At 33.8% G+C, this 72,089-nt stretch overlaps 6 protein-coding genes and 5 long non-coding RNA genes across 18 annotated transcripts; 7 read left to right on the forward strand and 4 right to left on the reverse strand.

Annotated features, from left to right (window-relative positions):
* Positions 1 to 17,162: 17,162 nt before the first annotated feature.
* LOC124456773 lies at positions 17,163 to 17,786 on the forward strand (the record flags this gene model as incomplete). The annotated part of the gene is made up of 1 exon (XM_047007122.1): positions 17,163 to 17,786. A coding segment is annotated over one exon (522 nt), but the record flags the coding sequence as incomplete, so codon positions are not given.
* A 5,039-nt stretch (positions 17,787 to 22,825) lies between these two features.
* On the reverse strand, positions 22,826 to 23,667 carry LOC124456769. Of its 2 annotated transcripts, XM_047007118.1 has the most exons (3): positions 23,439 to 23,664; positions 23,277 to 23,363; positions 23,019 to 23,079 (listed from the first exon to the last, which is right to left on the reverse strand). In XM_047007118.1, the coding sequence occupies exons 1-3, from the start codon at positions 23,604 to 23,606 to the stop codon at positions 23,050 to 23,052; spliced, it is 285 nt and encodes a 94-aa protein (XP_046863074.1). In that variant the 5' UTR covers positions 23,607 to 23,664; the 3' UTR covers positions 23,019 to 23,049. The 2 variants fall into 2 exon arrangements, with proteins under 2 accessions (XP_046863073.1, XP_046863074.1); XM_047007117.1 differs by having other exon boundaries at positions 22,826 to 23,363; positions 23,439 to 23,667.
* Positions 23,668 to 24,572: 905 nt separating this feature from the next.
* LOC124456781 lies at positions 24,573 to 25,191 on the forward strand. Of its 2 annotated transcripts, none has more exons than XR_006952463.1 (2): positions 24,573 to 24,889; positions 24,957 to 25,191. It is a non-coding gene; the product is annotated as an uncharacterized LOC124456781 (long non-coding RNA). The 2 variants fall into 2 exon arrangements; XR_006952462.1 differs by having other exon boundaries at positions 24,981 to 25,191.
* A 1,556-nt stretch (positions 25,192 to 26,747) lies between these two features.
* On the forward strand, positions 26,748 to 27,587 carry LOC124458336. Its single transcript, XM_047008370.1, has 2 exons — positions 26,748 to 27,218; positions 27,292 to 27,587. The coding sequence occupies exons 1-2, from the start codon at positions 26,999 to 27,001 to the stop codon at positions 27,585 to 27,587; spliced, it is 516 nt and encodes a 171-aa protein (XP_046864326.1). The 5' UTR covers positions 26,748 to 26,998.
* Positions 27,588 to 31,871: 4,284 nt separating this feature from the next.
* Positions 31,872 to 32,299, forward strand: LOC124456783. Its single transcript, XR_006952465.1, has 2 exons — positions 31,872 to 31,967; positions 32,039 to 32,299. It is a non-coding gene; the product is annotated as an uncharacterized LOC124456783 (long non-coding RNA).
* A 225-nt stretch (positions 32,300 to 32,524) lies between these two features.
* LOC124458337 lies at positions 32,525 to 33,671 on the reverse strand. The gene is given in 4 exon segments (XM_047008371.1): positions 32,525 to 32,541; positions 32,738 to 33,174; positions 33,176 to 33,308; positions 33,311 to 33,671. Coding segments are annotated over 4 exon segments (915 nt in total). The 5' UTR covers positions 33,639 to 33,671.
* A 906-nt stretch (positions 33,672 to 34,577) lies between these two features.
* LOC124458338 lies at positions 34,578 to 35,065 on the reverse strand. The gene is made up of 2 exons (XM_047008372.1): positions 34,820 to 35,065; positions 34,578 to 34,755 (listed from the first exon to the last, which is right to left on the reverse strand). The coding sequence occupies exons 1-2, from the start codon at positions 35,056 to 35,058 to the stop codon at positions 34,578 to 34,580; spliced, it is 417 nt and encodes a 138-aa protein (XP_046864328.1). The 5' UTR covers positions 35,059 to 35,065.
* A 1,362-nt stretch (positions 35,066 to 36,427) lies between these two features.
* Positions 36,428 to 37,208, reverse strand: LOC124458339. Its single transcript, XM_047008374.1, has 2 exons — positions 36,842 to 37,208; positions 36,428 to 36,744 (listed from the first exon to the last, which is right to left on the reverse strand). Exons 1-2 carry the CDS (start codon positions 37,032 to 37,034, stop codon positions 36,428 to 36,430), a joined length of 510 nt encoding a protein of 169 aa, XP_046864330.1. The 5' UTR covers positions 37,035 to 37,208.
* A 15,286-nt stretch (positions 37,209 to 52,494) lies between these two features.
* On the forward strand, positions 52,495 to 56,087 carry LOC124456778. 4 transcript variants are annotated; one of them, XR_006952456.1, is made up of 7 exons: positions 52,499 to 52,553; positions 52,618 to 52,696; positions 53,495 to 53,603; positions 53,847 to 53,943; positions 54,017 to 54,121; positions 55,747 to 55,811; positions 55,909 to 56,087. It is a non-coding gene; the product is annotated as an uncharacterized LOC124456778 (long non-coding RNA). The 4 variants fall into 4 exon arrangements; XR_006952458.1 differs by lacking the exon at positions 55,909 to 56,087 and having other exon boundaries at positions 52,495 to 52,553; positions 52,634 to 52,696; positions 55,747 to 55,882; XR_006952455.1 differs by lacking the exon at positions 55,909 to 56,087 and having other exon boundaries at positions 52,500 to 52,553; positions 55,747 to 55,882.
* Positions 56,088 to 59,887: 3,800 nt separating this feature from the next.
* Positions 59,888 to 60,639, forward strand: LOC124456776. The gene is made up of 3 exons (XR_006952453.1): positions 59,888 to 60,009; positions 60,142 to 60,249; positions 60,387 to 60,639. It is a non-coding gene; the product is annotated as an uncharacterized LOC124456776 (long non-coding RNA).
* A 20-nt stretch (positions 60,640 to 60,659) lies between these two features.
* Positions 60,660 to 68,015, forward strand: LOC124456774. 3 transcript variants are annotated; one of them, XR_006952452.1, is made up of 4 exons: positions 60,660 to 60,791; positions 60,864 to 61,024; positions 63,980 to 64,062; positions 66,679 to 68,015. It is a non-coding gene; the product is annotated as an uncharacterized LOC124456774 (long non-coding RNA). The 3 variants fall into 3 exon arrangements; XR_006952451.1 differs by lacking the exon at positions 66,679 to 68,015 and adding an exon at positions 66,008 to 66,133; XR_006952450.1 differs by lacking the exons at positions 63,980 to 64,062; positions 66,679 to 68,015 and having other exon boundaries at positions 60,864 to 61,290.
* Positions 68,016 to 72,089: the final 4,074 nt, after the last annotated feature.

Raw genomic sequence — 72,089 nt, forward strand, 5'->3', positions numbered from 1 at the left:
AACTTATATCGATGTGTTGTTTGAAAGTATATGAAATCAAATGATACAAAACATGAAAATAAGATGAATATATACCCATAAAAATCGACAATTTTTATTTTTAAAATCAACAAATTTTTTTACAAAATTATCAACAAATGTTTTCATTAATCCCATTCCATTTTGTTATATTAATATATGGTCCCTTAAAAAATATAATTCTTTACCAATATTTTTCTATATATTTTTGTTCATTTATATAAATATTATTATAGCATCTGAGATATGATTTATATTTTAAAATAAAATTATAAATTTTTTTTGATCAGTAATTTTCAAACTCGTTATTCTTTGATAAAAAGTCAAATATATAATTTTTAGAAAAAATTTTTTTAAAAAATTTTTCGTCGAATTGAAACAAATAAATTGCGTTAAAATAACAATGAATTATATTATTTCCATTCATCACCACCACCAATACAGATAGTTCCTTCTTCTAACAAAACATTATTTTCATAAGTTCCTGTATCTCCAGAATTTTCTCTTGTATTTTATCTTTTTAAATCCCTCTTCAATAATATAACAGTGATAACAAATATACCATGATAAAATTATTGAAAAAATAATAATGTAAAAGAAATGTTATAATCAATTCATCTACGAGCACTTCCATCAAATAAAATCTTTAATTCCTTGATGTTTTCTTCCAACATGATATAATGAAGTAAAGTCAATATATTTAACTTTCATTTTCCTTCACTTCAGCCATTTCCTTTCCATTCTTATCTTATTGCTCTTTATATAAACATACAAACAAAAAATAAAATAATAAAAAGGGTAAACAAAAAAATTAAAAATAACATCAACAGCATCATCATCATCATGATTATTTTCCATTTCATTCAATAATTTTTTTCTTCTCTTACTAATCTCTAATATGTCACAAGAAATTTTATAATCATTCTCATCATAATACGCCCATCAAATAAAATATTTAATTCCTTGATATTTTCTTCCAATATCTTTATCCTGGTATTAAAAAAATTCCACTTTCATTGAATGTATTTTCGTTCAATTTAAGAAGAATACAACCAGATATAAGTAAAAGACAAATGTAGGAATCATCCATTCTCGTCTTATTGTTCTATTGCTTTATATATACACCCAAACATAAATTAAAATAATAAAAATAATACATAATAAAACAAAAAACAATTATAAATAGTATTGCTAACTATGATTATTTCCATTTCATTCACATTTTTTCTTTCTTCTATCAATTTCTTAACTCTATAATTTTATTTTCTTTCATGATAATATCTTGCTCTTTAATCTTGTAATCAGAGTTTCAATCTCTACATTCAATTTTCAACATCTAATTTTAAAGCAGTCACTTCTTTGAGATTTTGTATACAAAAATAAAATATAATCCATAAAATTGTTGTTTATTCACATCCATCATCAATTTCAAATAAAAAATTATAATAAAATTTTCTTCTTAATACAGTTATGAGTATATATATGTATTAATCAACTACTAGGACATCGTCTTTGTCTTCAAGTTTTTTTAGCAATGTTTTTATTTATATCAAGCAATTCATTTTTCACATAAAGATTTAATTACTATTTTCATTTCTTCAATAGTTAGAAATAATGTTTCTTCTCTTTCCACAAAATCTTTATTCTTCAGCAATTCGAAGTCTTTCTTCTAAATCCTTTATCTTTTGTTCTATTGATATTTTTCCAACACGTAATTTGTGATTTGAACTTGATTACTATAATTTTCGAGCGATATTTCAGCTATAATTTTTATCTTTCTCTTCTTTAACAGCTTCAAAATATTCGTCAAAAAAGTATTGATTAGTCTCACGAGATAAATCAAAAAATCTATTCATATACCGATACATTCTCACCAAAACTCTCATTATCCATATTTAAAAATATTTTATCTTCTCTAATAATTCCTTCACTATTTAAACCATGTCTTTTTGTTTACAAATCCAAGGTCTCTTTATATATACCAGTATCGTCTATAGATTGCATACATATTTTAAAATAATCATATTGTTCATCATTTTATGGTAAATTTATAAAAATATTCGTTGGTTAAAACACTATCTACAAGTAAAAAGTTCTCATCCATTTTGTTCATGTCTTCATTTGTTCGTTGATCTTTATACGTGGAATCAGAAAAACCAAAAGGTAGATAAATTTGATTTTTCATTTTTCTTGAGTGTATTCACATACATTTGAGAATAACTTCCAAATATAGAGAGAATTTTAAATCCTCTCCATGCCATTTTTTAAATCATTATATAAATCAGAAGAAACTAACAAAGCGTTTAACAAATCGATATAACCATGAATTAATGAAATATAAAGTAACTTCTTTTCTAACACCACTTTTAAAATTTTTTCTCTCTCTTCTTCCCCGTAAGCTTTATTTATTCTTTCCAAAGTTTCAGGAGGTATAGATGCCATTGATATCTTTATATACAATATACAAACCAAAACTTCATACAACGATACTATTGATATGATTGAATAGTAAATTTCACAACAAATGTTTATAACAACAACCAACCAAGTAAATAAATACTTGTTATCTACATTTTCTTTAAAACAAATCGTGTTCATTTTCTTCATATTTATTCAAGTCAAAACCACTTTCGTTTTTTTTCTTCATTATACCATGGTGTATTTCTTAAATCATTGTACAATTGTTCATTCTTCAAAATATATCTAATAATCGAATATAATCATGAATAGAAGAAACCATTTCTCATTACAAACAATCATATCTTTTAGAAAATCTTTCCTTTTTTCGGTATTTTTCCCATTCAGAAAGATATGTTTGTGCTCTCTTTTAAATTTTGTTCCATATTATATCAATAGAGTTAAGAAGAACACACTTAAAATAAAATGGGTAAAAGTGAAATAGGTAAAATTTATGAATTTTAACTGAATTTAACTGTAGAATAATATATATATATATATTTTTACCAAATAATTATAAATATATAAGTGAATTATCTTTTAATGAATTTATTATTACCATATAAATCATATTGAATACGAAAAAAAATAAATAAAAAATTCAAAAAGAATTTAAAAATGGAAAAAAAGAAAAAACACTTTATATTATCAAAAAATTTAAAAGTAAACTTACTATTTTATTCATTTACTAAATAGCTAGGATATAAAAAACTTAAGTAAAATGTCATATTATAAAGATAATATATAGAGACTATTTTATAATATTGCTTTTCTTGTAAGCGACAAAAAATATAAATTCATCATAATTTATACTCATTTCAAATCAATTACAACGATTCATTTCATGCTGACAATTGTTGCACAGAAAACAAAGAAGAAAAAGAATATTTTGCAAAAAGAAACTAGAAATAGTTGACGAAAATAAAAGAAACTAAATTCTAATAGAGAAATAAATAAAATCACTATACCATATGATCACATCTTTAAACTGTACATAAAATTACATTATAAATATTGTTTTAATTGTTCATTTTGTCAAACTCTATATATTAAATTATTGTGTTATGGACGTGCACCTTTATCAATTGAAGAACTATCAAGCATCATGAGTTTTGCATGTAAGGAACAAAAATTAGGAAAAATTGAAAAGAAATTGAATTTATTTAAAAAAAGAAAGAAGGAAAATAAAAAAAAAAACATGATAGTTTATTGTAATAGTTTGTGTACAGATTAAATTGCAAACTTTATTCATTTCATAATTGACATTTAATGGAAAATTGATTTATTTTGAAAAATGGATGAAAAACAAAAAATAGTATTGCAAATGAAAAGTAGAAAATTGTTTTATAAATATTTTGTTTTATTTAAAGAATGTCAAAGATATCAAATGGAGGCTTTATATAGTGCTTCATTACCAAAAAATCCAACACATTGTGTTTTTCATCATTTGTATGTTTGCTGTAAAGAAAAGAAGAAATAAAAAATTGAGGAAGAAATTAGTTTTATTGAAGAAGAAAGGAAAGAAAAAACTTAAATGTCATATAAAACATACCATACAAGCAAAATCAATACAGAATACAGAAAATTGTTTTATAAATATTGTTATTATTGCAAAATATGTTTTGATTACGAAATTTATTTGAGTTTGAAAATTTACCAACACCAACTGGAGCAGAAAGTATTGATTATCATGCAAACGTTTGCTGTAAAGACAAAAAGAATTAAAAGAAAAATTGAAGAAGAAATTCAATCGATAAAAGAAGAAGAAAAGAAAAAGAGGAAAATAAAAGATATATTAAGAAAGAACTTAAAGAAATAAAAGAAAAAAAACATTATTCTATTTTTCTTTTTGAAATTTGAATTTTGAATGGAAAATAAAAGTGATAATTTTCTTGAAAATGAAAGATATAAAAATTATTTTATAAATATTGTTTTATTGTAAAAATGTCAAAGATCTCAAAAGCTTTTAAATAACGCATCATTACCAGTATACCCATCAGATTGTATTTTTATCATACATATACTTGCTGTAAAGAAAAGAAAGAATTACAAAAAAATTGAAAAAGAGTTAATTTTATTCATAAAAAAGAAACTATACAAAGGTAAGTTATGTTATTAACAAAAACTGAAAGCAGAATGTATTCCTATTAATACCAACTTTTGTTGTTTTACAGAAAGAAAATACAAAAAAATGAATGAATCTAAGGATATAAAAACAAGACTACAAGAAATATCTTTATTTATAAAAACAACAAATATTTTAGTGCAAAAAGAAATTAAAGAAATAAAAGATATAATTACAAAATTTGAGGAAGAAAATGTTAAAATACATTTGAAATTACTTGATAAATTAATGTGTTAGAAAAAAATAACAATGTTGATGAAAATAATAAAACTGAAAAATCAACATTTGTTACACCTACTGGGTTATTTGGAAAATCTAATGCTCAAAAAACATTTAATCTACTTAGTAAAGAAGAAAAACCAGAAGCATTTGGTGATGGTAAAAAAACATTTAATTTACCTAGTAAAGAGAAAAATCTATTAACATTTGATGGATCTTGTCAATCAAAATTTGGTAGTTTGCCCTTCGGTTCATGGCCTCATGGTCGACCTAGTGGTTTATTTTAAATCTAGATGTTTATTTTAAAAAACTTTTCTTAAATATAACAATTTAAATTGTAAAAACATGTAATAAATTGTTTTTTCTTGATTAAAATTGTTTTGCAATTTTTTACATTTTTTTTCATTTTTTTACATTTTTAAATTTATTTTTTTTCAATTTTTTTCAACTTTTTTCAATTTTTTACAATAAATTTCATTTTTTTACAATTTTCTCTATATTTATACTTTTTTATATATCTACTTGTATCATAAATATTCAGTCGCTCAAAGAGAGAAGATGTCTTTCAAAAGTAGAATTAATTCAATTATTCAAGGTCTGAAATTTTTTTGGAAATATGATGGTCAATACTTGTTTATGACAGGTCTTCTTCATATTGGATTTTTTTTCTGTCTTCATAAAGCAACAACGTGTTTAGTTCAGACCACTAATATTGGTGATTGTGATTAAATTTATCTCCAATTTTTTTTGGTAAGCATATTTTAATATTTAATATTTATTAACATTATGACACTTACTTGTTTATCATCATTTTTTTTAGTCCTTTTATCGTTTGTTTAATGTGGATGAAGCATTGAAGCGTGACAATTTGTATCATCAATAAATTGGACTTTGGACTTTCCATATTAATCATTTTTAAAAAATTGGACTTTGGACTTTCATCAATGTAATTATTTTCTATTGTAATTGAAATATATATCTTTTTTTTATAAAATCTTCTTGTTTATGTATTTTATATTACTCTTATCCACTATTCTAATATATATATGTATATTATCACAGGCTCACCCTTCTCTATTTTTATGTTTACTACCGCTGACTGCCTCAAAAACGATCCCCCCGGTTTTTTTTATTATAAGATGTATTATGACTATTTTTAGACATAATACATTTTATAATAAAAAAACTTGAGCCTGCGATGATATATATATATATATTAGTTAACTACTCCTGTAAATAGTTACTGTAAATGTTTAAGAAACATGTTACGAGTTACCGTTAACGTAACTTGTATAGGTACGTAAAATGCTTTTGAAAATAGTTACTTTTGCAATAGTAACTTACAACATTTTACCATACAAACTCACTGAACAAGTGATGTTTATAGTAGTGGTTCATTTCGACGACAGTAAAGATACTTTAAGACAAACTTACCTCCCCCATTACATCGTCTGATATTTCTGTATTAAGGAAAGAAAACTGCTTTGATAAATCATTATTAAAATAATTACCTCTTCCTCTCTATCTTGTTTATTGACATTACTGCTTTCTCCTGAATTAAAAATGAAAGTAATAAGTTATACGCATTGAACAAAATCGTCAGTGATTATGTTTTAAGATTAGGCAGCAAACAGTAACTTGTTAAATCAGAACATCAGCCGGAAATGTTTTATCTCTACATCATCAATTTATTGCTAAAAATTATCTGTTATGTTAACATCTAGCAGGTTGAACTTCATTTTGTGTATCATGATATGAGAATAGAACAATTAAAAAATTTTACTGGTTGATTTGACTGCTTTATTTTAACATGATTACGTGCATGAACTATTTAATAGGCATTACATTGATTTTTTAAGTAGTATAATGTGCTTGAATATGAGATTTTTTTACTTTTACTTCCATTATGTTCTAAAATGCCGTGAGCATATAAAATGTCAAATATATATTCATCAAATTTTTATTGAAGATAATAGAATTGAACAAAAAAATAACTTGTAGCTATAAACTGCAAAGCTTCGAAACCAAAACACGAATCTTTTTTTGTTTCTATTTGGCAAAAACAAATTTTAAAATAATTTACTATTAAATTATTATTAGTGTGTTTACGTGAACGTACAAATTTACTTTCAGAAAAACACAATTTTCAGTGTCTACAAACCTACACAAAACTTTGTTTTACATGATAAGTAAAATAATACCCGTCACATGTTATATAAATTAATGAAGCAGCAAAGGAAATTCTTTCAAAGCGTTTAATTTTTTAAGTTTTCACCTAAAATTTTTTTTTAGCCTTTCATGATTTCCAGGTAAATTACCGTTGTTGAAATTACACATACGTTCAACCCTATTTCGAATATCCATTTTGTGCAAAATCTAATAGATTCTGTTAAAAAGTTTACGTACAAAGCCTAAAATGTTCCAAGGAGAAACTCATGTAAATTATTGAATAGATCCAACTGAATTTTTTTGAAATAAACTCGTACTTGCTGCAATGTTTCAGATGTAAACAAATGAATGATGTCGCTCTTTTTTACCGTATTCATGGTTAATATTTTCCATTTCAAAAAACGTATTCAATAGTAAGCTTCTTAACCTTTGAACTGGTAGCCTAGCTGTGAAGTATCTTGCCTTAGCAACGATGGGGCAAATTCTATTCTTGTACGAGCAATTTTCATTTGAACATAAATGCGGTATTTTACAGATATTCGGATAATTTTGTTGTCAAATTGATTTACATAACTTTTTTCATCAATGATGTATGCTTAAGATGACCAAAAACGGTCATTATATTACAAAAATGAGATTTTTTCTATTGAACTACATAATACATGGAAGGTTGCCTGTAATATAAAAGCCTAATAATTCATTGACTTGAAGCCAGTTATGACCAACAGAACAGCGTGTCTGGAGGGGACAGAACGTATATCACTCGCGCAAACATACACAGTACACGAGACTTACTAGTAAATACGTTTATGCCGAAGTCTTTTATGATTAAATTGATTTTGTTCAGAGAAAGAATTATAGTAGAAAAGTATTTTGGCATTAAAGGTAATGGGGCTTGATCTTTATTCAGTCTTTAAAAAATAACATTTTCCTTTTTAATTCCTGCTTGGCTCACAGGCTGATTCTGTTGAATAAACCTGCATATTGAGTTCTCCTTTCAAGATTTTTTGTAAGTTATTTGTACTTTTTGAAAGGTTTGCCAATGTTTCAAGAATTATAAATGTTTTAATTTTAAATTACATTAAGGATGGGATGATGAAATATTGCGACTCTTCAAAAATTGAATTCTCTTTTAATCTTAACCTGTACACGTATATCTGAATATTTGTTGTTGTATTACTAGTTCATGGCCTACTCAAATTACACGGCCTGATATCTTGCCATAGCAAGGCCAAAAATGCAAGGCCATTGAATTTTCAGGCGGTGCTCTTCGAAATTTTGATCTTCTTCCTTCAAAATTGTTCATTGGCCTTACCTTGTGGTATAATCTTGTAGCTAAAAGTCTAGCGATCATTTCAAGAGTTTATTGGCTGAAATTGGTTGATTTTTCGCCGAGAAATCAAAGTTTATAATATGGTGCGATCGGCGGTTGTTTTGTTTATCACGCGCTCGTCTTCGTTCGAAAATTTTAGCTCTTAAATCTATCGTGGATTATCTATATTTGGTATCTACGTGTTCCTGGTAACCTCCTCTACATTTCTAAAAGATTTTTGGAGTCGAATTGTATACATTTTTTCTTTTATTTACGAAAATCTTCAAACCCATAATTAAAGCGATTTTGCTTCCTATTTTCAACGGTTTCCTTCCTACTCCACCTACGCCTAAGAAAATTTCATCGAATCCAAAGGATTTCATTGGTAAATCATACTATCCCTTACTTTTTCAAGCTTGCTCATTAATTGGAAATCTTGGTATTGGTTCTTCTCCATCCTGGGACATCAATATAAACACTAAATCGATCAAACTTAAAATAGAATGGTATGTTGAAAAGAACAATAACAGTTCTCATGAATTCCCTAAATCTCTACTTAACATGCTATCAGCCTACAACCTTGTACAACCTACCTGGTCCTCCTCCTTTGCTGAAGAGAAACTGTCTTTCAAGTTTGAACAGAAACTACTCTCTGATGCTACTAACCAACGAGGAGGTTGAAATGGCGTAAAAAATCAGCGCCAATGATTGCCTGGCGGACTTCAGCAATGGTGAAGATCCATTGAAAATGGGGTCAGCGGGGTCCAAAGTTGAGGATGATTGACCTTTTGCCGTAGGTAGCAATTGTAGAGGAATTGGCTGCCTGGAGGTCATAAGCTTGGCGTTGTCGTCGATCTGCGGAAAGTGGTGGGATGACGCTAACTTCGGCACCTGTATCGATGAGAAATCGTCGTTTGGTGGTCTGATCGGTAATGAAGAACAAGCGGCTTTGTGTGGAAGTGCCAGACGATGTTGCCGCGTCTATTGTCTGGCGTTGTAGTTTGACCGTAACGATGTATGGAAATGTGTAAGGGTGAACACATTTGCGGGCAGTGGCGCCGAATTTGGCGTGATACCAGTAATAACCATTATTGGATGGTCTGTGAGTGGGATCATTCGGTTGCCGATTACGAGAGCGAGATGAACGGTTATTGACATCGGACGATGAAGGGAAACGAAGATTGAGAGCCTGTACTGACGCAGCAAGATCAGAAATGGTCTTGCGAAGTTGATGAAGCTCCCCAGATTTGGCAGATGTGGCAGAATAGCCTGAACATTGGTAGGGAGACGTTGTATAAATAATTGTTTCATGATGGATGGGGGCAATGTCTGGGTACCAAGTAGTTGTTACATCTTGCGAAGGAGTTGGGAAGGTTACCGATCTCATAGTTCTTCGCCTGTGAGCAGTTGGTGAAGTCGCTGTTGCTCAGATGTTGAGGTACGGTGGATTAACTCGCGTCGCAGGGTGTCATATGGATCACGAGCTGGGGGGTGAAGGATGATATCGCGAACCTCCTGAGCAATTTCGAGTTGAAGGGAACCAACAACGTAAGCTTATTTGGTATTTTGTGAGGTGATACTACGCGTCGTAAATTGAGCGTCAATTTGAGAAAACCACAGTTCTGGATCGTTAGGCCAGTATGGTGGAAGTTTGATGCTGATCATAGAAGCGGTTGGTGTGACAGATGAAGAATCTGTCCTTGAAGAAGTGTTAGGTTCATCAGTTGTAGCCATTTCGCCAGTCAAGAATATCTTTCGGGGTCACCAATTTAGCGTTATATATGTCTTTCGTATGAGCTCCGAACGTGAGTTCAATGTACTAGAACGCTGTTAAATTTTGTGATTATTTTATTCACTAGCGAAGAAGTTATTTACAACAATCGTGAGTGTTCTATCTGTTACAATTTATTTACAGGCTTTTTATATATTTGGCTAAACAAGGTGCAGTTATTACAAGGCGGATAATGTACTTGAAATTTGAGTAGTTTTACGTAATTATAAAGTAAAGTGCGTAAGTTTAAGTAGCGCGTTTGAGTAAGTGTAGGATTGGCTATTTTCTCTATTGCTAATACACAAATCTAGATAAATAATATACGCACGTTATGTACGTAATCCAATGACAACAGAAAAAAATTTTATGTCAAATTTCGAACAATAACTAGTTGCTGCATGTGTAAGACCAAAATCATCATAAAACAAAATATTAAGGAAAAGAGTGCTGGATCACGATCCAAGTCAAGCAATTAAATGTATTTTTGTTAACTTATATTTTTTGAAAACAGTACTTTATCTACAGTTTTACAATGCTGGACTTCAAACGTGGATTCGCTTCGGTATCAAAAGTCTAAAACATTTTTATTTTTTGAAGGGGTTAACCGTCCATTAAACTGATTACTTTACTTGACAAAAATATTAACCTGACCTACTTTATCAAAGTCGTACAAAACAAAGCAAATGCCGAAAGGTGTAAAATCACGCAGCTTATCGAATCCACGCTTGCACAAAAAAATTAAGACAAAATAAAGATTGAAAATTTACACTTTTCTATTATTGGAAACTTTCAATGCAAGTGTATGTAAGAGTTGATGACATTTACATTTACAATATCTTCAACACTATAGACAAACACATATTACTTATATAAAACATGAAATTTCAAAACAAAATGAAAACAATAAAACTTTCTTATATTAAAAAAACACACTTAAACTAAACAGTAATAACTCTGATTTCAAATAAGAAATAAGCGAAAGAAAGAAACAAAGGCATTTTGTTTTCGCCTGGGAGTGAGAAACCAAAGTTTAGATTAATTATGAAATACGAAAGCTTGAGTATGACTTAACCAAAGGCCGTGTCGAAGAGTTGAAAATCAAATTTTTCGAAAATGGGTGCGGTTATACGGCGTGATCTTCTGAAAGGAGCTACACCCACATAGTTATTCAACACAAATAAGATTTAGTTTTTTTTTCACGCTTACGTACATGTTTAAACAAGCCTTGGTTAGCCGAAAATATTACTTGAGTGTGTCCCGCGCCCGCACACCTGTCCTTCGTAACGGCCTGCGGTTAACTATAAATATAACTATACACTAAACAAAATTTACGTACATTTTACATGCACATGCCTATATGGTTTGTTGTTGTGTTTTAATATCCATAACTTTACCAAACTGTACGAGAGCTTTAAAAGCTGTCAAGAAACTTAAAATTGATGTGGAAGTAGCTGTAACTAATTATGCAACATTGTTTTCAGATCTCTTACAGTGTGATCTTCGAACAAGAGATTTCTATATGATTGCACAAAATTTAACGCAAATGCTCAAAAAGTATTTCGGTCCTTAGGTAACCTGCTGGATTGAAGCAGGGTAAGATTCGAAAGTAGATGCACAAATTATTTTTTTAAGTTTTGTCAAAGTCGGGTCACATTGTTTTTTCAGAACTTAGCCACGTTGCTGCGCTACTTATCATAGTATCATCAAAAAACAACACAAAAAATTGCCGGATATGTAGCGAGAATTAGTTTTTCTATTTCCTTTGAGTATGGGTGTGATAACATTATGAGAATCTTCAATTTATGAAATTTTTTCACATGGATAATGGCACGTTGATGTAGGCTTTAGCATTTAACGATAAAGCTAAACGTTCGGGATCGACAGAAAGTGTTGAAGACAGAAGACGATAAAGCTAAACGTTCGGGATCGACAGAAAGTGTTGAAGACAGAAGACGATAAAGCTAAACGTTCGGGATCGACAGAAAGTGCTGAAGACAGAAGACGATAAAGCTAAACGTTCGAGATCGACAGAAAGTGCTGAAGACAGAAGAAGATAAAGCTAAACGTTCGGGATCGACAGAAAGTGCTGAAGACAGAAGACGATAAAGCTAAACGTTCGAGATCGACAGAAAGTGTTGAAGACAGAAGAAGATAAAGCTAAACGTTCGGGATCGACGGAAAGTGCTGAAGACAGAAGACGATAAAGCTAAACGTTCGGGATCGACAGAAAGTGTTGAAGACAGAAGACGATAAAGCTAAACGTTCGGGATCGACAGAAAGTGCTGAAGACAGAAGACGATAAAGCTAAACGTTCGAGATCGACAGAAAGTGTGAAGACAGAAGAAGATAAAGCTAAACGTTCGGGATCGACGGAAAGTGCTGAAGACAGAAGACGATAAAGCTAAACGTTCGGGATCGACAGAAAGTGTGAAGACAGAAGAAGATAAAGCTAAACGTTCGGGATCGACGGAAAGTGCTGAAGACAGAAGACGATAAAGCTAAACGTTCGGGATCGACGGAAAGTGCTGAAGACAGAAGACGATAAAGCTAAACGTTCGGGATCGACGGAAGGTGCTGAAGACAGAAGACGATAAAGCTAAACGTTCGGGATCGACGGAAGGTGCTGAAGACATAAGACGATTAAGCTAAACGTTTGGGATCGACAGAAAGTCTGAAGACAGAAGACGATAAAGCTAAACGTTCGGGATCGACGGAAAGTGCTGAAGACAGAAGACGATAAAGCTAAACGTTTGGGATGGACAGAAAGTGCTGAAGACAGAAGACGATAAAGCTAAACGTTCGGGATCGACAGAAAGTGCTGAAGACAGAAGACGATAAAGCTAAACGTTCGGGATCGACAGAAAGTGCTGAAGACAGAAGACGATAAAGCTAAACGTTCAGGATCGACAGAAAGTGCTGAAGACAGAAGACGATACTTACTTTGTTAACTAAAGCAAATTTCTTGTACAATTTAACAAGTCTTTCCTCATAGTCGCTTTAAAATTTTACATTCATTTACATTTAAACTATTTAACCAGGGATAAAACAATGTACAAGATCGCTGTATATGAAATGGAACGTAATCAGTATTTTTTTTATGAAATCATTCTTACAGTTTACATACACCAAATCATATGTGTGACAAACCTTTATGGAAAAATTAAAACAGTACAATCATAAAATAAAAGTACAAAATTCAGTACTTATTGCGTAAAGAAACCAATCTCAAGAACGCCAATTAATTTCACTGGTAACTGCTAATGTAAGAAAAGTAGTTTAACGATTGCCTTACGTGCTGGGTGAAAAAAAAACGAATAAACAAAATCTGCCTGGTGATAGTTTTTTCAAAATAATTGATATTAGAACTTTCGATGTCAATTTGGTATGTTTATTGTTTAAAAGTTAAGAAATATTTTGAAATATTTTTCGTCCTGACTAACACTGCATTCTTTCAACAGGGTTATTCAAGAAACATGAAAAAGATGATAAATGAAAGGTAAAAGCAAACTAGATACTTCGCAAAATATTATGGGCTTTCAGTGAGGGAAAACCTTCTTGATAACAATGATAGGGTTAAGGCCATAGAAGCATCACTTTATCATGTTGCTTGAACTGATGAGTATCCACAGCATCATAATTGCCCCGGTGGAGAACACAGTTAATGTGGTTAGGAAAGAAATAAAGATAATTACAATCATAGTTCATCCAATGATTTCTCTCAGTCTCCAGTGACTATTTTCTTCAATGCATATAACCTATTACTTTCAATCATAATTCAGAAGAAGGAGAAGGAGGTGATGAAGAGGAGGTGATTTTTTTATTACTGATTTATCAAAGCAGCCTGCTTTCTATAGTAGAGAAATATAAGACGATTTAAATTTTCAATCGCTCAATTTAACTTTTGCGATAATGTAGTTCTTGTTATGATTTAATTTATATACGTATATATATCACAAGTCTTTTCTATGTTGGTATACGAATCAGTCATTTTCTTCCACAAACTGATATAAAAATTTCATGTATAATATCATCATAAACTTTGTATGTTGTTGCAAAAAGAAAACATTCCACTATATGATAAAAGCAAAAAATGTAGAACTTTTACAAACAAACTGTTTATAAAATAATAAGTGGAAAATATTTGCAAAAAGTGTCATGAAATTATTATTGTGCGCGTAGTTTACTATATCTTTACAGGATCAACAAAAAATCATTCGTGCAATAGATAATGTTTTAATTTTTTGTTTGTTCATAATCGATCTCGCAAGACCAAATGTATCTACTAATTTTCTTATTATTGAAGTTAAACGAGCATAGTTTTAAGAATTATTGCAAAAATTAATGCATTAATTATTTTTATATTTTTTACGTAACAGGCCACAAATAATATGTAGGCCGTGATCTGTGCCTCAAAAATATGCTTTAAAAATGAGTTTCGTTGGACACCTCAAGGAAGGTCGCAAAATTTTCAAAATAGATAGAAAGTCACTTGCTGTTTGATATTCTTTTTATTGTCACTTCTAAAAAGCTGCAGTTTTTTAGTATTTCGCGGTTGAATTTCAAAATTCCTCGCTCCTTCAATTTTGAATGTCGCCATTTTTTGGTCGGAACTCTTTGATCTAACTGCCGTTGTCATGGTGAGGCAAATTTATTAACGGGCGCCATCTTGAAAGGTGGCAAAAAAGCGATATTCTTAATAAAGTCCAAGTAAAATGTAAGTTTTAAATGAAGAATTCTGTGGAAAATTTTGGGAGCAAACCTGAACTGTCACCTTTGCACTTATGTATCAACATAGGAGAAGCCTGTTTTAGACCTAAATCTTGTCAGTTTTAAGAACTCAAGGTTATATAGAGGAACTACTCCGACCAATAATAATATTTGTTGTTTGTAAAAAAGAGTATAAATGCTGTTCTGTAAAATAATAAAAATCAGTTCCATCATTAAGTTCACTCGTGGTGGTTACTGAGATATAAAGTATACTAAGAAAGAGATATGGCGAGTAACTCGAACTCAACAAACATGGAAGAAAGGCATTCGTGTTTGATTCATTTAAAAATCATACATGAAAATACTGCCAATATTTTGATAATAAACATTGTTGAGTCATGCTCATAAACCACAAAAACATGTTAAGGAAATAGTATGTGCGTAGTTTAGTTTATCAATGCATCCGTTCCCACACGGCTAAGAGCCAAGGAACAGTTATTGACGTTAGTTTAATTTCCTTATGTACCATATAAAGCTTAAACAGAACAACTGTTCCGACCAATAATAATATTTGTTGTTTGTAATAAAGAGTATAAATACTGGTGTGTAAAATAATAAAAATCAGTTACATCATTAAGTTCTCTCGTGGTTGTTACTTGAGATATAAAGTATACTAAGAAAGAGATATGGCGAGTAACTCGAACTCAACAAACATGGAAGAAAGGCATTCGTGTTGGATTCATTGCGAAGATGACGGCGGAACACTGACGAATTTTACACCAACATCGTTTAAACGGTTCCTGGAATGCAGAAAGCAATGGCTACAACTTGATGGACGACAGAAAGACGTAGCCTTGAAAACCACGAATGTGATTCCTATCGAGGAGTTAGAGGATAACTTGGGAAGTTACGAGCGTTACTTTTACCATTCACGTTGTTATTCGGCATTTACGAATAAAACTTTAATACATCGAGCACAACGACGCTCTGAAAAGAGTGCAAAAACGTCAACCGATACCGAGCCTTCTACGTCCGTACAGCAGGAAGGACCATCTCCAGAAAAGATAATGCTGCAATCAAAATCATTCACTGGTGAAAGAATTAAGGCAAAGAGCCAGCACGTGTTACCTCCAACCTGTGTCATTTGCAAGAAAGAGCATTCATACTACACTGACAGGGTAGGTAAACGTAGCTGTAAATCACGCACGGGTGGCACTAGAGTAGGGAGCTGTATGGAGCTGGGGGCAGAAGTTGTTTTTTGCAACTCGACTTTCGAATTTGGATAGGGAATATATTGTAAAAAAATGCAAAAAACCTCTACTGCTTAAATTTCAAATCAGCCAAAACTGAATTCATTAAAGCAAGGATTTGTAATAATTTTTTGAAGTTTTCTCTGAAAAAAAAGATTTGCATGGAAAACGCATTGTTACACAAGCCAAGTAAGTCAGACCCGCCATCGAGGACCTAAGCCCCTCTGTCGGAGAATTCTTGGTGCCACCACTGCTGGGAAATATCCAAACAATGAAGAGCAAATGGAAAACGTTTGGAGAATTCTGCGATGCTATTTTTAATAACGTATTAAAGTTGGCCAAAGACTGGAAGGCAACAAGAGTTGACTTTGTTGCGGATAGATACCTTCCCACAAGTATCAAGGAATCGGAAAGGAACAGAAGATCCGTAAACACTGGAATTCAGAAAATTCGTGTATTCGACAAAAACCAACATGTTCCAAAGCAGTGGAAAAAGTTTCTTGCTCTGGGCGAAAACAAAGAGTCTTTCATCCAGTTTCTTTGTGAACACTGGGGCAATTACGTATCATCTTGTCTCGGACATTTGTCATCGTTGTATGTAACGTCGAAGGATAAATGCTATTGCATTACTCGAGCTAGATCAGATGAGGATAAAGTGGAATGCAATGAAATGTATGAATTGGAGTGTAATCACGAGGAAGCTGACACTCGGCTGTTACTACATGCAAATCATGCTAAAGAAACCAACGAAAGAATCATAATCAAAAGCCAAGATACAGACGTTTTTGTGTTGTCGATCGCCATGCAACGAATTATTAACAAAGAAATATGCTTCATGACTGGAACAGGAAATAACTTCCGCTTGATTTCTATACAAACTATTGTAGAAGAAAGTGATGAAAATCTTAGTCAAAGCTTGCTAGGTTTCCATGCCTTTACTGGTAATTCTATAACACCAATGTTGCTATTAGTTTTTTTTTGTTACGATGATAATAAGTGAAAGAATAGTATACTGTAATCAATATTTTCAAAATTTTCTTTTAAGGATGTGACACAACCAGTTCCTTTTATGGAAAGGGCAAAAAGACAGCGTGGAACATTCTACGTAACCACAAATATTTGAACTAATTTAGTTCCTTAGGAAGTGCATTTCCCCCGTCAGAAGAACTTGTGTTTCAACTAAATAGATTTGTTTGTTTATTGTACGGTGACAAGGATTCTGAGGACGTCAACAAATGTCGGCTCTCATTGTTCAAGGCAGGAAAATGTTCAGATGAGCAACTACCACCAACTTGTGACAGTTTGCTGCAACATATTCGTCGGTCAAACTACCAAGCGGCGATTTGGCGTTCCTGTTTACAACCTCAAATGGATATTCCTCCTCCGGATGAAAATGGGTGGAAAACAATTGACGGGAAACTGCAAATCGTATGGATGACCATTCCCCCAGCGCCGGATTCCCTACTTGATAATGTTAATTGTGGATGTAAGACTGGCTGCAATTCACAACGTTGTTCATGTAATAAAGCAGGAGTGAAGTGCACAGATGTATGCTCTTGTACTGCATGCACGAATGTCGATATTGATGACAACGATGTTGAGGAAGAGGAGTTTTTAGACGATGACATGTACGACGAATTCGAGGCAGACCTTTAGAAAAAGCGCGCGCTTGTCACCGCCCTTGAATGACGACTAGCGTTGCCTTGTGCTGTTATGGTGGCGTAATGCGTTTAATCTGTGCGCAGCTTCAGACTACTCTGTCGACCGTATCGAGGGTAGCATATGAAATAATACCAGAAGCTCACCAACTGAAGAATGAATTTCTTTTTTTTCTGTTTTTTTTTTAACAATGCAATAAAATTTTCCAGTAATGAAAAGCATATGAAATAGCTAAAATGTCGACAAGTCTAAAAATTGGAAGAAAATCGTCCCTATCCTTACTCGCTAGCAGTCGCAACTGCGTGACAATGCACCTGTAGAAAAAGGGCGCCTTGTCTTGCACAATACTCTTACAACTTTCAAAATATCATCTTCACGAAAATTTGTTAAATCTAACCTAATGCACGTGTCAAATCGTTATTTTTTTAAGAATCTTACTCAGGTTGTCAATTTAACCGAGTGGAATAGCTCTGTTATAGGTCTGGCACGAGCACACAAAATATAAATTACATGAAGTTTCCGAGGAATAATTGCGGATTCCGGAATTGTAATGAGCTACAAATTTTAAAATTTCAATGTGATGTAGCAATAAAACTGCAGCTTTTTGGAGATGACAATAAGTAAAATTGTATTAAGCATGTAAAAGTCGTTTTGTCTTGAATTTTTCACGACCTTCCTTGAGGTGTCCAACGGGAATAAAAGAAAATCGGTCACAGATCACGGCCTAATGCGCCATGTGATGGACATGGACATGACGAATTGTGATGGTAAAAAATCTATTTTAATCATTTTCTCCATTTTTCTTGACAGGCTACAAATTATCAAATGGTCGATATGATCGAAAAACGTTTTATGTTCGTAGGAAGCTTAATACATGTGATGACTGGAACTAGACCAGATTTATGTTATATTGTTACAAAACTATCTCAGAAAATGTCTGAACCCACACAAGCAGATTTATCCACTGCCAAACATGTTTTAAGATATATAAAAGGGACACAAGAGGTTGGATTAGTCTTTCAAAAATAAGATTCACAACTTAAACTTACAGGTTTCTGTGACTCAGATTGGGGAGCGTCTATAAAAGATAGACGAAGTATTACAGGTTATAATTTTCAGCTTTCACAAGAAGGTCCTCTCATATCATGGAAGAGCCGAAAACAACCAACTGTAGCACTATCAACGTGTGAAGCAGAATATATTGCCCTAGCAAATGCAATTCAAGAAGCGAAGTATTTAATGCAAATTTGTTTAGATATGAAGGTAAGTATAATGGAAGGTAGGTCTTTTCTTTTAATAGATAACCAAGGAGCAATGAATCTAGCTAAAAACCCAGTTCATCATCAAAGATCAAAACATATCGACATTAGATACCACTTTATCAGATCAGAAATTCAGCAAGGAAGAGTTTGCTTAAAATATGTACCTAGTGAAGACAACGTAGCAGATATTTTTACAAAACCAACAAGCAAAAACAAATTAGAAAAATTTAGGCAGACAATATTAGGAAACGTACGGTAGAAATTCTAAAGTGCGCATAAGTAAGGCCAAAGGTAAGTATCAGTTTAGGAATAATAATAATAATAATAATAAAAAAAGATAAAAATAAAAATGTAGGATACCTTACTGTGTGCTATTATATAAAGTTTAAATATATGTTTGAGGTATAAGCTGTCATACGAAAGCAGCAATTTTATATAGTGGTTCTTATTTCATTCATTCAGAAAACTGTGTACCGATGGCGTCATGTTTGATGCACAACATTAACAGTAAAGATGCTCAGATTTGAATGTAAAAGTATTAATAAACATTTACAAAAGTTGAACGACTCGTTTTTTAAGTTTGTTCATTTTTTGCAAGAAATTGATGTTAGTTAAGACCTTCTGATGCATGCTGCTCAGCGATTCATTCCAAAATAGCTTAGATCACAAATGAAAAATTTTCTTCAAATATTGGGCTTGAGGAGCGCAGAAAAATAATTGAAAAGCCACCGCAAAATTGCGACAAACTTACTGTGCCCAAGCTCAATGAGCTTATATGGTCAAGCCTTAAAAATTTCCATCGTCAACGAGATTTGCGCACCGCAGTTCTACAAGATTCTAGTGTGTGTGTCGCAAGTTCTCTCTCAGTTACTGTCGATGACCAATTAAAATGCTGAGAGACAAAGTCTTGCCGGACTTTCGCGCCATTACGACTACACTCTTTGATGCCGTTACCTTATTAGTGCATGTAAATTTTAGAGCTGTCATACAAGCGTCGACGTGTAGGCCCACCCATATTTTTCCCCATCCCCTCTCCTCCACTCTAGCCATTGTACCAATACTCGTGCTCTAAATACTGGTCAATTCATGTGCAGTACTCTCTCTCCTACATTTCCTGCACTCCTCGCTAATGACTAATAGAATTTTATTTAAACTTCGATTTAAGGTAAGTCTCGTTTAATTTCCAATTGTTAACAAAGTGAGACACCTAAGGATCACACACTAAATAACTTTAAAGATGCATTATCGCAGTTACTTTTGCATTCTATATGCTAAGACGCTTAGTGTACGAAAGACATATGGAATTATTATGTCTTGTAACAGGCATATGGGACCTAGAAAGCACAAATGTGCCCAGTAACACCCATATAACACGTACGTGCGTAAAGCCATGGGACCTAGAAAGCACAAATGTGCCCAGTAACACCCATGTAACACGTACGTAAGTAAAGCCATGGGACCTAGAAAGCACAAATGTGCCCAGTAACACCCATGTAACACGTACGTAAGTAAAGCCATGGGACCTAAAAAGCACAAACGTGCCCAGTAACACCCATGTAACACGTACGTGCGTAAAGCCATGGGACCTAGAAAGCACAAACGTGCCCAGTAACACCCATGTAACACGTACGTAAGTAAAGCCATGGGACCTAGAAAGCACAAATGTGCCCAGTAACACCCATGTAACACGTACGTAAGTAAAGCCATGGGACCTAGAAAGCACAAATGTGCCCAGTAACACCCATGTAACACGTACGTAAGTAAAGCCATGGGACCTAGAAAGCACAAACGTGCCCAGTAACACCCATGTAACATGCACGTGAACATAACTAATACGTTCACACGAGTAATTGTTGTAAATTTTACTGATGTTTGAACAATACTAGTTTGTTCAGTTTTTTTCTGATTTTATTTCCTTGAATTTTATGGTTCTCTGTCTTACACAGATGATGCATTCTTATCTTCACGAAAGCGTCACTACAACATTTAATCAACTTTAAGATATGATCTTCTGTAACAACAGAATCATGTACATGCTGGTTCAATGAACTAAAAACGTTTCTCTCCACACATTCAGTTAAAACAGTGTTGGAGATTGCACCTGTGATATGCGAACAATGTGGCAAACTTCCGTTGCAAGAATTTATCATTCGCATAACGCATTTCTCGGTCTCATGACACACTTTTAGAAGATCATCTGTTGGTATTTTAGGCCACCATGAGTCTTCCAAGACACAAAGAGGTCTGGAGCCCTGTTTGTCGATGTATGCAAAGCAGCAATACAATCTTGGCAAGTGATCTTTCTTGCAACCATTTTAACAACATAGCCAGCAATGTAAGATATAGCTGCTTCCTTATACTCAGACAAAGCAATGAAGTTGGGCACGTCACAATAGTCATGCTCTTCTTCAATTGGTTGTCGCAACTTCATATCATATCGTCTTGCCGTTGTCACATCAGAAATATCTGCCAATATTTCATTTGTCTCGCAACGATCATTTACTTTGTCAAGATTTCAGTGCTATCTTGAGCAATACAGTTTCCATGTCCTCCTTTGATGTTATGTCTCATCAATAGTTGCTTGTATGCAGCTTTAAACTGACGTGGTGTTGGATTGTTATTCCATCCACCCGCCGCTCGTACAGCTGAAAAGAAAAGCTCTAAGTGATCTTGACTCATTTTGTACGTCAACAAATACCTGAGAACTGGTTTCTCCGAAACAACGAGTTCCTCTGTTAATTCCTTAACGGCCTCAATGCACATGAGGAATCCGAGAAATCCAGTTTTTCTTATGCAAGAGAATTGACTTGCCATCAGCAGTCTTCAATTCTCTTATGTAATCTACAGCTTGATTTAAAAAATCCTTTATGTACGTATAATTGCACATTCTAATTGGTGCCTTGTAGTTCTTAGCTATGGGATTTCTAGAGTTAAGAACATCAAACAAGCGATCAAATATACGAATAAAGTGCACAGTTGCACCGCATCCTTTAAACTGTTGAAGTTTTAACATACCTTCACAATATTCTAATGCATCAGCTACACTAGAACTGAGTGCTTGCACAGCTAGATTGACTTTCATTTTTTGTGAATGCCAATGAATATGACAGGAGCGAAGCTTGTTTGCTAAGCGCAAAACCTCTGACTCCTGCAGCTCAACTAGTTTAATCAAATAATCCCACCTTATCAGGTTATTGTTTGCATCCTTCAATTCTCCCAATTGGGTCAATGCACCTCTCACCAATTTGATCATGTGACATACATCTAATAAAGTATAAATTTTTAAACGTGAATCACATGGATGCAAAAAGTATGCTTGAAAATTATCTGGAGAGTTTTGCTCCAAGAATCTTCATCATTGTTTGATGAGAAGATGGACCATCAGCAGTTAAGCTGGTGACTCTAACACCAACATCATGTAGTCTGGCAATACATTCTCTAGACAGGTCTGCTTTCATCTGTCCAGAAATGCCATCAGTTAGAAAGTAACCAACAGGAACTTTCCACGAAGAATCAAGAGCAACAGCCATATATACTAAGGCTTCTGTCGCTTCAGGCAGTGAGTCGTCATCATTTATGCCAGTTCCCATGTCAACAAAGCCAAAGACTTTGTCTCCATCAAACTCAACATGTTTGCGAATTGCCATTTCATCCAACATTAAGGCACATAGAAGGTATTCTCCTTTCTTTTTAGCTTCTTCAGCCTTAAATTTCAGTGCAACAAATGCATCTTGAGTGAATCCTGGATCACCATCAATTGGATTATACCAAGTGCGGATTGTTCTTGGATGAGGCATTGCTAAATTAAACTTTTCACGTACATAGTCATAAGCTTTCCTGGAATAAAATTTCAATGTAAGAGCAAATGATCTTAGCTCAGGAGGGTAGGAAACACGTGTTTTATCTTCATGTGTTAACCTATTAAATATATCCCTTGACACTCCTGAAAGGGTATTGTTAAGAATTTCAGCCTGATCAACATTAACAAAACCTTCCTCTGTTAAACTAGAAACAACAGAAGACATATCATTGACTTTCATTCTCAGACTACCATTTTGCATTCTGCTGTTCTTAAGTTTTTCTTAAGTGACTCAGCTTTCTCAATGACCTCCTCTAACTGACGCTTCAGTCTATAAGGAGATTGACAACTGTATGTATGATCATGCAATAAACAGTTGAAATTGATCACCTGATTATCATGTTCTTCAATAGTACAGTCATCCTGGGTCAAATTTATTTGATTATCATCCATGACTAAATCTGGCATGGGCACAAGGCTTTTTTCAAATTCAACCTCCTCACTTACAATAGATTTTCCAATACATACTTCATTCACAGGAATATTGAGTTGTGTTTCTATATAACTAGCAGCATCTAGTAAACCTTTAGCCCCTTCATCACTGTAGTCTATATTCTGTCAAATTGTGCAAAAACAAGAAGCTTTAAGGACACATTTTAAATTTAGATACTTCTATTGTATGATACATACCACAGCATTTTTGAATATAGTTGGCACCGCATTCAGTTTTAACACAACTCTATTCCCGACTGTTTCCTTCATATGGTCAGAAAAATGTTCTGAACAAATCCGACTCCATTTCTTTGGGGCAAACTCATTCATAGTTCGAGAGTTTTGCTTAATGCTAAACACCCACATCTCCAAAAGATGTGGGTGTTTTGCTGCATCTGGAAAGCTATAATGAGCAGAAAGTTTGAGATAAATACAATTTAAATTAAAGATTATGCTTTAAAAAAATTTAAAAAAACTACAAACGAAATGGTATCACGCCATCAAACGACAAAATTACAAAAACGAAGTGCTTTGTTTTGAGAAATAATGAACAATATTTTATTGCATACCGGTGCCATGAAATGTTTGTTTTTCTTGCACTATTTTTGCATCCATGTACAACACAAGATTGCGGCATTTTTTGCAATACAAGTATTCAAATAAGACTTCGCAACAAATGTTTTGATATTTATTGTAATGTCTATAAACACGCAATTGTGGTGGTCAAATCCGGAGGGGCGAAAAAGTTTTCATTTCATGAGCCCGCGTCTCTCCGCTGACTTTGACCACCAAAATCCGCCATGTTTTTGACCACGAGGCCCAGGCCCCTTTGCCCCTCCAGGTCTTATAGAGCTCAATGGACTACATACATCGGCAACAGGAAGTCAGGCACGGTTAGCACTATTTTCCACCCAGCAAACCGCCCTTTATTTGAAATATAATATTTTAAACAATATAATATTTTACACAATCCAATATTTTACACAATATAATATTTTATATAATATTTTACACAATCGTCGAAAAACGACATATTTTCCAGCCTGGATTATAAGTTTATGACTTAAGGTGGTTGCATGAAAATTTATACTGCAACATTTATCTGTAAGTATTTTCATATGTTGATATTAAAAACTGTATTATAAAAATATAAAATTACTCGCCATCTCAAAACGACCTAGCACCAGTGCATGGATGGTTTCCTTTTAGCTTTTGGTTCTTTCCCATTAGCCGCCATCTTTAATTTATTAACGATTGTGTAAAGTAAAGGGCGGTTTGCTGGGTGGAAAATAGTGCTAACCGTCAGGCACGTGCCGCTTTGCGTAATGGGATGTCAAGTGACCAAATCGACCAATCGCCGCAAGTTCGCAACTAATTGGACAAAGAAATGCACTTAATGACACTTAATATTGATCTGATTTTACTCATTCATTGCTCTAACAAACGATAACGGAGTTGTCACTTGACTAGTGACGCAAGAATATTCGTAAAAATTCAATTAATTATGCAACGATTGTGTTGTCAGGTATGTGCAACGTTTTTTTCAACATCTGTCGCTGGAATGTTGCATCATTTGGTCGCTGTTCATGAACACGATGCCAGATTGTATATTTCTGCGAAGTGCCGGAATGTAATTAACCTTCGCTAAGGTAAGCTTTTGATTCTTGATACGACACTGATTTGTTTGTTATTTATTAAAAATATTTACTTATTCAGTGCGTTCACGGAGTTGTTGTTTAGGTTAACTCTTACAAAAGTCATCTTAGAAGAAAGCACGCCAATGTTGACTTAAACTCACGTGATCTATGTTGCGTTGAATCAGCGAGTTGCACTCACAACAATTTTTGTCCTGATGAGGATGGCCTTGAACTCTTAATTGATGAATTCAACAGGGAAAATGAACTTGGTGACTCTGTTGAAGCAATGGAACACAAAAATGCTCAATTTCTTCTAAAAACAATAGAAATCAATTTGCTCACACAAAAATGTGTGGATAACATTGTAGAAGATTCCACTGAACTGGTCGAAGGAACAGTCAAAGCAATTAAACACGGTTTGCAAAATTTCTTAAAGAACGCTGGATTAAATTATAATGATGTGCCAGGTCTTGATGAATTATTTGATGAAGGACATGCTATCTCAAATCCATTCAAACATATTTCCACAAAGTACAAACAGAATGCTTATTTTGAGGAGCATTTTGGCTTAGTTGTAAGTTTTATTTCTATGTTTTTTAACTTTTTTTAGAATGCTTAGAGTTTTTGGATAAAGTTTTTTGAGATTTTTAAAATATTTGAGCCAGCTGGTCTTTAGTGCTTGTTATGCATAATCATTATTTTAATTGTAGCAACCCAGACGAACTAAACTTGGACACAGAATTGTGAAAAGACGTTCAAGGACTGTGTACAAAGAGGTTATTAAAGATGACAAAATCATATACATACCAGTGCTTAAATCCTAGGAAAAAATGCTCAATGTAAAAGGAGTACTTGAACAGGTCAGATTGTTAATAGCATGGTTGTGTTTTTTTTATGTTGGCAAGTTTATCAAACTATGACAACTACATCTTTGCAAGTACCCATATCAATAACAGGGTTGCAAAATATTAATACATGTTCTATGTATAACCATAAAAGGAACTTTATGTGTGTTTTACTGTGTTAGTTTCCATGAAAGCATAAACAATGATGACATGTGTTTATTAGAGCACATATCCAAAAATATATTCCAATTATTTCATGAAAATATGAAAATAGCCTGATTTTAATTTGAAATGTCTGATGGTAGGAAGGCACCCATCCTACCACCAGACATTTCCATTGCTGGTTAATAATAAATTTAATTTATTAATAAATTTAATATTTTCATTCTTCTATTTCAATTTCAGATAAACCATGGTCATTTTCGGCAACATAAACATGATGATGTGATTGAGGATGTTTGCGATGGCCAGTATTTCAAAACCCATCAACTGTTTTCTGGCAAAAAAGTGTATGAGCAATGAAAGGCTATAAGAAGCTCTTATTACATCATATGCCATTATTTCTATATGACAGGAGTTGTTTACTACACAACTGGAAATATTGATCCTCGATATCGATCCCAGTGTGATAACATTCACCTACTCCTTATGGCAACAGCTCCAATTATCAAAAAATATGGCATTGACATTCTCTTGGAGCCTTTCATAAATGACCTTGAATACCTTGAACAAGTATGTGATCCTATTTATTGTTTTTTAGCTTATTACCTGTTATTGATAATTGTGCAGAGTAAGTAGTTTGATAAAAGTTACCTAAAATTAACTTTCACACTTCTTTTTTGAGGATGGTTGTCACCAGTTCATTGTTAAAGGTGAACCTAAGTCATTTTCTGGGACTATTGTGTTGGTTTCTGGAGACAGTCTTGGATCACAACTCATGGGTGGATTCAAAGAAGGTCCAGGTGCACATTTGAAATGCCAACAATGCATGGGGACCACTTAACAAATAAAGCAGAAGGTATGTATGTTTATGATAATACATTATTAACCTGTTTCAACATAGATCAAATGTTTTATTATGGTTTTTAGCAGACCAGGAACATACACTTTAAAGTAAGTCTTTCAGTTTTTAGAAAAACATTTTACACTTCGAACTCGTGCTGGTCATGACCGCCAATGTGAACTGATTGAAGAAAACCCAGAACTGAGTAAAGCATATGGGCTTTGCAGGAGATCAATTCTTCGCAACTCTAGGTATTTTCATGTAGCAGATGGCATGCCAGGTGATGCAATGCATGATATACTAGAAGGAGTACTTCAGCATGTATGTAAAGAATTTCTGAAGGACTTCATATTTAAAGAAAAATTTTTAACAGTGGAGCAACTTAATGAAAGAATTAACTCTTTTGATTATGAATATTTTAATGATAAAAACAAGCCATCACCAATCACCCGGACAACTTTGAGGAGTGAAAACAATAGTTTAAAGCAAAAAGGTAGGGTGTAGTGATTGTCACGAGCATTAATACCATCACCCTTGATTTAAATGATTGGTTTTTCTTTTTATAGCAAGACAAATGTGGTGCCTTGGAAAATTCCTTCCTTTAGCTCTCGGCAGTGCCATTCCAAAGGATGAAGAAAAGTGGATGCATTTTCTGTTGCTCCTTAAAATTGTTGACATTGTTTTTTCACCAATCCCAAACACTGATGAACTTGCTATCCTGGAAGGATACCTGAAGGAATTTTTGTGGAAATTCACCCAGCTTTATCCTGGGCTTTCAGTTATACCCAAGATGCATTACTTGGTTTATTACCCAGCTCGTATTTACAGGTATGATTTTGCTGGTTTGTATCTTAGTTTATAAATAAAAATATGGTATGTAGCTCAAAATGCATGTAAAAATTACATCATTGGTTTCCCTCTAGCTAACATGAGTCCTTAATTTTTTCAGATTGTGACCAATGATTCAGAGCTGGTGCATGTTATATGAAGCAAAGTATAGTTACTTTAAAAGATTGGCTTCATACCTTGGAAACTTCACTAATGTTGCACAGAGCCTTGCTGAACGACATCAAACCAGAAGTTTCTATCTAAGAAATCAACCCATTGCAAAAAAGTCTAAAATTGTTAGGATTTTTTTGAATAGATTGATTTTAATTCTAAAAACAAATAGATCAATTTTTAGTAACCTCTCTAGTAAGATAATAAATTGATGTTTGTTTGTTTCTCTTTAGATTCTGCAAAAGAAATTGTTGCTAAGGATAGTAAACATTATTATTTGCTCAAAGAGAAGAAACCTAACTTAAGTGACATTAGTATTTTGTCAAGGTAAAGTACACATAGTGATTGTTTTTATTACAGAAGATGGTGACTATTGCGAGAAAAAATTGCTAGTACTTTATAAAATGAAACCATGGCTGTAATCTGACTCTTAGACAATTTTAGATCCAACCCAGATCCTGTGGGTTTTGCACCCATTATGCGCTTAATTTGCGTCTTAGTAAGCATAAGCAAGTCAAGGCCGTCAAGTGCTTTTTTGGTAAGTCGTATAGTCACTCCGGTTCGTCATAACAACAGCTTTGAATCGGAATCCGCTTATGAGCGTGTATAATCACATTTTTTGACGGATATTTAAAGTGTAAGTTACTTGCTCACCATTTAAATCAATCTCATTTCCTGACTGATCAGTGATGTTCATTTGCACTCGAGTGATAAGGCTAGTTTTTATTACTGGTAAATAGGTCGGTGGACTACGACTTATTTCCAACAAACCTCCTGGTTCTCGGTTTGGAGTAAGTGATTTAATAACATCACTAGAATTTCCGTTCAAAGAATGGATTACCGCTTCGGGCTACAAGAATTTCGTCAAAACGCTTCCGATACCGAATAGGAACCTCCTCTGCAGTACGATCGATACAAAGTAGTCGTACTTCTTTCAGTGTCTTCATAGTAAGCCGCAACTAGATGCTCTTTTGTAATACCATCAGCGTGGTCAGCTGCGATTTCTCTCACATCGCTCTGGTCAAGACCTCTTATAAGCACGATACAGCCAGTATTTCGTCGAATGTACTTGGGCACGTCATGATAGCTTTGCGCTAAGTATATAGCTGTGACATTCTTATGTCGACTTGCTGAGAAATACTCTTTGATTGGGTTTAAGCTTTTTGAATCGTGCCGAATATCGTCAAAGACTACTGTCTCGGGATTAGTGTCTAACTCCTCTAGTGGAGTTACATCATCAGGTTCTCTTAATTCAACACATTCTTCCAGGCCGATGCTTTCGTAGAACTCTGATAGAATCTGATGTTTCCTGGTCGCGACTTGTTGTGTAAACAGTTAATTTAGGGCAATCTGCAGTCAATTTAGGATAATCATACCAACGCATAATCATGTTAATTAAAAGGTTCCTTTTTAACGGAATTAGTAGGGCCTACGATAAGATGAAGGCTTTATGGCTTTCGGGCATCATTCAATGGTGGCGCTTTGATTTTTTAGCGGTGGGTGGCTCGAAATTTATGAGTGCCATTATCATATAATAACATATTATATCACATCAGACTAATCATCGGACTAATTTTTTACATCTATATATAGTCCTGCAAGAAAATGGCAACTGCAAGCGCACCTCCAGTCGAGCCAGTAGACGTTCCTAGGCCAGTACCACAGATATATCCGGATTTAAAACGTGAATATGATTACCAAGGGATAGAAGACGTTCTTTCACCCCGTTCATGAGTCGAAACGAGCAACTTTCGCCTTGTTCGCATTTCAAAAATTGAGGCAGAGCTCCGCCAAGAGCGTGACGCTCGTCATAAGCTGCGTAAGAAATACACGCGCATTATTCGACACTCGATACCTTATCTGCTGCATCGAGTGCCTTTACAGTCGCGACAGGAACTGGAGGTATTGCTCTGACTCTATCTGGTGTGGGCGGCCCGGCTGGGGCCGCTCTTGAAGCACTTGCTGTCGCTGGCGAGTTGATCTCAGGTGTTGGGCATGTTGTTTGTAAAAAGCTTGAGAAAAAGGCTAAAAAGCACGACCGCATAGCTCAAGCTCCTGCGACGATTCTGATGACTGTTGGCGATATTACGTCACGTGCTCTCAGTAACAGCCGAGTCTCACATGAAGAGTTTGAACAGGTTCTAGATCAAATGCGGCGTTTTAACGAGCGTAAACGCATTATTCAAGATGAATTCGACGCTCTGATGCGTAAGAAGCAGGCTGCCAATGTAGTTTCGCTACTCAAAGAAATGAAAAAGACAAATTAGAACTTAGATGTCACACAAACATTAAAATGTCTAACGCAGCTGAAACTTCGGTTCATGAATTTGAATCAACAAACGATCTCTTTCGCCGAGTTGTAGAAGTATACTTAAAGAGAAAATTTTTGAAAATTTCCAACTAGAATATAATTCTAGTGCTGAAAAAATAGTCATATCTTCTTGGAACTATTCAGACGTAGATAAACCTACGCGTGAGGCTCTCGAAGCTTTGCTACGTCCGGCAAAAAAAACACCACGCCCGTAGTGTAAAACATCATAGAAAACGTGAAAAACAAAAAAAAACGACTAGAAATTCCAGTAGATGTGTACACTCAAGTTGGTACTTCAGTCACTGGAAAAAGAGGTTCAGATTGCACCAATGTCGCGATGTGTGAAAAAGGTGAAGCAGATTCTTCTACAATCACCATTGAAACCACTGGATTCTACCGAATATCATTTAGTGGAAAATGTTTTACAAGTGCAGGGGCGCTTTGAGTACTTCAAACTCGTAGCAAATTACTTGTTTTAAGTAAAACAAAAACACATGGTATTGGTGATATTAACTCTGAATGTAGCTATAGTGATTTTATAGATGTAGACTTACCTGCTGATGCAACATTAGTTGTTCAACAGATGGGAACTGCTAAAGTAATTATCACACTCAATATAGAAAGTATAATACCCGAATCTTCAACGGTTATTTGATGAAGATTTGCTACACGAAGCGCTAGATGATTCCGAAGGCTTTCCTTCACTTTTTTGTTCATTACCTAGAACCGAATAAGAACACTTCACGTTTGGCAAAGGGGGTGAGCCAATCTCTGAAGGTGTTGGAGCTTCTTTACACATTTTATTTACTGCACTTAGAAACCGATGTGCGTTGTAGTTTATTAGCGATGGGTCGCATACATCCCCATGTGCAGCTTCCCAAACCTACAGAATTTGTTATAACAGGTGCTCTTATTTCGACTACATCATTAGGCCTTATAAGTCTGCGCTTACACTGTTCCAGAAGAGGTGTAGGTGGAGCTACATTAGTACGCTTCCTTGATGTAGATGCAAGTTGTTGAAAAGCTTCAAGAAATAAATTCAAAGCTCTTCCACTTATAACACCTTGCGTATATAGCTTTAAAATTTCTCTGACAGTATCCATAATATCACATCAAACTAATCTTAACTCTATATAATATATAAATATTATTAGTCTGATGGGTTTATTTTTCTAATTTTATATAACCCGCTTCTAATAACAATCTAGTATGAAATTTAATTAGTTGTAATAGTAAATACGTACGCGAACTACAGTACAAGATCGAAATGGCTGATTACATAGAAATATTCCTAAAGTTTCCACGTAAATTTTGAGATGAAAAACAGTATATAATTTATGCAAGTGATAGACGAGAGTATTATCCAATGTGGCAGGATCTCGAATCAATATTCTTATTATCACAGTTACTGGTGAAGAAGCAACAAGAATACAATATCAAAGTAAACAGGAAACACAAGAAGAAATCATGACTGTATTACATAGTGTTTATGGTTTGGACATCCCAGATCCTATTGATATTTATTATTACCGATGTAGATTTGATCCTTTGTTTGTTGGTTGTTATTCAAATAATCCAATAGGATTTAGTGATGAAGATTACAAAGTTCTACAATCAAATGTATCTCGTTTGTATTTTGCTAAAGAAGCTACTGATGAGTTGTATAATGGTTATGTACACGGGGCTTATTTTAGTGGTCTTCATCGTGCTCTAAAAATCCTTGAACATATTAAAGAAAATGAAAAAAAAAAATTTAATGAAAAAATACACAATGATATTGCTGGCAGTAAGTTTGTCCTGATTTTTATTTTCTTTGTATGACAAAAATGATAGTTAATAGTCCGGAGTATAAGACCTAGCATTGTTCAAATTCATGAAGAAAGTCTCAAATTCACTATTTTGCATTGGTTTATCAATGAAATTAAAATAGAGGTGAGACCCCAGCAAAATACCTTTTTGTTTCCGAGAAAATTATCAATAAATTTTGCCATATATTTTAATAGTAAAGGCACAGGGATCCCATTTCAAATAAAAAGAAAATCTACAAAACAATTTAGTTCTCATCGCATTTATATCCTCTTGGAAGTAAGTATTATTAAGCGATATATAATTCGTATAAATTGTCATTTATACCAATAAATTTCACATACTTTCAATAAAAAAATGAGAAGAATATTTGGGATTTCTTGATTTATTGGTGTTATTAAATTTTTACAAGAGCATGAAAATGTTTAATAATGATATTGTATCACCTGTCGTCTTCACTGCAGTGTATTCTTTTGATTCATTTTCGGGATTATTTAGGGAATATTACTTACTTATTAATCTTGGTAACAGCTACCACCACATTTGCACAATGCTGTGCATGGAAGATTGACTTGGTACATTTGCACAAGCCCCTACATGCTTTCTTGCAACCACAGTGCACCAGTTCGTTGCACGCTTTGGAAGCCTCTGGAAGAGTGCTCCATGTAGGAATCCATCTGCCATTATTTTGCCATCCCCACTGCGAAGGAAGCGGTAACTGTTGAACTGAAACTAACGACTGACCCCAAACATGACCAGCCTGATATGTTGCCCTCCGAATGTGCTGTACCAAGGAGGCTTGGGTTGGTGGAATGTGGTCGATTGTCTTAGTACCTTGTGCAAATATAGCTTGTCTAGCATCATTGATGTTGGAGAGCGGGCATGTGCGGGAATACATAATAATGATAAATCTTTCAATTTTTCCATTTCTTCTTCTGAGATGGATTCTTTTGGAGATGAAAGAAGCTGAAACACACTGGTAACATCAGGAAAAGACTTCCAGGCTTGAAATGCAGTCTTTTTACCTTTTCCAGCAAAGAACGACACAGTATCACAACCAGTGACAGCATGAAAGAAGGGTAGGGCTTCACATTGCTCCCTACTCAACGAGCTTTGTGTAATGTTATGAATTGGTAAGTACCTCATGTGTTTACCAACACCAAAAGCAATCCAAAGTTCATCTACATCTAACTTGTGCACGTTTGCTATTGCTAACACAACAACATCTGTGTCTACAGTTCTTATGACAATTTTCCTCATTCCACCTTTCGCTGCATGGTTTGCATGAATGAAAATGCGCGTATCGGCCTCCTCGTGATTGCAGGAGCTAACTCATCTTTTCGATTGGCTTCGAACTTATTATGTCTTCCTCAAAAGTGCTTACAATTGTAACATTTGGCAGTTGAATCGATGTTGCTGCCTGACTGAGGTACTTGAAAAGTTCTTGTTTGTTGTCATCTGATCTTAAAATGATTTCCAGTTTGCAGGGATCACAGCCATGTCACATACTCTTCTTCTTGCCCCTACAGCGCCTCGCGATGAACGAGTACCCTGCTTAAGGCTGTCGGGTATATAACGGTCCCAAACAAGATCTATTCTTCTAATACCATTTGCTTGTTGAACAATATAAGGAACAAACACTGATTTGGAGTATTCTTGAAAGGTCTTACACTTCCCTGGGCTAAGCATGTTTACAATAGCTGCGGCATCCAAGATTTTGACATCAACATTTGGACAGGTGGTCTGCACATCAGCTTCGAGACAATCAATCAATTCTGATTTCTGGCCACTTCGCATCTTGTCCCCTGATGATAATGAAGGAGGAGTACTCTGGTTTTCATGCTTAAAAATTCTTGAGATTCCTTCTCTTGACTGACAAGCAATGTACAACCTTGCAAAAAGATTGCAGTCATTCTTTAATGTTGTGACTTGAAGTTTCGTCTTGTTGGTTGTCGTTGGTACTGATGTTCCAAAAAGTGGAAGCTTATTGCGTTCAATTGTGTCAGTTATTGGTGTGTTACACTTTTCAAGTCTCTCTTCGACGTACTTAGTGTATTGTGCTTCTCCGATCTTTCGAGCTGTATAAATCGACTCTATAACACACTCAGGCTCTATTTCTTTCGTATCTACGACAATCAGATCCTTGCTATTTTCCATAAAGGGTTTCCAAACTCCTTTAATGCAGCAGACATTGATTTTACATCTTTTGCAAAGTTCTTTTGGACAGATGGTGTCTGTTCGTGGTGAGTAATGTTCTTTGTAGAACACTGAACGCCAAAGGAACACTCAAACTCTCTTACCAGTCTTGCAATTTCAGGTCCTGCGATCATCCAACGTCTTAGGGCCGTTGGGCACTCGGTGAGGCCCACTGCTCCACCATCACCTTTTATCATTTCGTTCTCTTGCTCGTGGTTTTGGTCAAGGGACATCATAGAAAAACGATGTTGGGACTTCTGAACCACAAATTTTCCATGTGCACTAAACTCTGTAAAAAGAGTAGGATGCGTTTTCTCTAATCGTAAGAGATCTCTCACATGTACTGGCAACCATCTAGAGTAGTTAGACAAGTTCATCGCAAAAAACCAAGGAAGTACCTTTCCAAGCACTTGTAAGTAGACTTGGAAGTTACCCTCTCTGGTAGCCTTAACAAACTGCAGTAGAAGAATTTCGAGGTCTAATACTGTCGCCCAGTATTTGAATTGCGGGCAAAGCTCACTTTGTTCTTTTATCCAAGCTTCATAACTTTTGGGGCTTGTCTTCACAACTTTCGATGTACTCCTGGTAAGCAATTTTCTGCATAAGGTAAATTGCACAGGCACTTACTTGGTGGACATAGCGAGATCTCGTCACGTGCGATCCTTTCAAAACAGAATCCGCTCTTCCACTTGTCATAACCTCAGCATGAATTAGAGCACTTCAAAGTAAAAATATATGTAGTTATTAGATTGAGATTATAAAACAACAAATCTACACCATACCTTGCCCACCCACTGTTAGTTAACCAATGTCCAATCATCTTTAATATTGCCATCTCAATATGCAGGCCACCCATCATTACCATGTACTTATCTTCACCGAATTCATTTTTGTTGTTCCACTGTATTTGCTTAGCGAGTGCATAGAGTGGTTGGTCCATCGCTATAACAGGAGTTTGATTAGGGTTTAAGAACTTAGTAGATTCTTTGACGGTTTTCATTGCATGCTTTATCATAGCCATAGTATGAGCATTGTCTTCAAAAGTGGCAATAAAGAGGTGATTGCATTGGGCCTCAAAACTACGTTTTGCTCAGATGCAAAGTAAGCTGACCATGATAAGTAATCCTTTTCTTCAAGCTTTTCTTTGAGTAAAAGTTCGTCGACCCTTTTTAGCCATTTCTCCTCTTCCTTGATGCTTTTATTTATCAGGTCTTGTTTAGGTTTAAAAGAGCCAGTGACTTTGGGACAAAGAGATCCTTTTACCTTCATCTGTGACAGGAGTTACAGTTGTATAGAATTCAGGTAAACTGTTGACGACCTTTGACTTTGTGGGAGTGTTATCCTGTGGCACTTGTTCTCGTTCTTCTCCTTGTGAGTCAAGAGAAGGATGTTGTGTAAGGAAATTGCTGTTCCATGAAATGAATTTTTAGCGGTTCTTGAGGACGGATTGTGATCGATATTGTCAACTTGGCCTGTAGTAAAGATATTCTTTCTTAATTTTGGAGGACATACAACACCCTCCTTCTCATACAGTTTGCAACACTTGTTTCCCAGATCTGCAGATATCTGCATTAGTCTGTCATAAGAAATGCAAAGACCTAGCTTATAAAACTTGTCGACCAATGTTTTTTCTTGTTTCTGCATGGACAACGAGCGCCGTGGAAGTGGTTAATGGTGTCTCTCTTGACTTGTCATGTCGAATGGCATTGCTAGCACCTGATCGTACATGCTTTACTGAATTAAATATTAGCAGTTGGGAAATCGTTAAAGCGGCACTGGCTCCTGACACCTCTTGTTTCTTTTGATTATTTATATTTGGACCCTCTAAAATCATATTTATCAGGGCAAGTAAACTATCGGGGACTGCTTGTTGTTGGCATTCTGGTGTAAACGTGCCTTCAAAGGGTTCCCTTTTCAAGAACATTTTTTTTCGTACTATACTAGCAGCTTTTGCAAGGTACAATGCAGCGGTGTCTAGGTTCCTATTGTGTACAAAAGCCATAGCTGTTCCAATATCATTTGGCATTGCCAGCTTCACATCTTTACCATCTTTAAATGCATGCAGCTCTGGTATTTGAGTGAGAAGTCGTTCTTTCAGTCTTGTGGAGTTGATACGTCCTTTCACTTCTACTCCTAATTGTTCAAGTCTTGAACAATAGAGCTCTGACAATTGAGACATCTTGAAAACTGCTTCACCAGCTGCCAGGCTTTCACTAATATATAGGCTTAATTCTGCAAGGGCTATTGCCTCAGGTGTTATTTCATTTTATCATCAACAGCACTATCTTGTGGTTGGTTTAATTTGCTTCTCTGACGGTTATAGAGAGATGTCAAGCATGATTTATGGTAATATGCATCTCTTGCATGCATATCACCTTGTGCTAATTTTGCTAACAGTTTGTAATCTTGAAGCGTCTCGGCCGCTGATTGAACATTATTGGTAATTGACATGGTTTCTGCTTTATGCAAATCACCCTCTGTGCAATCACAGAAAAACATGATAAAGCATTGCTACTCTTACTTGACAATTCAAATGTCTTTCTTCTTGTTTTAGCTGGACTAGTAGCTCCTAATATTGCTGGATCCTCAGTTGAAAATTCCTCTTCACTTTTGCGCTTTTGTGCCCGCTGAAGCTTTAGCGTATTGCATTTATTATAGCACGATTTGTGCCATGATGCTCTGTGATTTCTTAAAGTATTTTCAATGCCTGTTAAAGTATTATTATAAGGCTAAATAAGTACAATTTATGGCTCATAGTTGATCTGTGAGTTTATTTCACTTTTAATTGATTAGGAATTCCTTACCTCTGCCATCATCAAGAGAAGAAAGTGGAATGTTAATAGGTAGCGAATCAAGTTTCTCGAATTCTTTCAAGTTTTCTGCAATTGTCTTGTAACTTGAGCCAGCAAGTAAAGTATTTGAAGCTTTTTCCGGACATAAAATCTTTTCTTTTGTGTCTTTTTGACATAAGGCACAAAGGTTCCAGTTTAAAGACATTTTAAAAGCGAAAAATAATCAAAAAAATTATCGAGAAATAGCACTATATCGTCTGGAAATGCCAAATTAACTAGGCGACCAGGCTTTTGCCACAGGGAGCCCAAAATTTATGCAGTTTTCGAAATAACCTTTAAAAAGGGTAACTTTCGACAATTAATTAATTTTTACCGGAATTTTCATGGTGTTTTGTTGTTTTTATATAAAATACAACATTTTTATTTAACATTTTTATATTTAAAACGGTTTTATAAAAGCCTCATTAAGCCCGCGATTTAAGCCGCTGACCAAACTTTTAATCGGCTCAAAAGTACCCTAAACAAGCTGATCCTGCTGGGGTCTCACTTTTATTTTGATCTATAAATAAAATTAGCAATTTGTGGTAAGTTTCATGCTTTCTTCACATGTTTGAACAATCTGACCAATTTTCGGAGCTTATCCTCCGGACTATAACAAATGTTTTGATGATCATTTCAATGTACATTTATAATTGAAAGCCTTTATCTTATTGATCATCATCTTTCTATTTGTTACTTTAAATTACACTTCAAGCAATTTCACCATGATCTTTTTTCTTATCTTTCCAATCAAAGGATAATGATAAATAGTAGTATAGATTTCCATATATCAATGATAGCCTCAAAGGTTCCAATAAAAACTGTTGCACGTAATAAATGTAAAATATGTTATCCATTTCCATACAAACAATTGTATTTTCCAGTTTTCAACTATCATTTAAATAATGAGGCAGTGGTTCTTCTGGCAGTAATTTTCACAGTATATTTAGGAGTTTAGTTTTCAATCTAGAGTATTTCTTTTTTTTTGGGAAGTTGTGTTTAATTGAGGACATATTTATTGTAGATTCATCCATAAAGAACTCTGACTTTGCTGTGTAAAGTGTTTTATTTTAAAACTCATAAAATATATTTTCTTTTTATAAGAATTGAAGTTGGTTCAGTTGGTCAGTTAGTGTTACTTGATTCTGTCTTTATTGCTGTTTATAGTTGTGGATGTAATCAATTCTTGAAACACTCTTAATTTTACATAACAGTTGGATATCCATTTAAATGTAGTAATCTTATGTTAAATGTATTGTCAATAATTATTTAATATGACCATTTTAGGTGCAACTGTTCTTTTTTGTACCTTTGTGTACAGAAACTGAAAACACAACTGCTTTTGTCCTTTTTTTCTTCCTTTATCTCGTGAAACGTTTCTCAAATACGGAAGACGTTTAGCTGTTGGCAAATAAAGAGGTCAATGCTTAACTTTCAATTTTTATCGTTATAAACTTTATTTTGTTGCATCGTGTTTTTCCTGACACAGTATATTACAACGTGATTGCTTTCTCGTAATATTAACATTGTCAGGTCCTAATGCTTTCTTTTCAATTTTCATCGCTCGTTGATAAAAATCTTTTCCTCCTTCGTGCTCTCCCATTTTATAATAAAGCAAACCCAGATTGTACGTCATCGCAATATTAACATGGTCAGGTCCAAATGCTTTCGTTTCAATTTCCATCGTTCGTTCATAAAAATCTCTTGCTGTTTCGTACTCTCACATATTATCGTAAACCGAATCCAGATTGCTGTACGTTGTCGCAATATTAACATGGTCAGGTCCGAATGCCTTTGTTTGAATTTTCATCGCTCGTTCATAAAAATCTTTTGCTTTTTCGTACTCTTCCATTTTACTGTAAACCGAGCCCAGATTGTAGTACGTTGTCACAATTTTAACATGGTCAGGTCCGAATGCCTTTGTTTGAATTTGCATCGCTCGTTCATAAAAATCTTTTGCTTTTTCGTACTGTCCCATATTATAGTAAACAAAACCCAGATTGTTGTATGTTGTCGCAAGATTGACATGGTTAGTTCCAAATGCTTTCGTTCGAATTTCTATCGCTCGTTCATAAAAATCTTTAGCTTTTTCGTACTCTTCAATTTTACTGTAAACCAAACCCAGATCGTTGTACGTTGTCGCAATATCAACATGGTCAGGTCCGAATGCCTTTGTTTGAATTTTCATCGCTCGTTCATAAAAATCTTTTGCTTTTTCGTACTCTTCCATTTTACTGCAAACCGAGCCCAGATTGTAGTACGTTGTCACAATTTTAACATGGTCAGGTCCGAATGCCTTTGTTTGAATTTGCATCGCTCGTTCATAAAAATCTTTTGCTTTTTCGTACTGTCCCATATTATAGTAAACAAAACCCAGATTGTTGTATGTTGTCGCAAGATGGACATGGTTAGTTCCAAATGCTTTCGTTCGAATTTCTATCGCTCGTTCATAAAAATCTTTAGCTTTTTCGTACTCTTCAATTTTACTGTAAACCAAACCCAGATTGTTGTACGTTGTCGCAATATTAACATGGTCAGGTCCTAATGCTTTCATTTGAATTTCCATCGCTAGTTCATAAAAATCTTCTGCTTTTTCGTAATCTCCCATACTATGGTAAACCGAACCCAGATTGTTGTATTTTGTCGCAATATTAACATTGTTAGGGCCAAATGCTTTCGTTTCAATTTCTATCGCTTGTTCACAAAATTCTTTTGCTTTTTCGTACTCTCTCAAACTAAGGTAAACCGAACCCAGATTGTTGTACGTTTTCGCAATATTAACATGGTCAGGTTCTAATGTTTTTACTTGAATTTTTATCGCTCGCTCGAGAAAATCTTTAGCATTTTCATAGTCTCCATTCTTCCAATGCAACTCACTCAGATCGTTGTACGAATAAGAAACATTAATATGATCAACACCTAACACTTTCGTAAGAATTTCTGTTATTTCATAAAGTACTTTAGTTGCAAGTTCATAGTTGCAAAATCTTTCCAAAACATCAACAAAATATTTGGCAAGTTTCCAATTTCTTTTATCAAGTTTTTGTTTTGATGATGTTACATCGATCAACTTATTTAGGAAATGTTGAAATGATGAAGTTGTTATGAATTTAATTAAATGTGGAATTATTTTGATTTCATCTTCTCTGTCTTGAAAATGATTTAGTGCCCAAGCAACTTGACAGGCAAGATCAGCTGCAAACTTTTTAGAATTATTTTCGTTTAGTTTACATCCAAAGGTCTGCGATGAATAATTTATGATGGCATCGTGTACAACGCTGTGCAGGCGGATGTCGTTATTTTCCGTTTGAAGGAATAAAGAACAATGCTTTAATTGAAGATAGACATCTTCTTCAGATTTTTGTGGATCAATGCTTTTAATAAATTGTATTATAACATCTTGTGGTAAGGGATCAAAAGATATTATTGAGAAAAGTTTAAAAACATGTTCCAACAAGATGGATTCTTCAGCATTTTTTTGTACTGCTAACATAACAGTTTTCATTCCTAAGTAAGATGTGTTTATTTTTTGAAAATTAGCATCCATGTTCTCTCGCTCTCCTTCAATCACCTTATCAAAATATTGCTCCCACGTGAATGTCGGATTTACACTTTTTACACTACCTACGTAGGAAGCAGCATTTGCCAGGAACAACGGTTGACGATCTAATTTGTCTGATAAATCCTTTAAATATTTTTCATCTTTATCATGAATATCAGAAAAGACAGATAGAAGTTGTCGACATTCATCATTGTTCATACCATGACTAACTAAAATGTGTTTATTTAGATTTCCATCTGGTGGTATAGCATCTGTATTTTGAACAGTTACTATAATTTGTCCATTTTTCCAATTACGATCACCAACTTGAGGTAATAATGGATAAATTTTATGAAGTTCAACCACGTTATCTACAACAATCCACCATGTTTGCCAAGATTTCAGTTGTTGTGTCAGCAATAATTGAAAATATTTAATTTTTTCTTCGCTGCTTTTTCCTTCTTTTAGAATATTTTCAATGACAGTTTTATCATTGTTAAAGCGTTGACAAAGTTCAGCATAAGTTTTTAAAAGGGATTCTGCATCATTTCCTTCGAGTGTCATCACAAATGTTGTTTTATTTTCCCAGTCTACTGACTTAAACATTTTTTCACAAACTTGTCTAGCTAATTGAGATTTACCACTGCCAGGATTACCAGAAATATAGTAATATGTTAGTTCATTATCGTTAGTACTGCGCAAGTTGTTGAGATCTGCTGTGATTTGATTAAGTAATTCTGTACGTTTAACCACATCGTGATTTGATTTGCAAGGAAGTACTTGAAAAGAACTAAACTTGTTTCTCTGACTTTTTATTTCATTAATTTCAGTGAATGAAAATCCTAGATCTTGAAACGAATTTTCAATATCAGAAACCATTGTATGAAATTTGTCATCAGAAACTTTTCCTTTATTTTCATGGATAAATTTGTTTCTAACAATACGAAGTTTATCCACAGCAGCCTTAGATTTGGGGTCAAGTTTTGTTCCAACTGAGTTGGAAAACAATATTGCTGCAAACAGTGTTGTACAATCCCACTTACTGGTATCACCATCTTGAAATTTTGACAGAATATGTTTGTCATGAGGTTTAGGTTTCCTCTTTGTTTTTTCAAAATTGAACAACTTCATACCACTGACGTTTGTATTTTCCCATTCTCCGTGGGATTTTTTGTAATGAGTGTTCCATTCTTGGATAAAAAGATCAACAAGTTTCTTTTCAACATCTGTAAGTACTTTCTGCAGAGAGGAGTTATTAATTTCCTCTCTTGACTGCATCTAAAGGTCATAAAATTATTAATATCAACATAAATTGGTTCTTTAATTAGAGTTTATAGACAACTAAAATTGTGGAAAATCAAACATAGCTACGTAATGTTACAGTTTTACTTGCACGTGTAAATGAATATCGAGGATGGCAGCTAAAAACAACGCAATTGGACATTTTAGTTTTCCTGCATTTAGGCATTTGGCTACATTTTGGTAGTGGCGTCGCCAGGATTTTATGAGTCGGGCTTGTACCACGTCAGTCGCTATCGAAATGGCCCTAACAATTGCTTCTGCACTGGGAAATTTTTGAAATATTTATCACAACAAGAATAGTTTCAATTTTTTAACTTCTCACCTTGGCAGATTTGTACATTCTTCGTGTTATAACGTTACGTAGATTGATTATTGATTTTAATGAAATGTTTTCATATTATAATACTCCCAGAATTGCAGTCTTTTCATGAGCCTTACTCTTAGTCATTGCTATATTTGTATTTTTGTGTCTACAAGTTCGAGTCTACGAGTATACTTGTCCACGATCTCATACAATTTCTATAATATGGTGTAATGTGGTTCGTGATAAACATTACGATAGTACTTGTTCTTCCTTGCACACTAGAGACTTGAATTATTCCAGAATTATTGATTTGTTTTTTTATTTTTAGGAAATTAAAATCTTCACCACCCGGCTAACAACCTAGAAATGGTAAATGCAACGCAAACTAGTCTGTACAACTAATAGAATGCTCCCCTTTACAGTAAAGTTGTGCGATTTTCGTAAGAGCTACATTAATGCCATGTGCTTCTTTTTCAATTTCGAATGATGCATATGAAGACTTTCAACTAAAATTCTAATGGGGAGCCTTTGGGGGCACGTACCCCCTTCCCAGGCCGCACTTTAGCGACACCACTGCATGTTGGAATGAAAATGGAGGTACTGGGTTATATTATCACTTAGGAAGGTGTTTAACAATTTGTGTAACTGACACACAAAGTTTGTGCAGGTAGGGTACTTGAATACAACGACTACTTAGCCAGCTGTACAATAGAAATATATATGAATCGGAGTGTTAAGACAACCTTGAGAAATATTTCATGTATTCTTCCTTTTCAATAAATAAATGTTGTAAAATATAGGACATGTCATGTCAAGTCATGTTTTTTAGAAAAAAAAACCCAAAAAATTCATTCTAGTTGTGTAGAATGCAGATTTAGACTGTGTCCCAGCGAACATTTAAAAAACAAATTCATTACACACTGTAAAATACTGTGGTAAATTCTGATATCATTTTAAAGTATTCCGTATGTAATCGAAATGCAAATTTCATGTGAATGCCATAAAATGTACAATTGACTTATTGTGATTCTTTGCATGCATTTAAAGTTTCTTAAAACATGGCTAACACTTGAAATGTTTTGGAAAATCTAGAAAAAGACAAAAAAGCTTAAAAAATTTGTCTTAAATTTTGTTGAGTCATTCTCATAAACCACAGAAACATGTTAAGGAAATAGTATATGCGTAGTTTGGTTTACCAATGTATCCGTTCCCACACGGCTAGCAGCCAAGTAACAGTTATTGACGTTAGTTAAATTTTCTTATGTACAATATATAGCTTAAATAGAGGAATTATTCCGACCAATAATAATATTTGTTATTTGTAATAAAGACTATAATACTGCTTTGTAAAATTATAAAAATCAGTTCGATCATTAAGTTCACTCGTGGTTGTTACTGAAGGTATGAGTATACTAAGAAAGAGATATGGCGAGTAACTTGAACACAGCAGGTTATGGGCCCAGGAGAGGTTTGCTTTTCGATGGAAGCGAAAACGAATATGAGTTATGGGAAGTAAAATTCTTGGGCTATATGCGTCTTCAAAAACTGTACGACGTATTTATCGAATCAGCAAGTGAGAGAGAAGAACCAGCAGCTTCAAAACTGGATGACACTTTTTCAGAGCTGGTCCAATGTCTGGACGACCGAAATTTGTCTCTTGTGATTCGGGAGGCGAAAGACAATGGACGGAGAGCTTTAGAAATCCTCGGACATTACTATCAAGGCAGAGAAAAACCTTGCATTATCGCTCTTTACACGGAACTCACTTCGGTGTAGAAAAGTGACGACGAGATTGTCACAGATTATATATTGCGAGCGGAACGATCGGCAACAGCCTTAAGAGAAGCCGAGGAGATAATAAGTGATGCACTACTCATTTCAATGGTTTTAAAGGGTCTGCCAAACACGATAAGCATGTACAGTGCCTGATGACACAACGTTTGGAATAAGAACAAAAAGGCAAACTTTACTATATAAATAGCATATCATCTTCGAATAAAACTGCATGTTCTCTTTACGAGTGGCACAAGGTTCTAGGTCACTGCAACAACAAGGATGTTAGGAAACTAGAGAAGGTGGTTAAGGGGATAAAAACCACAGACTTGAGGGATGTTGAGTGTGAGGTTTGTACGCAAGGCAAAATTTGTCCTACGAAAAGTAAGCTTGAAAATAAAAAGGCGAGGGGTCCTCTTGAGTTTATTCACCCAAATCTTGCAGGTGCTATTGATCCGGAAGGAAGAGAAGGCTTTAGATATGCATTTTCGTTTGTGGATGATTATTCCGCATTGAATATGGTCTATTTTCTTAAGCATAAAAGCGATACCTCACAAGCATTAAAACAGTTTTTAGCAGATGTTACACCTTAAGGAAATGTGAAGCGCATAAAAAGTGATAACGGCACTGAATTTACAAGAGAGAAATTTAAATCCATTCTTAAGGAAATTAAAATTAGGCATGAAACTAGTGCACCATATTCGCCACACCAGAACGGCATAGTTGAGAGATCGTGGTTAACTCTATTTAACATGGCTAGGTGTCTATTGCTAGAAGCGGAACTACCAAAATCCATGTGGACATATGCCGTCATGGCATCTGCTTGTATTAGGAATTGTTGTTTTAATTCGAGGTTGAACAAAACTTTGATCGAAGCGTTTACAGGCTCAAAACCAGACTTGAGCAAAATGCACGTTTTTGGTTGTGTTTCTTATGGTTATTCAAAAAATTCCAAAAAGTTGGACCCTTAAAGTAAACAAGGTATTTTTGTAGGATATGATAAAAATAGTACAGCATATCTACTATACTACCCTGACATTAACAAGGTAGAGCGTGTAAGATGCGTTAAGTTCTTCAGGGAGGGTAGCAGGGAACTGCCAGAACTAGATGATGAAGAACTTGCACCTCAGATAGCAAAATTTCAAGAAAGAAACCCCAAAACATCTAACGAAGACATTAGTACTCCAGAGACATTTAGAGAAACAAGATATTCCACTAGGATATATATGAAGTAAGCCTAAATATCTTGACGAGTACGTGACAGAAAAAATTTCAGGGGAGGATACTGTCTCATATACCGTAGATTTTTGCTATAGAGTATCCAACATCCCATCGACCTATTCCCAAGCAATAAGCTCCAATGAAAAAGTAAAATAGCAAAAAGCTATGAATGATGAAATGAAAGCGTTAATTGACAATGATACGTTTAAACTTGTTCCACCCCCAACAAACAGAGACATAGTGGGGGGAAAATTGGTATACACCGTAAAAGTAGGGCAACATGAAGAATAGACCCATGAAGCCCGTTATGTAGCAAAACGATACTCGCAGACCCCGGTATTGACTACAACGAAACCTTTCCGCCAACTGCACGCATGAGTTCTATCCGTGTATTGCTTCAACACGCTGTTCAAAACAACATGTTATTGCATCAGATGGATGTAAAAACAACTTATCTTAACGCCCCAATAGACGGCGAAATTTATATGCATCAACCCGAAGGATATGAGAAAGTACATAAAAATGGTGAAAAAATAGTGTACAGGTTGAATAAGTCTTTGTAGAGATTGGTAGGAATTGGAATAACGTATTGAATGAACACTTAATCGGGAAAACTTTCAAACAATCATTAGTCGACCCATGCATTTACACGCGATTTGAAGGAAAATATGCTGCTATTCTAATAGTATGGGTAGATGATATTATCATTGTTGCTAACAATGACATATTAATGCAGAGTGTTAAGAAAATCTTAAGCGACCATTTTAAGATGAAGGATTTAGGAATGTTGTCCTGGTTCTTAGGGACTAAATTCAAAGGCTCAGAAGGTGAAATTACAATGAGTCAAAGGCAATATATTATTAAGTTACTAACGCAATTTGGCATGTCGGAGTTTAAACCCAAACCCACTCCATCATCTTCCGATACAAAAAAAATGTCGCATGATCAATCGCCTCAGTTGGAAGATCCGAGTCTTTACAGACAAATTGTCGGTAGTCTTATATATGTTGTGACAAAAACTAGACCTGATCTGTGCTTTATTGTAACAAAGCTGTCTCAAAAGATGGCAAAACCAACACAAGCAAACCTAATAGAGGCAAATCGTGTTCTTAGATACTTGAAAGATACAATAGATAAGACAATTACATTTAGAAAATGTGAAAGTGTTTTAAAATTTGTTAGTTGTTTTGATTACGATTGGGCTGGGGATGCGGATGACAGGCGTAGTATTTCAGTTTACGGTTTCAGGTTGAGTAAGAACGGTGATTTGGTTTCTTGGAGGAGTAAGGGCTCTTTTCCACTCATCGCAAAATGCTCTCGCTGTGAGCTTGCGAGTCTGTTCGCGCGGTCAAAAAATTTTCTTCAATTGATTTAACTATGCTGCAAGTCATGGTAAGCTCGCTGCAAGTAACTCGCAGGCGCTCGCAGTGAGCTTGCGAGTACGTTTTTCGATGAGTGGAAAAGAGCCTTAAGAAGCAATCTACAGTTGCTTTGTCAACTTGTGAAGCTACGTATATGGCATTGACTGAAGCCATTCAGGAAGCAAAATTTTCAAAACAGTTGTGTGTTGATTTGCGTATTTGTAAGGAAGGCGAGTGTGTTTTGTTGAATGTTGACAATCAAGGCGCAATTAACTTAGAAAAGAACCCTATGTACCACAAAAGGTCTAAGCACATAGATATTAGATATCACTTTATCAGAAGTGAAATAAGGGCTGGTAAAATAGAAATTATGTATGTAGCAACGCATGAAAATGTGGCTTATATATTTACGAAAGCTGTAAGTAACATTAAGCTAAGTAGATTCAAAACATTTATAACTGGTAAATAGATAATAATTTGTTAATTTAGTTAATGAGCAAGTGGGAGGTTTTAAATCATGCTCATAAACCACAGAAACATGTTAAAGAAATAGTATGTGTGTAGTTTGCTTTATCAATGTATCCTTTTCCACCTGGCTAACAGCGAAGGAACATTTATTGACGTTATTTAAATTTCCTTATGTACCATATATAGCTTAAATAAAGGAACTATTCCGACCAATAATAATATTTGTTATTTGTAATAAAGACTATAAATACTGCACTGTAAAATAATAAAAATCAGTTTGATCATTAAGTTCACTTGTGGTTATTACTGAAGGTATAAAGTATATTACGGAAAGAGATATGGCAAGTAACTCGAACTCAACCCATTTACACCAACAAAACAGTACCAGTTGTCTGTTTCTTACACATATATTGGGTGTGGCATAGGCTTATTGGAGAGGAGGCAAAGTCCCCCTAGAAGTTTGAGTGACCGTCGGCATTTGAGCTTAACACCATGGAGTCGTTTGTATAGGCAATTAATGAAAAGCTAAAAAGACGTTTACTGAATTATGTTAAATGGAAGAGATGGAGCATGAAAGAAAATCCTTAAGTAAAGGGCCTTAGATCACCTGCAATCTACGTACTTTATGAATGAGGAGAAAATTCTTCTTGAAAAAAGCCATGTCATATAAAATTAAAATTATGGCACATAATAATATGCATAACTGAAATTCTGTGACGTGTCATAATTTTGAATCATGTTGTTCATTTTTTAGCCTTGCCGTACCAATGATATTTGAAACGACTATCGAAATTAATTGCTGGTGATAATGGAAGAAAGGTCAGTATTTTGAAATGATAAATTATCCAAATATCTATGCTAGGTGAAATTAAAAATCAACATACCTTAACAAACTTAGAAAGATTAAAGAAGACGCGACCAGCTACAAGATGTCTTTGCTTTTTCTTGATAATAAAGAAATTTGAATATTCAATAAATGCTTGATTTCAATCACCTGCTGTTTTTATTCTAAAATATTGAGTTCTGTTCATAACAGCGAGGCGATAAAATGAGATGGGCAAATTTTATATTTTAGCTATGACATATGAGAATACATGAAGAAGGGATGATTTATAAATTTTACAACAAATTCTGTTTCAGTTAAATTTGATAAACCTTATACACAGTTTAAATATATTTATTTGAATTATTGAAATGTTCTGGAAACTAAACTATTAATAAACGCAAAGTTGAGGCAGCATGGCAAAATATATAATACCATTTTTACCAATAAGAAGCTCAAAAAAGTTAAGATTATAAACAACAACTCATCCAATAATTATTTTTGACGATTGATACTAGGTAAGACGGTTAATTTTCTCACATCTCAGTAATCAGAGATACTTCAAAACTTATAGCGCTTGGACTTGACAGTTCATCACGCAAAGTTTCGTCATTTTGTAAACTTTTGACGCAAACAAATATTTTAAATAGTCTATCTTACAACAAGTTGAACAATTATAGACCAGAAAAAATCACGTTAACTATCACGTGAAGAATTGAGCTTTTTACTCCAATTAGGCCCAATTTCTAAAGACATACCTACCAAAACGTTTTTATGTCATCATCTGCGTTACGAATATGATAAATAGATAGATGACTATTTGAATGAGGAAAAAATTCTTCTTGATAAAAGCAATGTTAAATAAAATTAAAATTCTTGCACATAATGATATGCATAACTGAAATTTTGTGACGTGTCATGATTTTGATTCATTTTGTTGATTTTTAGCCTCGCCGTACCAATGTTATTTGAAAAGTCTATTGAAATTAATTGTTTGTGATAATGACAGAAAGGTCAGTATTTTGAAATGATAAATTATACAATGTGTTATTGGGAAAATCCAATCAAAATCAACAGACGTATCAATATAAAATATTGGACGTGCGAATTCCACCACGAAAATGACATTTAGGTTTTTTATGACAAATATAACAAAATTCTAGACATAAAAACAAACAATGACACTATGATAGGTGAACTTTATAATCAACATACCTTAACAAATTCAGAAAGATTAAAGACGACGCAACCATCTACATGATGTCTTTGCTTCTGTTTGATAATAAAGAAATTGGAATGTTCAATAAATGCTTGATTTTAATCACCTGATGTTTCTATTTTAAAATATTGAGTTCTGTTCATAAGAGCGAAACGATAAAATGAGATGAGCAAATTTCATATTTTAGCTATGACTGATGAGAATACACGAAGAAGGGATGATTTATAAATTTTACAACAAATTATGTTTCAGTTAAATTTGATAAACCTTATACACAGTTTACATATATTTATTTGAATAATTGAAATGTTCTGGAAACTAAACTATTAACAAACGCAAAGTTGAGGCAGCCAGGCAAAATACATAATACAATTTTCAGCAATAAGATAGCTCAAAAAAAATAAGATTATAAACAACAACTCATCTAATAATTATTTTTGACGACTGATACTAGGTAAGATGGTTAATTTTCTCACATCTCAGTAATCAGAGATACCACAAAACTGATAGCGTTGAACTTGACAGTTCATCATGCAAAGTTTTGTCATTTTGTGAACTTTTGACGCAAACAAATATTTTAAATAAACTATCTTACAACAAGTTGAACAAATATAGACCATAAAAAATCACGTGTACTATCACGTGAAGAAGTGAGCTTTTCACTCTAAGTAGGCCCAATTTCTATGGACATACCTAGCAAAACGTTTTTATGTCCTCATCTGTGGTACGAAAAAGATAAATAGATAGAAGACTATATGAATGAGAAAAAAATTCTTCTTGATAAAAGCTTTGTTAGATAAAATTAAAATCATTCCGCATTTATGATATGCATAACTGAAATTCTGTGACGTGTCATGATTTTGATTCATTTTGTTGATTTTTTAGCCCTGCCGTACCAATGATATTTGAAAAGGCTAGTGAAATTAGTTTTTGGTGATAATTCAAGAAAGGTCAGTATTTTGAAATGATAAATTATCCAATGTGTTATTGAGAAAATCCCACCAAAGTCAACAGATATATCAATATAAAATATATGAAGTGCGAATCCCACCACGAAAATGACATTCCATTATTTATGACTAATATATCAAAATTAAAGACATAAGAACAAACAATGACACTATGATAGGTAAACTTTTCAATCAACATACCTTAACAAATTTCGAAAGATTAAAGAAGACGCAACCAGCTACGTGATGCCCTTGCTTCTGCTTGATAATAAAGAAATCGGAATGTTAAATAAATGCTTGACTTTAATCACCTGCTGTTTTTATTGTAAAATATTGAATTCTGGTCATACCCAATAAAATATGAAATGCAAATTTTTATTTTAGCTATGACTGAAGTTAACACAAAGACGTTTTGACTTACAAGCTTTATGCCAAAAAACCTTTCACAATTTACTATTATTTATTTCAATTATTGAACATCCTGACTTACATGCAAACTAACAGAATTAATTCTAAAGGAAAACGCGGTAGCCAGCCTTTTATAGGCAAGATTGCTCAAAAATTAAACATTTATAATATAGGAAGTTAAGAAAATGGATAAACAGAGCTTTTCTAAAATTGTCAGCGTTCCAACTTTGAAACGTAGTCAATGAAGTTTTGCCATTTTGTAAACTTTTGATCCGGATAAACAAATAGTTTGATCAGCGGCATGAGAAGCAAGTATATGTTGGGGAACTCAAGATTTTAGGGGCAGTCTTTAATTAAGAAGGGGATATGAGAGTAATTTATATCGAAGTCTCTAATTTAGAATAATTTTGTCAAATCTCAGTAATCATAGATTCTACAAAAACTGATACCGTTTGGACTTGACACTTCATCATGCAAAGTTTTGTCATTTTGTGAACTTTTGACGCAAACAAATATTTTAAATAGTCTATCTTACAACAAGTTGAATAATTATAGACCAGAAAAATCACGTGTACTATCACGTGAAGAAGTGAGCTTTTCAATTAGGCGCAATTTCTAAAGACATACCTAGCAAAACGTTTTATGTCATCATCTGTGGTACGAATAAGATAAAGAGATAGATGACTGTATAAAAGAGGAAAAATTCTTCTTGATAAAAGCCATGTTAGATAAAATTAAAATCATTCCGCATTTATGATATGCATAACTGAAATTCTGTGACGTGTCATGATTTTGATTCATTTGTTGATTTTTAGCCCTGCCGTACCAATGATATTTGAAAAGACTAGTGAAATTAATTGTTGGTGATAATGTAAGAAAGGTCAGTATTTTGAAGTGATAAATTATCCAATGTGTTATTGGGAAAATCCCACCAAAATCAACAGATGTATCAAAATAAAACATATGAAGTGCGAATTCCACCACGAAAATGACATTCAGGTCTTTTATGACAAATAAAACAAAATTCTAGACATAAAAACAAACAATTACACTCTGATAGGTGAACTTTATATTCAACATACCTTAACAAATTTAGAAAGATTAAAGAAGACCCAACCATGTACATGATGTCTTTGCTTTTTCTTGATAATAAAGAAATTGGAATGTTCAATAATTGCTTGATTTTAATCACATGCTGTTTTTATTGTAAAATATTGAATTCTGTTCATAACAGCGAGACGATAAAATGAGATGTGCAAATTTTATATTTTAGCTATAATTGAAATATATACGACAGGGATTGATTTAGAAATTTTATTGCAAATTCAATTTCAGTTCAACTCAAATGAACTCATAAATGTTGTACACAGTTAACCATTATTAATTTTCAGTATTGACATGGGTGTACGGGACCAAAAACATCAGGATGCGGACACTATTTTGCTCGACGAAAGCGGAAATCCTTTACATGCAGTGTCGTAGTTAGACATGAAGAAATACATGAACTTCTGGGGAGCATATTTTCTAACGCCAAACGCGTGAGCCTTTCTAGCGAGGTCTATAAAGTCATGCTCAACCTTGGAAAATTTCTAAATCCCATCTAATCCCAAAAAGGTGATTACGTTGACTTGGTATAAGGGTTTGCTTATAAAATCTTTGATTGGCTAATCTATAATCTAAAACAAATATGGCGGATTCAACTCTCGTCTTTCGTCTTTCAAAAATTTTAATTGACGATATATTTTCTTACTTGGAACAACAGAATGTTTTCTGTTAGGATTGTAGATGCAGATTTTACGTGGGAAAACCTATAGATGGCTTAGATATTTTGTTTTCTAAATTTCATGAGGCGAATGTTAACCGTGTTCCAGTTTTGAGGATATTTGGCTCAACTCCTGGTGGACAGAAAACTTGTGTTCATATTCATCAAGTATTTCCTTACTTATACATACCTTACGATGGAACTAAACCCACAGATAAATATCTGAAACAATTTACGACAAGTGTAGACTTTGCTGTTCAAGTTGCGTTTGGTAGAACATCATATTCTATGAAATATGTTCATAAAACTGAAATTGTTAAAAAAATGTAAGTTATTTTCCTTGTTTTCTCCTCATGCTGACAAAGCTTACTATTATTAAATCTTTTTTACTCTCTTCTTTACATCACAATGGAAAATCTTCCATTTTCGACCCAATATCGTTTCAATATTATTCACTCAAAATGATTTTATTTTTTAGACCATTTTATGGTTATCATGAGAACGAAGAATAGTATATTAAGATGGAGTTGTGCAATCCAAGAATAATTCCCAAGTAAGATATATTTTTCATGTTGTTCTAACATAAAACGATATCAAAATTTTTTTATTTGTTTCAGACTTGTTGATCTTCAGAATGGAGCTATATTGAACAAGTCATTTCAACCACACGAAGCTCATGTTCCTTATATTCTACAGGTAATTATTTTTTTTTCTGATTAATGAGAAAAAACACATCTTTGATTGTTATAACCCAGAGTGCAGTGGTTAGTTTGTAAACTGTGCACCAGACAGGGGGCAAGGCCTGCAAAGTTTGTTTTTTATTTCTTTAGAAATTAATCTCATTCATTGTTTTTCAAGGTAATTGATTAAAGCAATATTTGTATTGTACAAAGGAGTAAAAAATGGTCTGACTTTTCTACCGACATCAGAGATGCAAAATTTGCATGTATAGGTGCCCACTTTGCTATAATTATACATCAGATCTCAGGTGCCCAATAAAAACATTTCATTATGGATTATAGCTGTAAATTTCATGTGCAAAACATTTTGTCAATAAAGTGAATGTTTTGAACACATTGTGGAAGTATAGCTGCATGTTTGTTGATGTTGATCATAAAGGATACTAAAGTATTAAGAAGGACTGTTGGGGGTAGTCTTGATTGATGTTTTCACATCTAGATGAGATGACTACTGGTAACAATGTTAAAATGTCATTCAACACTAATGCCACTGACCTTTTTTAGTCTTTTCCTACCTGGATGGTCAACTTCTATAGATTTTCACTAAGTTTCATTATAAGAATTATATTGAAATATCGTTTATTTTAGTTTCTAATTGTTTACAATCTTTATGGTATGAACTTACTTCATGTAAGAAAAGTTCATTCTTGAGGAATTTCTTCAAAAACAGGAAAGTTTCATTATTGATTTCTTAAGCATTCTATAAAAATCTAACACCACAAATGATTATTTACCATCAAATTGAATTTTATAGATAAAAATCTTTCATATAATAATAAATCAATTCCACTTCATGGTTCATCTCCAAATTCATTTCTCAATTTTCCTTCATCTCAACACTGGATTGAAGACACTATTCCTAGGTTTGTCTGATTCATATATTTTATACTTGAAGATTAATTGAAACCAAAAGGATTTGTGTAAATCCTTAATCCTAAATTTGATACATGTTTGTTTTATTTATCCCAAGATTTAGAGTCAATGCTCAATCCAGATTACAGAATTTGCATTTAAAAAATTAGTTTAACTTTGGAATGATTCTTTGTGATAACTATCTTTACAGTTAATATTCATCATTTTAATGTTTGTTATTTGTCATTATTTAGAAATTTATGCCTGGATCCAACTGTGAAAAAAGTCAGTCGTTGTGAACTTGAAGTTGATGTAATTGCTGAAGACATCTTGAATCAAATAATGTTGAAAGTAAAATTTAGTTATCTTTATGTCTTCATTTTACTGTTTATACATCTTTAATGAGTTTATTATGTTTATGAAGGTTGTATTGGTCATAATCCTGGTATAACTGCTATGTGGGAAGATGAAAGACAACGAAGACGAGATATTGGACTATCTTCACAAGTTGCTCTTCCTGTTTCACAAGGTAAGGTACAAAAAATACATGTCACATCATTGTATAGTTCACAATACATTCCATGCATTTTATATTATCATGTTATTTATGATTTATGAGGCTCTGACTTATATATCCCAAAATACAGCTGTTTTCTAGTGCATAAAATTTCATGTTTTCTTAAGTTTAAACATTTTCATCATTACATGAAGATGTGCACAACTGCTCCTTTATTAATTTTCTTTTGTTTAACAGTTAACAATACGTAGGTAAAAATTCAACTTTTTTGTCGTTAGATCGTATTCAGTGTGCGAATTAGTTGAGAAAAAACGATGTGCAAAAGTGTTTCTTTAGAGGCATAATGAAATCGATATTACGTTAATTATTTCATAGCGCTAATTGCTAAATTAATATTTTTAAACGTGAATAAATTCATATGATTTACGATAGTGATTTTCGTTATAACCGCTGATCCAGTTACAAATGTATGAGAGAAATTTTTTGCGCATGTTATTCTCTCCTCTTTTTTTGTGCAAAAGTGAAAAGAGAATAACCGAATATACTTTTGCTTTCTGATTATTAACAGTAACATCCTTGATGCTTACTTACGCTAAAAAACATCATATTTGTTCAAGGTTGCCAGTTTGGCTTAATAATTTGAGCCAAATTTCGCTTCTTTTTCTCACGTTAGGCTTATTTAAAATCGAAATTCCCTTTGGTTTATTTTTCAAATTTGGCTTATTAAGTTTTTTTTTGTCTGCTTTTAAGAATCAAAATCAAAATGTTTCCACTACCAGCAACTGCTTTTTGCGTGCTGCCGGTGATAGCACCTGATATAGCTGACCTAGAGAAGGTAACACTTTTGGTATGAGTTTAGTGACCGTAGGTATGAATTTTCCCACAAGATTTCCAATAAAGCTATTGCCTTCAATACTTCATCGTCGTATAGCTCACAATACATTTCATGTATTTTATATTGTCATGGTATTTATGATTTATGAGGCTCTGACTTATATATCCCAAAATACAGTTGTTTTCTAGTGCATAAAATTTCATGTTTTCTTAAGTTTAAACATTGTCATCGTTACATGAAGATGTGTACAACTGCTCCTTTATTAATTTTCTTTTACTTAACAGTTAACAATACGTAGGTAAAAATTTAACTTTTTTGTCGTTAGATCGTATTCAGTGTGCGAATTAGTTGAGAAAAAACGATGTGCAATTTTTTTTTAATAAAGTGTTTCTTTTGTTGGTATAATCAAATCGATATTACGTTAATTATTATATAGCGCTAATTGCTAAATTAATATTTTTAAACGTGAACAAATTCATATGTATGAGAGAAACTTTTGCGCATGTTATTCTCTCCTCTTTTTGTGCTAAAATGAAAAGACAATAACCGAATATACTTTTGCTTTCTGATTATTAACAGTAACATCCTTGATGTTTGCTTACGATAAAAAACATCATATTTATGTCATATTACAAACAATATGTAAAAGCAAAAAAGATGGCTGCTCAAGGTTGCCAGTTTGGCTTAATAATTTGAGCCAAATTTCGCTTCTTTTTCTCACGTTAGGCTTATTTAAAATCGAAATTCCCTTTGGTTTATTTTTCAACTTTGGCTTATTTAAGTTTTTTTGTCTTCTTTTAAGAATCAAAATCAAAATGTTTCCTGATTTTATCGAAAATACTCAAAATATCTGTGATGCCAAAAACAGTACGTAACGGTTTACAAAACAACGCAAATGCAAAAATTGACATTAATAATGTATTACACCCCTATTGTCATAAGCATATAAGTACCATTTATGTAGACTGTTGACAGACTTCCCAGTCTCAGTGACAACGTCTTTGAATTTTATGACATTGTGTCAACATGGATTTTAATGTCGTGCAGCGCACTCGTTTAGAAAGTAAAGATCAGTAAAGATTAAGCTTGGAAATATTCTTCAATTTATGTGGTGGTAAATTTCTGGACTTCTATTCACCTAACATACTGACAACTCTATAGCAGTACGACATTGAAACATGTAATTTTCAATGTCGTACTAACACCCGACATTGAAACATGTAATTTTTACCCATAAAAAACCTTTACGGACTTGCCAGCAATTAAATAATGGTCTCTCATCTTATTTCTTTCACGTTTTGTCACAAAATTCCATGATCTTCCAAAACAGTTTGCGTTTTAGGCGATTATTATCACAAAATGGCACTTTTCCAATATTATTTTATAGTACGCCAGCGTCAAGTTACTGGCCAGAGTAATGGCGGACCTAACGCATGCGCACAGAAAATATGCCACGCGTTTCACCTGCGAGTTGCCCTTCTACATAGTCTCTATTCTATGATTTTGTCTGATGTTGACAACGATCACCGCGCAGTGACGTCACGACGAAAAACCGCTGCTGGACTGCGGCTTCGCTTGCATGTATACAATTGCGATCGAACAAGAGGCAAAAATACACACATTTAAGGCATTATTTCTCGAGTTAAATTTGAATTGGAAACCTAGGATTTCGTGAGAGAGGTAAGAACAATATACACTTTCATATGAGCGAAAGTTGTGTTAAGGCCTGACTACCCCTTTAAATTTTGTAGATTTTAAGGAAAACACGCAATAATTGAATTAAGTTTAAAGACAGTTTATGATATAATTCTTGATGGTATTGAGGAAGTTCAATTATACATTACAGTATTCATTTGAGAAAGTGTCTCATCCAAATATAAACTTAAAATTTGAGCGTTTTTTAATACAATGCTTCTCATTGACTCAATGTTTAATTCAAGACGTTTATGTGATCACTTGATATGTTTATAAAATCATATTTATCAGTGTATTATTTATTATAAAGTAATGATTTGTTCTAGTACTACGTACGTATGTTTGTAGATATTGTATTGGACTTCCTTAGCACTTGTTTTAAGAAACACGGCTAACCAGACATTTACTAATCATTTGACTCTGAAGATGACTACTGCTAAGATTGTCGAAACGTCAGTCAACATCAACATCAACATCAACAGTCCTTCACAGGACTCTACTAACCTCAACAAAAACGTAACGATACTTCCTGATGCAAATATTCACTTTATACAGCACTTTTTAATAACATTTAAGTTTTTGTTTTCCTGTAGTTCATCCTTCTACCGTCGTGATAAAAGAAGGCAATGGAGATATTCTTACTTATGTATTATTGTATTATTTTATCTTTCTCTTAGGTCTGGTTACACTAAAGGATTTTATGCAATAAGTTTTTTTCCGAAATCTGTTCATCTTCTTCTGTCGTGTAGCATGGATTGTAAAATTAAGGTAAAAAGTCATTTTTCTCTGTCTTACATGTCGTTGTTCATTTTGAGTATGGTTGTACATCGTTGAATGTTCCTCCAACATTACTGGAGGTGAGAATTTTTAATAAATTACCATCACGACAAGCAATACATTTGAAAGAATACATTTCCTTTCAGAAACTGCAAGATGATATTCATGTAAGCGCCAACGGCTCTGTTTTTGTAAAATCTAACATAAGACGAAGAATTTTACCCAGGTAATGTGGGATATTTCACATTCATTTGGTTACAGGTCACATTTTTGTTGATTTAAAAGATTGTTGAAAAAATAACATTTGCATTTTGTTGTATATTTTGCAATGTACATAGCGTTCCTTCTTTAGTGTTTACTGTCTTAAATGGGTCTTTATATCTTTGGCTATTATATGTTCAATAAATTTGATTTATTTTAGAATGTTAGAGGAGATATTATACACACGTATTATGGTAAAGAAAGCTATGAAAGATTGTAAAGATGATAAAGTAAGGTGGTTTTATTAAACCTTTGTTATTGAAGCGATCTTTGATGTTTTTATAAGATCCAGTAGCTAAAACGTCATAGAGTTTTCATCATGTTCAAAAAAGATGCCTTTCCACTCTTCGTTTGTTTTCTTTAATCATTCAATATCATAGATAATTTACATTTTAGACTCTTCTTCAACTTCTTGATGCTCGACAACTTGCTTTAAAGTTGATTACAAATGTCACTTATGGTTACACATCCGCAAACTTCTCAGGACGAATGTCTTGTGTTGAGGTAACTTTGATCTTGTCATGATAGAAATTTAAACAAACGATAGCTCTCCCCATTCCATCTAAACAGACCGTGCGCCGTAAACTTTGTATTCATGATAGAAATTTAAACAAACGATAGCTCTCCCCATTCCATCTAAACAGACCTTGTGCCGTAAACTTTGTATTCATGATAGAAATTTAAACAAACGATAGCTCTCCTCATTCCATCTAAACAGACCTTGCGCCGTAAACTTTGTATTCATGATAGAAATTTAAACAAACGATAGCTCTCCCCATTCCATCTAAACAGACCTTGTGCCGTAAACTTTGTATTCATGATAGAAATTTAAACAAACGATAGCTCTCCCCATTCAATTTAAACAGACCGTGCGCTGTAAACTTTGTATTCATGATAGAAATTTAAACAAACGATAGCTCTCCCATTCCATCTAAACAGACCGTGCCGTAAACTTTGTATTCATGATAGAAATTTAAACAAACGATAGCTCTCCCCATTCCATCTAAACAGACCGTGTGCCGTAAACTTTGTATTCATGATAGAAATTTAAACAAACGATAGCTCTCCCATTCCATCTAAACAGACCGTGCGCCGTAAACTTTGTATTCATGATAGAAATTTAAACAAACGATAGCTCTCCCATTCCATCTAAACAGACCGTGCGCCGTAAACTTTGTATTCATGATAGAAATTTAAACAAACGATAACTCTCCCATTCCATCTAAACAGACCTTGTGCCGTAAACTTTGTATTCATGATAGAAATTTAAACAAACGATAGCTCTCCTCATTCCATCTAAACAGACCTTGTGCTGTAAACTTTGTATTCATGATAGAAATTTAAACAAACGATAACTCTCCTCATTCCATCTAAACAGACCGTGTGCCGTAAACTTTGTATTCATGATAGAAATTTAAACAAACGATAACTCTCCCCATTCCATCTAAACAGACCTTGTGCCGTAAACTTTGTATTCATGATAGAAATTTAAACAAACGATAGCTCTCCCATTCCATCTAAACAGACCGTGCCGTAAACTTTGTATTCATGATAGAAATTTAAACAAACGATAGCTCTCCCCATTCCATCTAAACAGACCGTGCGCCGTAAACTTTGTATTCATGATAGAAATTTAAACAAACGATAGCTCTCCCCATTCCATCTAAACAGACCGTGCGCCGTAAACTTTGTATTCATGATAGAAATTTAAACAAACGATAGCTCTCCCCATTCCATCTAAACAGACCTTGTGCCGTAAACTTTGTATTGATTGTTTCTATATTATACATATAATATATTTACCAATACACATATATATTTTAGATACAATAAATATATAATATATTTACTGCAGATAATTGGTAAATATATAATATATATAATATAGGTACATGTTGATTATTATGATTATCGTAAGCCTGGACTTAGTCACGTCCTCAGATTGAAAATCTATCAAGTGCTTATTGTCATACTGGATTCATTTTACTCTTAAAACCATCTGAATATTCTTTTCTGTTTTTCATCAGATTACTGACGCAATTCTTCGTAAAGCATGCGAGACCCTGGAACGAACTTTCAATCTCGTGAAGACATGGGATGAGTGGGTTCTCGTGTGGTACTGTGTCATCCAATCACACAAGATTCTGTAGGGGATTTTGAGTTCAAAGCAGTCTGTGATTTTATTTTGTGACAGATTTTAGAGAAGTCTTTAAAGATTTTATTGGAAGAAAGAGACGTGAGTCTTTGAAGAAGTTTGTCCAGCGGCAGTTCGTTAAAGTGATGAAAGATAGAATATCGATTCAGGATTTCATCTTTGCTAAGGAATATCGTGGTATGAAAAGATATAAAACAAAAGCATGTGTTCCAGCTTTGGAAATTGCAAGGCTAATTTTATTGTTGAAATGAAAAATCCTCTTTATATTGTTGTCATGATTATAGTTTTATTATGTCTATTTTTGTCTAGACGTCATTTGTCACGTGATCGTCGCACGGAACCTCGCATGGGAAAACGTGTATCTTACGTCATTGTTAACGGCAGTCCTGAACTACCATTGATTCAATTGGTTAAAGAGTAAGTTCAAATGTTGCTGTCTTTCATTATTTTACGTTATGTATCATGACAAAAGCTGTTGGAATGTTATTAATAAATATTTTAGTATAAATATGATTATCTTCATTAAACAATCTTCTTGTTTTAATTTTCTTCAGTCCTATTGATGTGTTAAATGATAAATATCTACGCCTCAATACCATCTACTATGTTCAGAAACAAATACTTCCTCCATTGGATCGAGTTTTTTCCTTGATTGGTGTTGATGTGTTTTCATGGTATACACAACTACCCCGCTATATCCCTCGACATCGTTTTATTGCAAGGAAACAAAAAGTTAGTTGTCATAAGTACATTCATGAATTGATGTAAAAGCTAAATTAATTTATTTGAACAAATTTTAGCGTTCGATTTCTCGGTTTTTACAACTCTACAGTCCTGTATGTGAACAATTAACACAGCACGGTTTGTGTCAAAGTTGTCGTAGCAACCCTCAAAAGTCTGTCTTTATTCTGGCAAGTAGAGTGGGGAACTGGGAAAGAAAATACAGTCATCTTAAAGAGGTATGCATAAGAAATAACCTAATAATTATGGTTTGTATTTTTCATGACGTTTAATTTTTTTTCATATTGTAGATATGTTTTCAGTGTTGTGGAGCTAGAGATGAACAACTGAGCTGTATATCACTGGATTGTCCTGTTATGTTTAAACTAGAGAAGTTAAAAACAAATATGGAATATGGAATGACATTAAGAAACTTTCAAAAAACAATTGAAAAAGTTATGGTCAGTCAGAGGTAAACAATATAACCACCAAACGTTGATGGTATATTATCATCGTTGAAATCTTGATGAAATAGAGATTTCACATTTTTCACTAGAGCATATTCTTGGCGAAGCACATTTGTTATAGATTTAACTTTGTGAGGTTAAACCAAAGGCGACCCAAAAATCACATAAATTGTATAAACAAACGATAACTCGCCCCATTCCATTGTAACAGACCGTGCCCCGCAAATTTTGTATTGATTAATTGTATCTATATTATATATTCATTTATGTATTTGTTTTATTATTTATTATAATTGCTGTCGTTGTTTTATGTTTTATCATAATTTATTTTTCATCGCTCGTTTAAAAAAATCTTTTGCTTTTTCGTACTCTCCCATTTTACTGTAAAACGAACCCGGATGGTTGTACGTTTTTTGAAATATTAACATGGTTAGGTCCAAATGTTTTTGTTTGAATTTTTGTCGCTCGTTCATAAAAATCTTTTGCTTTTTCGTACTCTCCCATTTTACTGTAAACCAAACTCAGATTTTTGTACGTTTTCATAATATTAACATGGTCAGGTCCAAATGCTTTTGTTTGAATTCTATCGCTCGTTCATAAAAATCTTTTGCTATTTTGTACTCTCCCATATCTATGTAAACCAAACCCAGATTGTTGTACGTTTTCGCAATATTAACATGGTCAGGTCCAAATGATTTAGTTTTAATTTTAATCGCTCGTTCATAAAAATCTTTTGCTTTTTCGTACTCTCCCATATCTCTGTAAACCAAACCCAGATTGTTGTACGTTTTCGTAATATTAACATGGTCAGGTCCAAATGTTTTTGTTTTAGTTTCTATCGCTCGTTCATAAAAATCTTTTGCTTTTTCGTACTCTCCCATTTTACTGTAAACCGAGCCCAGATTGTTGTACGTTTTCGCAAAATTAACATGGTCAGGTCCAAATGTTTTTGTTTGAATTTCTATCGCTCGATCATAAAAATCTTTTGCTTTTTCGTACTCTCCCATTTTACTGTAAACCGAACCCAGATTGTTGTACGTTTTCGCAATATTAACATGGTCAGGTCCAAATGCTTTTGTTTCAATTTCTATCGCTCGTTCATAAAAATCTTTTGCTTTTTCGTACTCTCCCATTTTACTGTAAACCGAACCCAGATTGTCGTACGTTGTTGCAATATTAACATGGTCAGGTCCAAATGCTTTTGTTTGAATTTCCTTCGCTCGTTCATAAAAATCTTTTGCTTTTTTGTACTCTCCCATATCTCTGTAAACCAAACCCAGATTGTTGTACGTTGTCGCAATATTAACATGGTCAGGTCCAAATGCTTTCGTTTTAATTTTCATCGCTCGTTCAAAAAAGTCCTTTGCTTTTTCGTACTCTCCCATTTTACTGTAAACCAAACCCAGATTTTTGTACGTTTTCGCAATATTAACATGGTCAGGTTGAAATGTTTTTGTTTGAATTTTATTGCTCTTTCATAAAAATATTTTGCTTTTTCGTACTCTCCCATTTTACTGTAAACCGAACCCAGATTGTTGTACGTTTTTGCAATATTAACATGGTCAGGTCGAAATGCTTTCGTTTGAATTTTCATTGCTCGTTCAAAAATCTTTTGCTTTTTCGTACTCTCCCATTTTTCTGTAAACCAAACCCAGATTGCTGTACGTTGTAGCAATATTAACATGGTCAGTTCCAAATGCTTTTGTTTTAATTTCTATCGCTCGTTCAAAAAAGTCTTTTGCTTTTTCGTACTCTCCCATTTTTCTGTAAACCAAACCCAGATTGTTGTACGTTGCCGCAATATTAACATGGTCAGGTCCAAATACTTTCGTTTTAATTTTCATCGCTCGTTCATAAAAGGCTTTTGCTTTTTTGTACTCTCCCATATAATCGTAAACCAAACCAAGATTGTTGTACGATGTCGAAATATTGACATGGTCAGGTCCAAATGCTTTCGTTTCAATTTCGTTTCAATTTCGTTTCAATTTTGCTCGCTCGAAAAAATCTTTAGCATTTTCATATTCTCCATTCTTCCTAAGCAATACACCCAGCTCGTTGTACGAATATGAAACATCAATATGATCAACACCTAACACTTCAGTTTGAATTTCTGTTATTTCATAAAGTACTTTAGTTGCAAGTTTATAGTTGCAAAATCTTTCCAAAACATCTATAAAATATTTGGCAAGTTTCCAATTTCTTTCATCAAGTTTTTCTTTTGATGATTTTACATCGATCAACTTATTTAGGAAATGTTGAAATGATGAATTTGATATGAATTTAATTAGATGTGGAATTATTTTGATTTCATCTTCTCTGTCTTCAAAATAATTTAGTGCCCAAGCAACTTGACAGACAAGATCAGCTGCAGAATTTTTTGAATTCTTTTCGTTTTGTTTACAGCCGAAAGTTTGCGATGAATATTTTATGATGGCTTCGTGTACAACGCTGTGCAGGCGAATGTCGTTGTTTTCCGTTTGAAGGAATAAAGAACAATGCTTTAATTCAAGACAGACATCTTCTGCAGATTTTTGTGGATCAATGCTTTTAATAAATGGTATGATAACATCTTGTGGTAAGGGATCAAAAGATATTATTGAGAAAAGTTTAAAAATATGTTCCAACAAGATGGATTCTTCGGCATTTTTTTGTACTGCTAACATAACAGTTTTCATTCCTAAATAAGATGTATTTATTTTTTGAAATTTGGCATCCATGTTCTGTCGCTCTCCTTTATTCAACTTATCAAAATATTGCTCCCACGTGAATGTCGGATTTACACTTTTTACTCTACCTACGTAGGAAGCAGCATTTGCCAGGAACAACGGTTGACGATCTAATTTGTCTGATAAATCTTTTAAAAAGTTTTCATCTTTATTATGAATATCAGAAAAGACATATAGAAGTTGTCGACATTCTTCATTGTTCATACCATGACTAACTGAAATGTGTTTACTTAGATTTCCATCTGGCGGTATAGCATCTGTATTTTGGACAGTTATTATAATTTGACCATTTTTCCAGCTATGATCACCAACTTGAGGTAATAATGGATAAATTTTATCAAGTTCATACACGTTATCTACTACAATCCACCATGTTTGCCATGATTTCAGTTGCTGTGTCAGCAATAATTGAAAATCTTTGATTTTGTCTTCTCTGCTTTTTGCTTCTTTTAAAATATTTTCAATGACAGTTTTATCATTGTTTAATCGTTGATAAAGTTCAGCATAAGTTTTCAAAAGAGAATCGATTTCTTTTCCTTCGAGTGTCATCACAAATGTCGTATTCTTTTCCCAGTCAAATGAGTTATACATTTCTTCGCAAATTTGTCTAGCTAATTGAGATTTACCACTGCCAGGATTACCAGAAATATAGTAATATGTTAGTTCATTATTGTTAGTACTGCGCAAGTTATTGAGATCTGTTGTGATTTGATTAAGTAATTCTGTACGTTTAACCACATCGTGATTTGGTTTGCAAGGAAGTACTTGAAAAGAATAAAATATGTTTCGTTCACTTTTTATTTTGATAATTTCAGTAAATATAAATCCTAGATCTTGAAATGAGTTTTCAATATCACAAACCATTGTGTGATAATCAGCATCAGATAATTTACCATCTACATTATGAGCGATTTTGTTTCTTACTTTACGAAGTTCATTCACAGCAGCTTCAGTGTTTGGATCAATTTTTGTTCCAATCGAATGGGTAAATAATATTGATTTGCATAATACCGTACAATCCCACTTACTGGTGTCACCATCTTTAAATTTTGACAAAGTTTGTCTATCACAAAATTTTTTCTCTGTGATTTCAATATGGAACAACTTCTGACCACTAACGTTTGTATTATCCCATACTCCGTAATTAATGTTCCACTCTTGGATAAATAAATCAACAAGTTTCTTCTTAACGACATTTTTAAGTATTTTCTGCAAGTAGTTGTAATTCTTTTCTTCTCTTGACTCCATCTAAGGGTCATAAAATTATTAATATCAACATAAATAGTTTGTATATTTGAATTTATAGACAACTAAAATTGTTGAAGATCAAACATAGCTACGTAATGTTACAGTTTTACTTGTACGTGTAAGTGAATATCGATAATGGCAGCTGAACACAACGCAATTGGACATTTTAGTTTTCCTGCATTTAGGCATTTGGATACATTTTGGTAGTGGCGTCGCCAGAGTTTTGCGAGTGGGGGAGGGGGAGGGGGGCACAAAATTGGTACTACGTCCGTCGCTAGCGAAATGGCGATGAAAATCGCTTTTGCACAGGGAAATTTTTGAAATATTTATCACAACATGAATAGTTTCAATTTTTTAACTTTCCAATTTTACCTTGGCGGATTTGTACATTCTTCGTGTTATAACGTTAGGTAGATTGATTATTGATTTTAATGAAATGTTTTCATATTATAATACTCCCAGAGTTGCAGTATTTTCATGAGCCTTACTCTTAGTCATTGCTATATTTAAAGGAACGCCTGAAAACAGTAAAAGAAAGCAAAAAGGCTGCACAGCAACTGATCAAGATTTTCTTCCGCTCTACGTTTATTTACAAAAATACTCAAGCCAGTATATTCTAAGCAGAGGGAGGTTAAGCACGTTTCTAGCGGTTACATTGATGACTCTTTTTTAATGAGCTACTCCTATACAGAATGCGAGGAAAACGTACATGACACTGTACAATTGTTTCAGAAGTTAGGATTTCTACCCCATAAAGATAAATCTGTAACAGAACCCACGCAGATTTTACGACATTTAGGGTTTGTGTTAAATTCAACAGATATGACTATCATTATATCCATAGAGAAACACAGCAAATTATGCTAGGTTGCCAGGGGGGGTGCTAAAATCTCACCCTCCTAGCATACGGGAAATGGCTAAGTTAATTGGTATGATGGTAGCTTGTTTCTTGGCGTTGAATATTGCCCACTGTTTTATCGTGATTTTGACACAGACAAAACAACATCTCTTAAGTCTAACAGGGGTAACTTTGATGTGAAATTGAAACTCTCTCTTTCGGCGCTGGAGGACGTATCTTGGTGGATTAATAATGCATATGAGTCCAAAAAACATCTGAATCATGGCAAGATTGACCACGTATTGTATACGGACGCCTTTACCAAGGGATGTGGCGCAAGTATTAACAAACAGTCCACGGGAGGCGAATGGTCAATCGCCGAAAAAGACTCGCACATTAATTGTCTGGAATTATTTGCTTATTAATTGTCTAGTCCACACTCACATTAAAGTAATGACTGACAATACCACTGCCCTTGCATATATTACCACATGGGGGAGGGGGGGCTACCACTCTCACCATTGCAATAAAATTGCAAGAGAAATATGGGCGTGGTGCAGAATCAGGGACATATGGCTAACTGTGAGCTATATCCCTAAGAAACGTAATGTGGTGGCTGACAAACTCCAGAACATTTGATAATTCCAAAGAATGAAAGCTTGATGCTGAATTATTTCATGAAATAACAGCATATTTTTGGGACCAGAGAAGATGACATGTTTGCTTCTAGAATAAACTATCAATTTAAGCCCTATGTCTCGTGGCACCCAGATCCCCAGACGTGGGCTATTAACGCTTTTTGCATTGATTGGAGTAAATTGTTTCTTTATGCTTTTCCACCTTTTAGTGTTATATCAGAAGTTTTACAAAAAATAGAAATGGCCCAGGAACGGACAATTCTCATCGTGCGCAAATGTCCAACTCAATCCTGGTATCCGATGCTGGCAAGATTAATAATTCACCGACCCATTCTCCTACCCAAAAACAAAAGCAACGTGAGCTTACCATCCAATAAAGCAAAAGAACATCCACTCAAAGGGAGACTGAGTCTGATAGCTTGTCTCTTATCTGGAGATCATTATCAAGTAAGGACATTTCACCACAAGCTCAAGCAACAACAACTAATTCCTGGCTGCCAAGAACACAAAAACAATATCAAGTTACCTTAACAAAAGGCAACTCTATGTTAATAAACGCAATGCAGATCCCCTTCATCCAACTTTACAGGTAGTTCTAGACTTTCTACAGCACCTATTTGATCAAGAGATGAGTTACAGTTGCATAAACACTGTTCGAAGTATGTTATGTTCATTCGTTATTACTGAAGAGAATTCTATGATTGGTACACATTATATGGTTCAGAGATTTATAAATGGAATGTTCTAATCTAGACCAGCACTACCAAGATATCAAGTGAACTGGGACACTTCCATTGTTTTAGAGTATATAAAGATACATCCCGCAGTAGGAGACTTAAATCTACAACAGCTTACTGATAAGTTGGTAATGCTCTGTGCATTAGTCACAGGGCAGCGTGCCCAATCACCTCACCTCATGAACCTCTTAACTGTAAATAAGGAAGAGGACTCATACACCTTCTATATCGACCAACTTGTCAAACAGTCTGGACCAACACGCATTCAACCTACTTTACATTCACCAACTATGTGTTGCCTCAGTCATGGTAGAATAGATTTACGCACTGCTCCCATTCGGGGTCTGGAGAATCAACTATTTCTTAGCACAATTCGACCCTTTCATAAAGTATCAAAGTCATCTATATCTCGTTAGAACTGTCATGCAAGCTGCAGGAATTGATATAGAAACGTTCAAACCACATAGTACACGAGCCACAGCCACCAGTAAAGCGAAGCAATGTGATGTTTCAATAAACTCTATACTGAAAGCTGAAAGTTGGAAGACTGATTGCGATTTTCATCGGTTTTACAATAAGAACGTTGTGTCTCAACGTGGGGATGCGGAGTTTGGGAATGCCATTCTTCAGCATCCCAATAAGACAGATATTGGATGAGAATTCTCTTTAGTTGAACTTGGCAGGGAGTTCACGACACATATACTTGCATGTATAGTGCAAGAGGAGGAAATATTTGAATTCATATTTGTTACTATTTCTGGGTATGTTTGATACATCTCCAATTAAAATATGTTTATAACTTAATGTCATATTTGCGTGTAGGTATGAATTGTTCCCACATGACTTTCAAATCTCGTGGGATCTCTGCGGTAGATGCTAATAGAATTAGGAAATTGAACGAGCATTACCTGAAGTTGAAAATCGATTGGGATTCTATTAGCATCTACAGAGCAGAGATTACACGCCCACCTATCATGTTACTGCCTCCCTGCATATCGTTCATATGCACATTTAGGCGGTTCATGTGGCCACTATCTTTGAAATATGACCAATGTGCGCATGCGTAGTATGTCGTGTAATCTCTGCTTTGTAGATGCTAATAGAATACCAATCGAACTTCAACTTCAGGTATGTCTCGTTCGATTTCCTAATTTTGTGTCAATATTAATGAATTTTATGTTGACATCAATTAAAATGCATCAAAGATAATTGTTTTCAGTTGATCATGAATTAGATTTTCAGCAAGAGAATCCAATAAGAAATAAAAAAAATGTTGTGCTTCTTGAAGATAGTCATGTCACAAAAATTAAAATCATTCCGTATAATGATATACATAACTCTGTGACGTGTGATTATTTTGACACATTTTGTTGATTTTTTAGAATAATATTTGAAATGAACTATTGGAATGTATTGCTAGCGATGATGCTGGAAAGTTTAGTGTTTTCCAACGTTAACTTATCTAAAATTTAGTTGATTGTTTAAAACCCATAAAAGTCAACAATTGTTAGTCATATCAAAAATACCTTTCAACAAAGACACAGAAAGGACTCAAAAATAGTGATCATGCAAATCTGTAGCAACTAATTGTTCCATAGATATCTAACGCAAAATTTGCGAAATATAAAGATCTAGATAATAAACTTCATACTCTCTTTCGATGTAAATATTCTGGTCCTATATTGTATAAAATGTTGTACACGTCTTGATAAAGCCGTGTTAGAAAAAGTAAAATTATTGCACATAATGACATGCATGTCTAACATTCTTTTAAGTGTCATTATTTTGACTAAACACGTTTATTTATTAACTTTGCTGTATTAATATCATTTGAAATAAACGGTTAGAGTAATTGATGTGGGAAAAGTCGTATTTTCCACGTGTAATGTATCCAAAATTTATCTGTGTTTGAAAATCCCGCCAAAATGAAGAAAATTTATCCTTATAAAAAATACGTGGCACTAATTTATAAGTTATACTTAACTACAATATTCGTGACACTAAAACAAAAAAATTGATACATGGACACAAAACATTAAATCAGAAGGTTAAAATACACTATTACACAAAGAGAGTAAACTATAAAATCAACATACCTTCACAAATTCAGAAAGATAAAAAACGACGCAACCAACTACATGATGTGTTTGCTTTTGCTTGATAATAAAGAAATTGGAATGTTCAATAAATGCTTGATTTTAATCACCTGCTGTTTTTATTGTAAAATATTGAATTCTGTTCATACCCAATAGAATATGAAATGCAAATTTTTTATTTTAGCTATGACTGAAGTAAACACAAAGAAGTTTTGACTTGGAAGCTTTATGCCAATAAACCTTTCACAGTTTACTATAATATATTTCAATTATTGAACATCCTGACTTACATGCAAACTAACTGAAGTAAACATAAGATAATAAGATGGCTCAAAAATTAAAGATTTATAATTTAGGAAGTTTAGAAAATCGATAAACAGAGCTACTCTGAAATTATCATCGTTCCAACTTTGAAACGTGGTCAATGAAGTTTTGTCATTTTGTAAACTTTTGATCCGGATAAACAAATAATTTGATCAGGGGCGTGAGAAACAAGTAAAAGTTAAGGGGCTCAAGATTTTAGGGGCAGTCTTTATTTAAAAAGGGAATTTCAAAATAATTAATCTCGAAGTCTCTAATTTTGAATAATTTGTCATATCTCAGTAATCAGAGATACTTAAAAATTGATAGCGTTTGGACTTGACAGTTCATCATGTAAAGTTTTGTCATTTTGTGAACTTTTGACGCAAACAAATATTTTAAATAGTCTATCTTACAACAAGTTGAACAAATATAGAACAGAAAAAAATCACGTGTACATGATGAAGTGAGCTTTTTACTCAAAGTATGCGCAATTTCTAAAGACATACCTAGTAAAACGGTTTTATGTAATCATCTATGTTAGGAATAAGATAAATAGATAGATGACTATATGAAAGAGGAAAAAAATTGTTCTTGATAAAAGCCATGTTAGATAACATTAAAATTATTGCACATAATGATATGCATAACTGAAATTCTGTGACGTGTCATAATTTTGATTCATCTTGTTGATTTTTAGCCCTGCCGTACCAATGATATTCCAAAATACTAATAAAATTAATTGTTTGGTATAATGCAAGAAAGGTCAGTATTTTGAAATGATAAATTATCCAATGTGTTGTTGGGAAAATCCCACCAAAATCAACAGATGTATCAATATAAAACATATGAAGTGTGAATTCCATCACGAAAATGACATTTCATTTTTTTTATGACAAATATATCAAAACTAAAGACATAAGAACAAACAATGACACTCTGATAGGTAAACTTTTCAATCAACATACCTTAACAAATTTCGAAATATTAAAGACGACGCAACCATCTACATGATGCCTTTGCTTCTGCTTGATAATAAAGAAATTGGAATGTTCAATAAGTGCTTGATTTTAGTCACCTGCTGTTTTTATTGTGAAATATTGAATTCTGTTCATAACAGCCAGACGATAAAATGAGTTGAGGAAATTATATATTTTAGCTATAATTGAAATATACACGACAGGGATTGATTTAGAAATTTTATTGCAAATTCAATTTCAGTTCAACTCAATCAACTCATAAATGTTGTACACATTTAACTAATATTAATTTTCAGAATTGACATGAGTGTACGGGACCAAAAACATCAGGATGCAGACAATATTTTGCTCGACGAAAGCGGAAATCCTTTACATGCAGTGTCGTAGTTAGACATGAAGAAAGACGTGAACTTCTGGGGAGCATATTTTCTAACGCGAAACGCGTAAGCCTTTCTAGCGAGGTCTATAAAGTCATGCTCACCCGTGGAAAATTTCTAAATCTGGAGTTCGTCAACAACGTTTACCAGTGTTTCTGGAGTGTGATTTTCCATAATTCTAAAAGTTATTTGCTACAGGAAAAACATTATTTTTATTATTTACTTAAACAAAGCTACTGCCAAAATCCTTGGATTTAATTTTAAAATTTCTTTGTCAGAAAATTTCACCTAGTTTAGTAAGAACGACGTTCAAAGTAATTACAGCATTACTGAGGCAAATTTAGTATCTTAAATAGCAGTGCTTCTATCAAAATTGTGAGGATGTCGTGATATTGTCGTGATAAATTCCTTTTCCTTGGTGACATGTCAATAAATGAATTGTTCAACTGGGTTTTAACCAAAAGCATAATTTTATCACTTATAATGTCCGATTTTTCCTTACAATAACTACGAAAAGTGGGAAGTTCAGATTGTGGGCCTACATGCTTTAGCTTAATAAGCTCCCCCCCCGACTTTTAATTGGACCTTTTATTTGAGGACAGTGTTTACTTAGAGATTAGTGATTAACTTAGAGATCAGTGTTAACTTGATCTCGTCCAAGTCACATGTTTTTCATGTGCATATTAAAAACCATGTTAGGATTTATATATTAGAGATTAGAGGGAGGCCTTTATCCCATCTAATCCCAAAAAGGTGATTACGATGACTTGGTATAAGGGTTTGCTTATGAAATCTTTGATTGGCTAATCTATAATGTAAAACAGATATGGCGGATTCAACTCTCGTCTTTCGTCTTTCAAAAATTTTAGTTGACGATATATTTTCTTACTTGGAGCAACAGAATGTTTTCTGTTAGGATTGTAGATGCTGATTTTTACGTGGGAAAACCTATAGATGGCTTAGATATTTTGTTTTCTAAATTTCGCGAGGCGAATGTTGACCGTGTTCCAGTTTTGAGGATATTTGGCTCAACTCCTGGTGGACAGAAAACTTGTGTTCATATTCATCAAGTATTTCCTTACTTATACATACCTTACGATGGAACTAAGCCCACAGATAAATATCTGAAA

This window comes from Xenia sp. Carnegie-2017, unplaced genomic scaffold (assembly GCF_021976095.1).
Source record: "Xenia sp. Carnegie-2017 unplaced genomic scaffold, XeniaSp_v1 HiC_scaffold_6, whole genome shotgun sequence".
NCBI lineage: Eukaryota > Metazoa > Cnidaria > Anthozoa > Malacalcyonacea > Xeniidae > Xenia > Xenia sp. Carnegie-2017.

Excerpts from the sequence above, each read along its gene's own strand:
- LOC124456769 (XM_047007117.1), bottom strand. The coding sequence starts at position 23,606 with ATGTGGGTGTTTAGCATTAAGCAAAACTCTCGAACTATGAATGAGTTT. Across the intron at positions 23,364-23,438 it reads CTATATTCAAAAATGCTGTG|AATATAGACTACAGTGATGA; the intron begins GTATGTATCATA and ends ACAATTTGACAG.
- LOC124458336 (XM_047008370.1), top strand. The coding sequence starts at position 26,999 with ATGCCAGGTGATGCAATGCATGATATACTAGAAGGAGTACTTCAGCAT. Across the intron at positions 27,219-27,291 it reads CAATAGTTTAAAGCAAAAAG|CAAGACAAATGTGGTGCCTT; the intron begins GTAGGGTGTAGT and ends TTCTTTTTATAG.
- LOC124458338 (XM_047008372.1), bottom strand. The coding sequence starts at position 35,058 with ATGGCTATGATAAAGCATGCAATGAAAACCGTCAAAGAATCTACTAAG. Across the intron at positions 34,756-34,819 it reads ACTAACAGTGGGTGGGCAAG|TGCTCTAATTCATGCTGAGG; the intron begins GTATGGTGTAGA and ends TTTACTTTGAAG.
- LOC124458339 (XM_047008374.1), bottom strand. The coding sequence starts at position 37,034 with ATGTCTTTAAACTGGAACCTTTGTGCCTTATGTCAAAAAGACACAAAA. Across the intron at positions 36,745-36,841 it reads TTCTCTTGATGATGGCAGAG|GCATTGAAAATACTTTAAGA; the intron begins GTAAGGAATTCC and ends ATACTTTAACAG.